The 70,264-nt window shown below is 47.3% G+C and overlaps 3 protein-coding genes across 4 annotated transcripts in view; all 3 read left to right on the top strand.

Moving 5' to 3' along the window:
- Positions 1-7,603, top strand: part of Pabpc1 (poly(A) binding protein cytoplasmic 1) — an 11,567-nt gene extending 3,964 nt beyond the window's left edge. The window contains exons 4-15 of the mRNA XM_050161901.1: positions 1,270-1,409; positions 3,103-3,197; positions 3,395-3,532; positions 3,714-3,809; positions 4,070-4,342; positions 4,496-4,586; positions 5,051-5,161; positions 5,237-5,391; positions 5,857-5,941; positions 6,219-6,349; positions 6,623-6,715; positions 7,168-7,603. Of these exons, the coding sequence (XP_050017858.1) occupies positions 1,270-1,409; positions 3,103-3,197; positions 3,395-3,532; positions 3,714-3,809; positions 4,070-4,342; positions 4,496-4,586; positions 5,051-5,161; positions 5,237-5,391; positions 5,857-5,941; positions 6,219-6,349; positions 6,623-6,715 (1,408 nt within the window). The 3' untranslated portion in view covers positions 7,168-7,603. The remainder of the gene's footprint in view (positions 1-1,269; positions 1,410-3,102; positions 3,198-3,394; positions 3,533-3,713; positions 3,810-4,069; positions 4,343-4,495; positions 4,587-5,050; positions 5,162-5,236; positions 5,392-5,856; positions 5,942-6,218; positions 6,350-6,622; positions 6,716-7,167) is intronic.
- A 25,003-nt stretch (positions 7,604-32,606) lies between these two features.
- Snx31 (sorting nexin 31) lies at positions 32,607-55,082 on the top strand. The gene is made up of 11 exons (XM_050162655.1): positions 32,607-32,709; positions 37,880-37,990; positions 39,296-39,386; positions 40,224-40,311; positions 41,691-41,760; positions 43,507-43,599; positions 45,548-45,751; positions 47,006-47,119; positions 49,543-49,620; positions 53,698-53,745; positions 54,480-55,082. The coding sequence occupies exons 1-11, from the start codon at positions 32,665-32,667 to the stop codon at positions 54,570-54,572; spliced, it is 1,035 nt and encodes a 344-aa protein (XP_050018612.1). The 5' UTR covers positions 32,607-32,664; the 3' UTR covers positions 54,573-55,082.
- A 7,773-nt stretch (positions 55,083-62,855) lies between these two features.
- Ankrd46 (ankyrin repeat domain 46) overlaps positions 62,856-70,264 on the top strand; it is a 19,588-nt gene continuing 12,179 nt past the window's right edge. Inside the window, exon 1 of one of the 2 annotated variants that reach the window (XM_050161982.1) lies at positions 62,856-62,990. The gene's annotated coding sequence lies outside the window, so the exon portion shown is untranslated. Of the gene's footprint in view, positions 62,991-63,054; positions 63,344-70,264 lie in introns of those variants that run through there. The other variant, XM_050161984.1, reaches the window with a different exon arrangement.

The following is a 70,264-nucleotide window of genomic DNA, read 5'->3' as shown; positions in this document are numbered from 1 at the left end:
CCAGTTTCATATTTGGGGAAACTAGCCAAAGTCATTTAAATGGTAGGTGCCCTAAGACAGTAAACTGTCCAACTGTATATACCAGTGCTCTGAAGTCCGCTCTTTCTTGGCGTTAGGTTTTCTGATTAATCTTCCCTGAAATAAAATTAAAGAGTTAACAAACTTTTAAGGAATAACACTGAAAACTAATATGAAAGGCTGATTGCTGCCAGTAGACTTCTTGATGTGCGAGAATTTGACTATTCTGTAAAGCCTTGTAGGAAGTGATCTGAGAGGGGAGTTCTTGATGAGAAACTAAAGGGTTAATTAAAGAACAACCTGAAGTTAGAGAAACCCTGTTTCAAAAAACGGTAAGAGAAGTCCCTCCTGGTTGTCCTGGACTCCCTCTCTTCCCACTCTGACTCCCAAGTACTGAGGTCAAAAGTGTCACCCACCACTGCCTGGCCAGAACACTGAAGCCCAGGTGTTCTCTGCCACACAGCATCTAAAGCATCAGCACAACAAATGAGATTATGCAGATTAGACGTTAAGATAGAGGTGTTAATCAGTAAAGCCTACAGATTGTGAAATCCAAGACACTTGTGGCCCCTGGAGTGACTCAGTTGTTATCACAGTGGAAAACTTGATAGCGGTGCTAGAGTAAAAATTAAAGGAATATCTCCATTGCAGGGTCCAGGGAAGACTGGTTTGTTGCTGGTTTAAGTGCATATTGAGGCACCATTCTGGGGGGGCGGTTTTTATTTATTTATTTATTTTTATAAATAATTTGTTCCTAAGAAATATTTGAAGCACCACTTGGGAGAGCAGGAAGTTGTATCTACAATGAATAATTCTCCCACTGAGGTTCTTCAAACTACATGGAAAAGACCCATGCTTTTGAGGATAAGAGCAAATCGTATTTTCCTTGAATTTTTGATTTGTGTGGGGTTATAGAAGCTGGTATGGTATTTACTGTTTTTGGTTAATTATACAGTTAGGCCAGACTGTTGTATTAGTAGAGACAATTGGAAGTTCGTTAAGGAGATGGCACAATTAGAGAACCTCTGAAGCATTTATGTAGATCTCTTGGTCAGCACTGAACAGTTCTCACAGGATACCCTCTTTAACCTGGGTTAACTGGATTTCAGTGCACTGGAAGGAAACTTCATTTTATAGTGCACAGATAGTGTTGTGGAAGGCCCTGTTTTCACTGAGGACATTTTATAAACTATTGGCCTTGATCTAAGCTTTATGAAACAGCCTGGTGTTAAAGTGCTGACATCTTCTCAGGTTTGTTGGACGATTTAAGTCACGGAAGGAACGAGAAGCAGAACTTGGAGCGAGGGCAAAGGAGTTCACCAACGTTTACATCAAGAACTTTGGGGAGGACATGGATGACGAGCGCCTTAAGGATCTCTTTGGCAAGTTTGGTAATGTGTCCAAGTTACTTTACATCTTTATACTGAGATTGCCTGACCTTTAGTGGCTGATGCTTGCTTGACTGGAGAATGCTGCGAAGCTTAGAGTTTAATCTGCTGGGTAGATCTTTTTAAAGGTTTGCTTCATTTTGGGATACTTTAAAAGATAAACACAGTTCTTAGAGTTGTAGGGCAGCATGGGTGAGACTGTCCTGAGTAAAGTGTACTCTAGTTACAGAGTGGAAAAAGCTTGCTCCTTTTAGGTTATGTTAGTGTCAGTAACATTTGAGCAGCTTCAAAGAATGTTTTCAAAGATCCAGGTTCTTCCATCATAACTCCTTGGAAGATCTTTTCAAAGTAAATTCAGCTAGGCGCGCCTATTTGAAAGTTGTACTGTCTGCTGGGTTATAGGAAATCCTGCCTCAAATTTCAAAATAAATTGATTAAGCTCAAGGAAGTGCAAAAACCAGCCTCACTTTTAGGATTAGAGTAAAAGGTGGGTAGTGAGAATCCATCTGTAGACGATTTGCTGCTGTCTTTTTGTTAAGTTTCAGAACGGACTTAAGGACTTAAGTTGTTTTTGTGGTTCAGTTACTCTTCCATTGTAAGGCCAGCCTGAGCTTGCTGCCTTGATTCTTTTTTTTAAGGACAGAGTCTCTTTGTGTTGCCCTAGTTGTTGGTGAGCAGCTTACAAAAAGCCCCACCTTCCTCTAAGATCTGGGGCTAAAGACATAAAGCATGCACCACATCTGGCTGAATCTTCTTTTTGAGCAAAGAGAATTCTTATTTTCTACAAAGATGTGGGATGAGGAGATAAAATAACAGTCAAGTTGTGGACCTTATTCAAGTTTTCTAGAAGTTTCTCATTACATATCTTACCTATGTTGCATCTGAATGTTTTAAAATAAAAACCCTTTTGTCTTTTTTTTTTCTTGAGGGTCACTATGTAGATCAGGTTGGCCTTGAACTTAGGTCTACCATCCTCTGCCTCCCAAGTGCTGGGTTTGAGCTGGTTGTTTTTAATTATACCACCTTTCCCACATCCTGAGTTGACCACTGTCTAGTTAGATTTCTATTGCTATGTTGAGACACAAGTTTATTGGGCTTGCAATAAATGGGTGAGTCCGTGGGCAGGATCTGGAGCAGCAGCAGAGATGCTAACAACCACAAAGCAGTTAGAGAGTTAACTGGAATGGTGTGTGCCTGTGAGGGCTGTTCTCATTGAGAACACCACTTCCCGTTCTTACAGAGTAGGTGCTTTAACCCACGGTGGTCCTTCCACTTTGGGGAAGCTTGTCCTTAGAAATAACCTGGGGTAATTCAGTTGTCTCTTTCTGCAGAGCTGGTATTCCCTTTTCAAGTTTATTCTTAGTTCTGAGCAAGAAAAATCAATCAAATTAGTTAGCTAAAGGGCTTCTTTACTTACTGAACTAAGAAAAACTTGGAGTTTTAAGACATCTCAGTGTAAAAACTTCTAGGCATGTATAAGATATTTATACAAAAGATCTGTGAAGAGAACAGCAAAAGTCTTGGAGCTTGAGCGGTCTGGAGTTTGCTCTGAAATGTGGCGGTGGGGGCGGGGTGCACGCGCCTTTAATCCCGGCAGAGGCGGGCAGATGCATGGAAACCCTCTCAAAAATAAAAAAGGTGAAATGTATACCTAATTAACTGTGGACTAGTTTTGACTCTTTGCGAACTTTTTTAGGGCCTGCCTTAAGTGTGAAAGTGATGACCGATGAAAGCGGGAAATCCAAGGGGTTTGGATTTGTGAGCTTTGAACGACATGAAGACGCACAGAAAGTAAGTTTAAAAAGTTCTTTTTGCTTGTGTAGATAAGTTTATGCCAACATTAACAAAAGCTTTCATGTTGTAATCAAATATTTGTATTGTATGTGTTAGAGAATTTGGAGTGTATACTGCCCTCAAACCTGGCGATTTGGGCATGGGGGTGCCTGTACCTTCACAAGTAACTAAGGTTTTTGTTTGGTTTCTGTAAGGCTGTGGATGAGATGAACGGAAAGGAGCTCAATGGAAAACAGATTTATGTTGGTCGAGCTCAGAAAAAAGTGGAGCGGCAGACGGAACTTAAGCGCAAATTTGAACAGATGAAGCAAGATAGGATCACCAGATACCAGGTCCGTTTTTACTTGAATGAGCAAACTAAGATAGGGATGAGGGACCTATTTTGCATTCATTTCAGTTATTGCCACGTAACAGAGTTTGAGAGGGAAGAGAAGGAACATGGGCTAATGTAATAGGAGTTCTTGGGTACCACAGAGGGCTTCCTACCTCTCTTCAGTTTGTCTGTCTTTTCAGGGTGTTAACCTTTATGTGAAAAACCTTGATGATGGTATTGATGATGAGCGTCTCCGGAAAGAGTTCTCTCCGTTTGGTACCATCACCAGTGCAAAGGTAAGAGGAGCGTGTGCGATATTATTTATAAAAGATAAGAGGGGAGCCCGAATACCTTGGAAAGTTGCTGTTGTATAGCTCCCTCTTCCAGCTGTATTTGCCTGCAGTAATGCATGTGTGCCCTGAGTATTGATTGGAGGAAGAACTCGGTTGATGCAAGTTGGTTCTGGCACTAACAGGATTACTTGGTTCAGTGACTTCACTGGTTTATTCTACGATTGTACTAACCTTTCATTTTTCTTTATTATTTTTCTTTATAGGTTATGATGGAGGGTGGTCGCAGCAAAGGGTTTGGTTTTGTATGTTTCTCTTCCCCTGAAGAAGCCACTAAAGCAGTTACGGAAATGAATGGCAGAATTGTGGCCACGAAGCCACTGTATGTAGCTTTAGCTCAGCGCAAAGAAGAGCGCCAGGCTCACCTCACTAACCAGTATATGCAGAGAATGGCGAGCGTGAGAGCTGTGCCCAACCCCGTGATGAACCCCTACCAGCCAGCACCTCCTTCAGGTTACTTCATGGCAGCTATCCCACAGGTGAGTGAGGAGGAAAGAACCTCATGCTGTGTTGTGTGTGCTTTGATAATAAAGCACTAAGTTTCTAGGATTGGGGAAATGGAAAGCGATGGAGAGTATTGTGGAGGGTTCACCCTGCCAGAGCTGATGTGCTTGCTTGCTTTCTTCCCACAGACTCAGAACCGTGCTGCGTACTATCCTCCTAGCCAAATTGCTCAACTAAGACCAAGTCCTCGCTGGACTGCTCAGGGTGCCAGACCTCATCGTAAGCCTCTTTTAGTTACGACAGGGATTGGAACATGGGGTTTAACTCAGATGCAACACAACCTACCGTCTGCTAGGCTGTGGTTTCAATATAATATGATGAGGCAAATTTTATAATGTATGCTTAGGTGATCTTCAGTGGGTAGGTTTGATATTCCTAGGTTATCTAAGACTGGGGATTTGTTCTAAATCTTGGTTTGCCTTGGTGACTTCTTCAAAGCTCAGATGACTACGGGGCTTTAGGGTTGTGACATTGGTCTTTGTTCATGTCAGTCTGGACTGCAGGAGTCCTTGGTGTTTCTTTTTGATCCTATTGCATATCTCTTGGCATTGTGCGATTTAATAAGTTTGAAACCCAATATATACCAGGGTTTCATGTAGCTTTTTATACAAACCTCAGCCCTAGAGAAGCACTAATTTTGACCTAGTAAGGTTCTCAGCCATGTGTGTTACCTTTAAATGCAGCATTCCAGAACATGCCCGGTGCTATCCGCCCAGCTGCTCCTAGACCACCGTTTAGTACTATGAGACCAGCTTCCTCACAGGTTCCACGAGTCATGTCAACACAGCGTGTTGGTGAGTCTGTTTAAAGAAAATATTGATTTCCAATTTGAAATGGTACGGTACTCTAAGATACTTCTTTTTCTTTAGCTAACACTTCAACACAGACCATGGGTCCACGTCCTGCAGCTGCTGCTGCTGCAGCCACTCCTGCTGTCCGCACCGTTCCCCAGTATAAATACGCTGCGGGAGTCCGCAATCCCCAGCAACATCTTAATGCACAGCCACAAGTTACCATGCAACAGGTGCGGTTTTATCATTTGTTTGTGAGCGTCGTGGTACTTAGCTAAACTCAAAGGTGATCAGTTGTTTGATCTATGAGAGCTTAAGCTCTCTGTGGACCATCTTACTAGTTGGTTATATGTGAAGAGGTTTTAGGACTAGAATGCAACCAATAGTCTCCCTGAATTAAATGCTGTTTTTGTTTGACATGGATATAAGGAAGATGTGAAGGAAAGTTTAGTTAAATGGTTTAGACATCACTTTTTTCCTAGTCATGGAACCAAAACTTGATTGTATGATTCCAAAGAAGACTTTATTTAAAATGTAACTATTTCAGGTACAGATGTCATGTGATTATCTATACTTAGTACTTAGCCAGTGTTTCCCTCTGGATTTAAGCAGTCGGATCCCTGTGATTGTATATTGATGGGTGGCTGGGTTTTGTTTCAATACTTTGGGACTTAAGAGGTTTCCTGTTTTATGTCCAGCCTGCTGTTCATGTGCAAGGTCAAGAACCTCTAACTGCTTCCATGTTGGCATCTGCCCCCCCTCAAGAGCAAAAGCAAATGTTGGGTAAGTAACTTTGTTGTCTTGGCCTTTCAGAGTCTGCAGAAGACAGGGGTCAGCAGTAGTGTGAAGGAACTGAGACTGGGAGCTGGTGGGTAGGCTCACACTGATCCCCACTCCAGCTTTGCAGCAAGGAAACTGATGCTGATATTTGAGAAGCTGGTTCCACCAGAAGTGATTGGCTTGTGACAGATTGTGTGCAGACGGGTGTGCATTAGTAAGGTTCTAAACACCAGGTTGATAATGACCCTTGCTGCTTTCTGATAGAGTATTTTGTTCCTAGGTGAACGGCTGTTTCCTCTTATTCAAGCCATGCACCCAACTCTTGCTGGTAAAATCACTGGCATGCTTTTGGAGATTGATAACTCAGAATTACTTCACATGCTTGAGTCTCCAGAGTCTCTCCGCTCAAAGGTGCTTTGTCATTTGTCTCACTGACTTTTGTTTGGTTTTATTCTACAGAACATTTACATGGTGTATATAGAGTTTAAGGAGCTTTGCAAATGGTGATGTGTATACCCTCTATAACTGTAGTGCCTGTTTTTTCAAAGCTCATACTGCTGGTAGATTGTAGAGTGCAGTGGTAACCATGCTGCTTAGAGCTCATTCCACTCTTCTAAGAAAGTCTGTTTGGGTGGGGATTTATCAATTTTTTTTCCTGAGCCAGTTGTGTTTTCCCTTTTCTAGGTTGATGAAGCTGTAGCTGTACTACAAGCCCACCAAGCAAAAGAGGCTGCCCAGAAGGCAGTGAACAGTGCCACTGGTGTTCCAACTGTTTGAGTGAGTGCTTCTTCCTCCGTAGCAGAGATGAACTTTGACAAATAAATACTAGGTTTTCAGAGGGGAAGACGCACAACAGAGTCGGGTCTCCTGACTGATAACTAACTGACCGGTACTTTAAGTCAATACTGTTTTGCGAAGTAGTTTGTATGAAATGGCCCTATAACAGAAGTTGGCTTTCATAATTAATACTGGTATTTATTTATTTGGATGGTGGCTTCTCTGTCCCACCACCAGGGTGCTAAGATTACAGTTTGGCAGACACTTTTTTCTAAAAATGACTAGAACCCTGGGCTCGGGCCATGTTGTGCTGATGTAGATATGGGTGTTAAGGAGTGGGTATGGCTGTGCCAATAAAAGGCAGGCAGCTTACTGACTTGCTGGATTCAGTCAAGGGCTTTAATTATGTGTTCCTATTGGTCTTATTTTATTTTATTTTTTGACATTCACAGATTGATCAGGGACCATGAAAAGAAACTCGTGCTTCACCGAAGAAAAAATATCTAAACATCGAAAAATTTAAATATTATGAAAAAACATTGCAAAATATAAAATAAATAAAAAAAGGAAAGGAAACTTTGAACCTTATGTACCGAGCAAATGCCAGGTCTAGCAAACAGTGCTAGTCCTAGATTACTTGATGTAAAACAACAAAAAATACAAAAAAATAGTAAAATATAAAAACAAATTAATGTTTTATAGACCCTGGGAAAAGAATTTTCAGCAAAGTACAAAAATTTAAAGCATTCCTTTCTTTAATTTTGTAATTCTTTACCGTGGAATAGCTTGGGATGTCAGTTCTGTTTAAGTAGCAGAACTGATAACTAAGCAAGGAAACGTAATTTGGATTATAAAATTCTTGCTTTAATAAAAATTCCTTAAACAGTGGATGGTTCTGCTTTCATTTCCTTTGGTTCTCTTGTCAGTTGAGTGTGTAGCGAGTGCTTGCTGCCTTTTAGAAGTAGAGGGCTGGAAGCAGCTACCAAGTCTATAAAATAAAGGCTGTTCTCAGGGGGGTTTTTTGTGTGTGTGTGTGTGTGTGTTGTTGGTTTTAGACAAGGTCTTGCTGTGTAAATCAGGCCATCCTTAGCCTCTCAAGATTGTGTCTGTAGGTGTGTTAACACTTTGACAATACTATGTATTAGTTAGTTCCCCTTATTTATTGAGCTGTTGCATATATAGTTCATTGGCTCTTAACATTTACACAAATCTGTCACTACTAGGATTTTGTACTACAAAATAATTATCTTAGGTCCTTGGTGACAGGTAGCACTCTATTGGAGAAAATAGGTATTTGAGGCACTAGGCCTGTCACTATACTACATCTATCTCTTTGAAAGACTTGGTGCATTTATAGAATGTGGCCTAATTTTAGGGTACTATGGTACCTTGTCACCCAGACCACCTGCAAAATAGGAGCTGTGACTTACAGGGCTTGGTGTACAGCATTTTGAAAGACACCTGTTTGGAACTTCATCTACCAATGGGTGCTTTTTGGTTTTTTTGGGACTTTCTAAAAAGTTAAGTCAGGCTCTCCTGTCTAAGAAACTTTAGACATGGCAGTTTAGCCAAGTGCTGGGATTATAGGCCTGTACTGCCATAGACAGCCAAACTTGACAAACTGCAAATCTCATTTCATGACTGCTTCAGAGTGTGAACCTGTAATACTTATTGTGTGACTTCTGTGCCCAGAATGCTCTTGACTTGGTTTTGTCTGGCCTAGACTACATTTGGTTGACAATAAGTTTGAAGGGGGAGTTTGGGTCTTTTGTCTTGTTTGTTCAGGGTTTCTCTGTTGTGAAACTAGACCAGGCTGGCCTCAGCCTGCTTTCAGAGTGCTGGGATCCCTTGTATTTCTATTTTCTTGGGGTTGATTACCGAATGTTGCACTAACCCCCACCTGCTTTGTTGTAAAGACTGCTCTTTTGAGACTGGCCTCACAATGTAGCCCAGGCCAGCCCTGAACTTGCTACCTCAGCTTCCGAAGTGCTTGGATTATAGCAACCTGAGGGTCACAACCCCTTGGGGTTGAACAACCCTTTCGTAGGGGTCGTATATCAAATATCCTGCATATCAGATTGCCCTTCAGGACAGCAAAATTACGTAGTGATGAAGTAACTTGCGGTTGGGGTTCACCACAGCATGAGGGTGGCAGTAGGAAGGCTGAGGACCACTGCTCTAGAGGCAGCTGTGGCTCGTGTCCACAGAAGGTTTCACCGTCTCAGATTCTCACCTGTTTTGTGGGACTGCTGGTAGAACCCTCCCATGCAGTGATAAATAGGAGACTTGTTAGAGCTCCGAGCTGCGCCTGCCCTAGATAAGAAGGCCTCTGGGTCTGCGCATCAGGAAGAGGCTGCTGCAGGCTAGAGATAGACAGCGCTGTACAGCACATGCAATTCGTGGAGGATATGTGTTCAGATATAATCTGTGCATATATATTGGACTTAAAATAAGTGCTGTGTGTATGTGTGCATATATATCCCCCATGAACTGTACTCTTAATTCATTTGAATCTTTGTGAACCAATTAAAAAATAGATCCTTTATTGGCAAGTGAGGTCCATTCACAGATAGTAATATTTGTTACAGTCACTAGAACACAATGGACTGTGGCATTTTTTTAAATGAAGTACATCTTCACGTTAAAACATTCTTTTGCTATTTGAAGAAGCATATGTTTTGATTCTTTATGCAGTTTTTCTTACTGAAACTCTTTTCCTCTTGTTTGCCACTTTGTGTGTTTTTGATTGTTGGTTTGCGTATACCCCAGGCCTTGAGCTCATTCTGAGAGCCAGGCCAGTCTTGAACTCACAGTCCTACCTACTCCAGCCTCCCGGGTGCTTAAAGAACCGGCCTGGACCAATAAACCTGGCTTGGTCTGTCCATTTTATTAGGATTTCTCTGTAGCTTTGGAGCCTGTCGTGGAACTAGCTCTTGTAGGCCAGGCTGGTCTTGAACTCAGAGATCTGCCTGCCTCTGTCTGGGATTAAAGGCTGTCTGGGATTAAAGGCGTGCACCATCACCACCCAGCTGGTCTGTCCATTTTAAATAGCAACTTTTGCTTGTATTTTAGGTCTCACGTAGCCTAGGCTGACCTCACATTGGCTGTGTAGCCGAGGCTGACTTTGAGTTTCTGATCGTGCCTTCTACACCCAAGCACTGGAATTACAGGCGTGTGTTGCCATGTCCAGCTCGCCCCACCTTTCCCCACACAGAACGGTTTTATTAATGTGATATGATTCTTGGCAGGCATTTTATCTTGAAAAGTATAATAACCCAATTAACCTTTATTTTTTCTCTTTAGACATTATAATTAGAATATGTTAATTCTGCATAATTTAATTATAGGTTTTATCACGACATTTTCATACATGTGCACAGTATATTTTAGCTAAATTCATCCCCTTCCCAGTGATCCCTCCTTCCCCACTAGTCTTTATTTTGTTTTAAATGACCCCATGAGTTTCATTAGGGTTGCTTCTAGACGTTTGTTTACAGGCGCATGGACACCATCCCCGGCATGCCCAGATCTCAGCCACGCCTTCTGAGGTCTGTACGGCAACCATCCAGCAGTTACTGAATCTTACTCTACTTCTCTTTGGGTTCTTCCTTCTCTTAGAGGGTGTGTGTGTGTGTGTGTGTGTGTGTGTGTGTGTGTGTGTGTGTGGCCTTCATGTATGCCTGTACACCACATGCATGCAGTGTTGAGGAGGCCTGAAGAAGGCATCAGATCCTTTGAAACTGGAGTTCCACAACCATGTGGTTGCTGGTAATTCAACCCTGGTCCTCTGGAAGAACAGCCAGTACTCTAACTGTTAGCTGAGCCTTCTCTGTGCCTGCTTCCCTCTTCTCCCAATTTTTATTTTTGTTGTTTCTTCCTTTTAATTTGATATTTGAAAATACACAAAAGCCTAGGAAGCCTCACAGGACTCTGAAACATTCCCTCAGCCACTTTCAATAGCTACCAACAGTTTTCTCAAGCCATAACCTACTTGTGCATAGGTGGTGGGGAAGCAAATTCAAACATGGCGCACGCCTTTAATCCCAGTCTTCAGAGGCAGAGGCAGGAGGATCTCTGAGTTCCGGGACAGCCTGGTCTACAGAGTGAGTTCCAGGACAGCAGGGCTACACAGAGAAACCCTGTCTCGAAAAACTAAAGGAAAAAGATTAATTTGGGGTGGGGGGCACAAGGGGGTAGGAAGGTCATTTGTTTGTTGTTAGTTTTATGAGATAAAGTTTCACTATTTGTCCTAGGTTGGCCTTGAACTTGTAGAAATCTTACTTAAGCCTCCCAAGTGCTGGGATGTAGGCCTGTGATGTCATGTGTGACGAGACACGTATTCTCTAATATTAATATCCAGCAGCCATACTTTCCCAGTTGTTGTGTGTGTGTGTGTTGTTCTGTGAGATGTGTTTATGTAAGACTTGCTTTGCTTTCTTTGCGTTGCCTTTTTTTTTTTTTTTTTTTTGGACAGGGTTTCTCATGTGGCCTTGGCTGTCCTGGAACCCACTACTAGACCAGACTGGCCTGGCTCCTGAGTGCTGGGTTTAAAAGCATGACTGCCATGCCTGGCTTATTTTAGTTTTTAAAATTGCCGTTTGAGTTGCCTACTTACGTGTCATTAGGAAAATCAAAAGCAACGGCTGTCAGATGGATTTGCCCTGAGATTCAAACCGGATGTCCAGCACGTTCTGAGATGGTCCCAAGTATCACCTTACTACCTTGACCTACACATTTATGTGAAGAGGCTTCTCAGCACCGATGACCATAAAACCAACATTTGATTAACTCTGCAAACACTGAAGATGCTCTGGATCCCAAGGTATTAAATATTCAGCCAAGATTTAATTTGTCATGGGAAAGTAAACAAGCATATAATCTCATTTTTAACAACTATGATGAACATATGTAACAATTATTTTAGGATAAATTGATGATTTGCCATAAATTTACCAGCGAATGTTGTTTTGAATAGTTGTATGCGCCTGTATTCCCAGGCCTGGGCAGGAGTTCCTCGGTGGGAACGGTCATGAGCAGACAAAATCGTAAGCTCTGCTCTAAGTGGTGTCTTTTAATGACTTTTTGTTTTTTTTTTTTTTTTTTTTTTTTTTTTTTGGTTTTTCGAGACAGGGTTTCACAGGGTTTCTCTGTGGTTTCCTGGAACTAGCTCTTGTAGACCAGGCTAGTCTCGAACTCACAGAGATCCGCCTGCCTCTGCCTCCCGAGTGCTGGGATTAAAGGCGCGCGCCACCACCGCCCGGCTAATGACTTCATTTTAATAAAATTCAGTGCGTTGATTTTTGTGTATTTGGCTCATACAATATCCCTTCAGTATTCACTAAGGTAGGAATACACCCCCTAAGCATGCGCGTCTGAACATGGTCCCTGGCAAGCAGGACAGCGCTGGGGTTAGCCCAGCGGCAGCTGCAAAGTCTCTGCTTCGTCCCTCTCCAGCAAGTAAAGCTCTTCCTAAAAACTAGTCCAGAATACGTAGAAAGCTTCTCGTAACTGGAGCTGGGTGTGAGAAAGTAGCATTCAAACGGCTCTCATGTTCTCAAGTGTGATTTTAACTTTATTTTGTCATATTTTAAAATATTACATGTATGAGTGTTTTGTCTGCATGTAGTATGTTTGCCTGCATATAGTATTTGCCTGGTGCAGATCTGCTGGAACTGAGGTTACAGATGGTTGTGAGCCACCACATAGCTGCTGAGACTGAACCTGTAAGAGTAGTATTAGCGGGGGGAGGGGTCTGGTTGGTAGGTAAAGGAAAAATTTCTAATTAGAAAGAGTAATGTTAGATCTTAACAGCTGAGCCAACTCTCCAGCCCCCAACCCAGTCTCTTAATTTTGTGAATGCATGGTGTGTGTGTGTATGTCTGTGTGTGTGCATGTCATTTGGGTATGTGCATGTGTGTTTGTGTGGTATGTATATGTGGGGGTATGTGCGTGTGTGCATATGTGCATGCATGTGTGGTATGTCTATGCGTGTGGGTATGTGATGTATGTGTCTGTGTGTGCATGTGTGCGTATGTGCATGCGTGTGTGGTATGTGTATGCGTGTGTCTATGTGGGTATGTGCATGTATGTGTCTGTGTGGATATGTGCATGTGTGTGTATGTGTGTATGTGTGTGTGTGTGTGTGTGTGTGTGGTGCTGGTGGAGTGCAGTGGAGACCATAGGATCCCCTGAATCTAGAGCTGTCTGTGACTGAGCCGCCCACTGTGGATGCTGAAACTGAATGGGTACAAAGCAGTGTGTGCTCTTAGCCTCTCAGCCATCTCTCCTGCCCTCGACTCTTTAAAGGAGGCCAACATGGTCAGACTCAGATGGCCGCGTCTGCATCCAAGCCTCAAAACCTTCGCTCCAGGGACAAGCAGTGAGTGACTTTTTAAAAGTTGAACTTAATTTTTTATTTGAAGCTGTCACAAAGATGTAAGAGAAATTTAGAAATGTAATACAAAGACTTTATTTCCCTCCCTGCCTCCCTCCCTCCTTCCCTTATGTAAGAGTGTTCTGCACATGTCTGCACTCCAGAAGAGGGCGCCAGATCTCATTACAGATGGCTGTGAGCCACCATGTGGTACTGGGAATTGAACTCAGGATCTTGGGAAGAGCAGCCAGTGCTCTAAATGCCTGAGTCATCTCTCCAGCCCCCAAGAATTTATTTTTTTAACCATTTGAGAGTGAGTCGCCAGCCTGATGCTTCATGCCCTAATCATGGGGAACGACAGTCTCCCAGGTACCCATAATCCCTCTGTCCTCAGCTGTCCTGGTAATGTCCTCTGGAGGGAGAGGCCTGGTTCAGAATTGACACACATTTGGCTGCTGTGGCTTTCGTCTGTCTCTTGTCTGGAACAGTTGTCTAGTCTCCCGTGACACTCGTGAACACTGAGGACCAGTCATCTGTGGAAGAGCCCTCCTTTGGGCTTCTGGTTTTCCTCATTGTTCCAGTGAGTTTACAGGTGTGTTGGCATCACAAACTCGGTGTGATTTCTCGGCGTTAGGTCATTAGTTTCTCTCACAATTTTATTTTCCTCCATTGCTGAGGACATTTATACTGAAACTGTCACCTGCGGGGGTAAAATTGTGATTTTTCTCTGTCATCCATGGTTGCTGCTCGGGACGTATTTGAAACAGTGAAATATGTCTGGTTCGGATAACCATTTTATTCATTGGCATATCTGTGAGGAGTCACGCTTCCCCATTTTATTTTTCCCAATAAGTTATCATCTGTTACTAAAGAATTTTTCTTTTGGCGGAAAATGTCATGTGGAAGCCCAGGTCTGACTGTTATGTATTGTGCACCCAGCCCCTGTCAGGCAGACTAGAGAGGAGAGGGAGTGCATCTAGAACCTTCTGAATCAGTCTGCAGTTTTAACCAGCTTCCCCGTGTGTCGCAGCCAGCCTGAGAAGCCCTGCTCTCCGAATGAGTGAATGAAGCAGCCATTGGAGCCCCAGATTTTGCGGTAGATTGCAGGTACCGAAGAGGAAGACGGACGCTGAAGGGTTAGCCTCCTTCTGTTTGGGTCTTCCTTAGAGTCCCAAGTCTCGGGACAGTCCTGGCAACGACTGTACAAGGAAGGCAGGGGATCTAGGCCGGCTTTGAGAGTGGAGGGTTGGAGACAGCTCACTGTGTAGCCCAGCCTGGCCTGGTTTTGAACTTCTCTTAATCCTCCTGCCCCAGTCAGATTCTGGGGCTGTGGGACTGAGTAGTTGGTGGCAGTCTGATTTCTTGGCTGGGCTCTGCCCTGTGGGCTGACAGCATGGGTGATATCAACTTGGTGCTTTACGAGAATCTGGTAGCGGCCCGTGTATCTTCTCAGTGGACTGGCAAATTGCTGGTGGCAGCAGCCATCTCTGCACCAGGAGACCATCAGAATTAAGGAGAAAAATCTCTAATCAAGCGCCCCCTTTCATGTAGACTTTCTGCCAATCACACCTTAGCCCCAGTGTGGAGCTAGGGCCAGAATTCAGAGAGCAGCAAGATCTTTTGGGAAGACAGTAAAGCATCATAAGTCAGGGTCAAGTCCCAGCACCAACCACTGCTTATAGCTGCAGCGTTGCAGGAAGCGCGTCTGCTCAATGCCTGGGAGCCATGTACAGTGACCTCCCAGATTGTCACCATGATGTAATGGAAATAAACCATTATACCAAACTTTGAGAGTTGAACACCGTTTCCTCAGCAGAGTGGAGCCGGCTATGGCAGACCCTCCTCCTCCTGGAGCCGGCTATGGCAGACCCTCCTCCTCCTGGAGCCGGCTATGGCAGACCCTCCTCCTCCTGGAGCCAGCTGCAGCTCTGATGTGGGGCTTAGGCCAGGGAACCTGTTCTACAGGAAGTGGGACAACCCTGGACTTGAAGTATCATCAGCTTAGGCTCTGAGCCCACTGTTTCTCCAGCTTAGCGAAGGGCACAGCTATTGGCACGGTGTCCCTCCCTGGGGCCAGTTCCAGGGTTCCTGATTCGCTGGGCTTTTGTGGGCAGTGTCTTTCATTACCTGAGATTGCCTCTACTTCTCAATGACTTAAAAAAAAAAAAAAAAAAAAAAAAAAAAAAAAAAAAAAAAAAAAAAAAAAAAAAAANTTTATTTTGAGAGCAGAAAAAAACAAACCAGCCCAAACCAAAAACCCATGAAACTGCTGTGATCTTTAAGGCACTCGCCTTCATTCACATCGTCTCTGAGATAAAAAAAACTGCAGCCAACATGGTCCGTTGACAAGCCCACACACCACCCCCATCACCGCTGTGCACAAAGCATCACTAGGTTGTCTTAGACAAACATCCGGGTAATTTGGCTGCTTTTACTGGTTTGAACACAACCCAGGGGATCCAGAAAGGCCAGTTCTTGTGCTAAGTTTCTCCCTGGCTTAGCATTTCACTTAAAATGTTAGCATACTTGCCAAAGACTTCTAGGTACCACTGAGGAAAAATATCTGAGAGACATAAAGAATTATTTTTCTCTTTAAGATCCAGGACGCTTAGAAAGAGTGGCATCCGGGTGAAACACTTTCAGGGTGCCAAGAGTGTGTGCATGCTTGCGTCTTTGTGTTTATTCAGGATGGAAGGAAATGCTCCGGGCTGCCCTGCTCCTCTGCCCTCGCCAGCTTGGCTGGTGCTCTTGGCAACAATCCCTTTACCTTTTCGACTTCTGTTTTAACTGGAGCCAAGATAACACTTGATAGGCCATCTCTGAGCCTGGGCTGAGAATCCTGGCGGTGCCCGCATCAGTGAACTCAACAGTGAAACACCTCACGTAGGGGCTCTGGAAGCAGCAGGATTGCCTATCCTGGCATCTTGCCTGATGACACTCAAGATTGTGGTAAATGGCATCTTGCAGGTCTTCTTGGGGGCTGGAGACTGTCCCCTCTCTATCTCTGCAGTGGACTGCGGTATCTGAAGCTGGGGTCTGTAACCCCCTCTTCAGGACAAGTTCCCCAATTCCAAGAGAATCTTGTGAATTTGGTAAGTCACGGCTTGGATATTTCCCTGGGGGTGACAGCGTGACCCATCCAGGTCATATCAGTCCTATATCCCTCTGGGAGGCGTTAGCAAGTCAGAGCGTTGAGGAGCATCCCCAGTGACAGTCCCAAGCGTCAAGGCTCGTCCGTTCTAGACTTCTTGGATTTTCGTCTTGTTTGCCTCCCCATAAGCCTGGGATCCAGGGACTGACATTTTCCTCTGAACGGTTGTGTAGCCTCTCTGTCCAGCCACAGGTAGTGTTAGAGGACAAGTGTGGTCACGTCACCCACTGCCCTCCATTTCCATCCTGGATCCCCTCAGGACTCCTCCCAAGCTCCATGGACCTCTCTCTGCTCTCCTCTGTGCCACTTTCTTCTGGATCTTTCCATTCGAGCCCTTTGCAGGCCCAGGTCACAGACCCGCCTCACTGCTTTATCCCCAAGTCTCCCTCCACGTCCCTGACTTCCACGTCCAGTCTGTCTTAGGGCAGGTTACACTTGCTGGTCAATGGACTTAATGGTTACGAGCTCCACGAGGCTGGACGTGTGTCTTAGATACTTTCCCATTGCTGTGACAAAACACCATGGCCTTGTAAACTCCTAGAAGAAAGCCTTCAACTGGACTGGCCATCTCAGAGAGCTAGAGTCTGTGATGGTGGCGAATAGGCATGACAGCGGGTACAGCTGAGTGCTCACATCCTGATCCACAAGTCGGAGGCAGAGAGGACACACTAGGAATGGCTTTTGAAACCTCAAAGCCCACCCCCATGACACAGCTCCTTCAACAAGACCACACCTAATTCTTCCCAAACAGTTCCACCCTGGGGACCAAGTATCTAAGCATATGAACCTATGGGAGCCTGTGTCATTCAGACCGCCATAGTGCAGTATTTTTTTTTTGTTCCAATTGTGTGTTAAATGTGCTGGAGAGATGGCTCAATTGTTAACCGCTAGGCCCAAAAATATAAAGTATGTGTTAAATGATGGGCAGTGAATGACCTGGCCCCAGCGTCTTCCCCTCATTTCCCAAATCCAAGCTGGAGGAGAAACCGGCTATTTTTCTGCCTGTGCCAAGGTGTGGGTGGCCACCTGACAGGCCTGGGCCTGGAGGCTCACGACTGGACAGGCACTGGGTTAGGCCACTAAAATGGCCGCAACTGCTGTGCTTCAGGAAGTGTTTGTGGTTGTTACCGCCGTTAGGCATTTGGGGCATGGGTCTGGATTTTACTAGAATACTGAATACACCCTTCACAACCGGTTCTACCTGTATCCAGCCTGAGATCCATGTGCCTCACGTGTTCCGTGCATGGACCACGTGCAACTCTCACCCCACAGGGTTCCCGGATGAGTGAGACTCAGGCCCATATAGGCCTACAGGATGCTTTGCTGGGAAGTGTTGCCTGGACATAAATGGACAGAACATGCTCAGAACTCTCTCAGGGAGCTAAAGTCAGACAGGCTGGACACGAGTCGAGGCAGCAAGAGAACAGGAACACTGCCTTGGTCCTTGAAGACTGGAGCGTGGACTCTGGCTCCAGTGCCCACGCCACTCAACCCCACTGAGTGTCCTCTGCTGCAGAATGAGGATCATCATACCCTGGAGGTTACTGGGAAGATTCGTGAAGACGAAATACATAAACTGCACAGTAGGGAGGCTTGCGATAGCTTGAACTAAATGTTAATGTGCCTGTGTGGAACTATGAGGGCTACCTGAGGGATCCTTGCCTAAATCACCCATCTCTCACCTCCTTGGAAGCTGTTGTACTTAAATGGCCAACATTCAACATTTGGGATTGGGCTCAAGATTTCTGTTTTGATTTCGAGAAGACCCAAGTCAAAGGGCAAACGCACCACTTGGAAGTACAGTGAACCATTACCAAAGCCTAGTCTAGTCCAAGTGGGCCTGGTGCCATGGGTCTGCCCTTCCAGCCACTCAGGAAACAGAGACAGGAGGATCGAAAGTTCAAGGCCAGCTTGGACAACCTATTGGGCCCCTGTCTCAAAATAAGCAAATTAAGGGGAGGGGGGGCTAGAGTGGCTGGGAGGTGGCTCAGATGTGAAGTCCTTAGTGTGCCCATGTGAAGTTCTGAGTTCGAATCCCCAGCACTAATATAAACTTCTGGGTGTGCTGGTGTGTGCCTGTAATCCCAGCCATGAGGAAGCTGGGATGGGAGGACCCTGGGGGTCTTCTGTGACAGCTATGCCAGCCATCAGTGACTTCCAGACTCAGGAAAAGACCCCCTTCTCTGCGGAGGAAGCTATCTGAAAAGGAACTTTGTCCTTGCCACACGGATGAGTATACACACTCACACACACACACACACACACACACACACACAGCCTGGATGTACACTCAGCGCTGTGGCATTTGATTAGGCCTGGGTTTAATCCCCAATACTGAAAAAAAATTCAATTGATCAGCAAAGTCTAGACTTGGAGAACAAGGCAAATGACAGTGAGATCCAGCTTCTGCTGTACGTGTGCCGTGTGTTTGTTATGCCTATCTGACCATGGACAACCCACCTATGCTTGGCGGCTCAGACTCCTCTCCCAGTAACCCTAAGAACAGTGCCTTGCTCTCGGAAGGGTTTGGGCAGTTAGCAAGAGCACTGTGTGCAAAGGACAGCCTCCTGGGCAAGCTGGACAGAGCCCAGGCTTGTCTGGCTCACAGCCGGGGCCCACGCTGGAAGGAAGAACCCCGAAGGAGAAAGAGAGGGGCTTGTGTGTCCTGAGGCTGCGCTAGAACGCTATAGAGGTAGGCTACTTCAGCATCTGAACAGGCCAGTGATTTAGCTGGGCGCTGCGCCTTGGAACCCAAAAAAGGAGGGTGGTGCCAGACCTCACTCACCCTAAGGAAGCCCACCGGAAAGCTCCCCAGTTATGTAAATGCCTCCTTTAAGATGTGTTCTCTCCCATACTTCCCCGGGGCCTCTGATGTGCTGGCAGAAAGCCTGAAAACAATGTAACAGCAAACCTTCCGCACTAGTCCACTGGGGGGCACCGTGTGCCAGGCCATAATCAGCAAAATGCTGCGTTTGCTTCGGAGGCAGAGATTCTCTGCGCGGCAGAGACCTGTTTGCTGCTGCTTGCCGCAGTGGGGAGCCCTGCCGGGCTTTCCGGTCAGATCCTGAGGACCCATCACCCTGTCTGAGCCACAGAGTCCAGCCGCACGCTCCTGCTGCATCAAGACCTTGCAGGAAGTCCTCAGGTGGTTTGGAAGGCATGGAGTAGGTTACAACGGGGGCAGAGCTGCCAGAGTTAATGACTTTTTCCTTCCTCTCGATGACATTTTACTGAGTGCTGTTTGCATATGTTACTGTACATCCGTTTAAGGTGTACAGTTCAGTGGGCTTTGCTGTACCTATGTGTGGTTTTGTAACCACCGCCCCAGACAATTTCAGAACATTTAGCACCCCTCGGAAAACCCTCTGAGCCTGTGATCCCCACTTCCCAAAGCCCTACAGAGTCACCTCGTCTGGGGGTTCATATAAATAAAGCCCTGGGTTTTGTGCCTCACCCACACCTAGTTCAGTGTTGTTAGTGGAGAATGCGATCTCACTGTGAGCATCCATGTTCTATTTGGGGTTATCGTTTGGTAGGGTTCGGGTTTTTCTGTGTTCTGACCTATGAAGAACGATGCCGCTATGATGATTCTCTCTGAAGGAAACATTTTGTTTATTATTATACATGGGTGCGGGGGCCAGAGAACCCCGCAGAGCTGTTCTTTCCTTCTCCAGCTAGTGAACTCAGGTCTCCGGACCTGCGCAGCAAGTCCTGTTACCCGCTGAATGACCTCAGCAGCCCTTTTATATACACGTTCTTGTAGGGACAGGATTTATTGATTTAGTGTGTGTGTGTGTGTGTGTGTGTGTGTGTGTGTGTGTGTAAACCAAAGGTTGCCAGTGTCTTTGCCTGACCGCCTTCACTCTTTTGAGACAGAGTCTCTCAGTGAACCTCCAGCTCAGGGCCGCTGCTCCACTGACTGGCAAGAGCTTTGGAGACCCCGCCTCTCTCTGCGCCGGCAGAACTGGGGTTACAGAAATGTGTCACCATGCCCTGCTCTTCATGTGGGCTCCAGGGATCAGAACCCAGGTCCCCATGCTTGTGAGGCACACACTTTGCTGACAGTGACCTCCCTGGTTCAACAAGATCAATTTCTTTTTTTTTAACAAGATTGATTTTTGAAGTGTTCTTCTAAATGACTGGTTTTTAGCCAAGGCTGATATTATTTTTCCCTCCCATGGACATTTGGCAATGTGGGGGGACATTTTGGTTGTTACATCTGGAGGACAGACGCTGCTGATGGCACTCAGGTAGAGTCTGGGCCTGCTACATATTACCAAGTGCCTGAGGAAGTCACCCCACGTGTCCTGTACCCCAACTGTCCTGCGAACACAGCTGACATGGCAGGAGGAAAGTTTCCACCTTCAGGGACCAGACACGCGCGCCACTGGGAGGGTGGAAGGCTCCTTGGGTCTTCATTCTTCACTGGAACTGATCTACCTAATCTCACACTGCCGCTGTCTCTGTGGGGACCTCCAATTGCCGCGCACCGCGCCCTGCACCCCCGTGTCTGCGCTCTGTGTGCTGGCACCCAGTTTGCAAGCTTCGGGCAAGGGACTGGAGGTTAAAATACACAAACACACACAGAGAGACAGGGACACGGGTCATCCTTGAATTCCCCAAGAAGGCCCCCTTTATTGTGTTCAGGGGCAGATTATATAGAGATAGTCACGCCCCAGCGAACCCCACCAGAAACCACTCTCCTGCCATCAGGAACTCCTGAAGGTCTCGTGCTCAGAGCAGCTGTAGGCACTCAGATCAGGGGAAAACAAGTTGTTTACAAGAAATCCAGGATCTGGGGGCTCACTGCTACCAACATCACACTTCTTGGGCTGGTGGGATAGAGCAGAGAGGTAAAGCATCTCTTGGCAAGCTTGGCAGGATAAGTTCAATCCCCAGGCCTCCATGGTGGAAGGCAAGAACTGATTCATGAAACTTAACCTCTGACCCCCCCCCCCAGATAAAAATGACATCTATTTTTACTTTCAAAAACTTCTCCAAAGGAATCAGACTCACTCACGTTTCCTCAGAACTGGCAGAGTCTGAGGCTGACCACGTGCGTGGAGCTTTTCAACAAAGGATCTAGGGTTATTGGGGAGCTACAGAGCACTCGGCACAGCCTGTGCAATTGTGAGTGTTGGCGCAACTACCCGGACACGCAGTCCTGTTCCCAAGTGGGTGACCAGCGGATTCTTCATGTCTTCTGAACCAGCTCCTTTTTCTGGGTTCTCCGGAGCAACTCCCCTAAGGCAGATGATTGGTCAAGACTGAGAAGACAAAGGATGCTGCCAGGTCCATGGGATGAGGATCTGCCCATGGGATGAGGATCTGCCTGTGGGCTGATGGCAGATACAAGCTTAGACCGTCCTTTCACCCTTCACAGAGGAGGAGCCGTCCGTGGAATCGAGAGTCCTGAGCATCCGAGTCAGGTGGCCCGGAATGGAAGGTTTGCTATTGCTGGTGGTGTAACACAACCGAAGATATTGAGGATCTTTATAACTACAACTCTCTTGCCTGAAAATGGGACTGTGGGTGACAGTGAGTGAGCAGAGCTTGGCTGTGTGGACTCAGGAGGCCAAGGTGACGCAGTCTCAACGCGAAGGGCCCGTGAGATGGCTCGGCAGATAAACACACCTGCTGCTCAGCCTGATGATCTGAGTTTGACCCCCAGAACCAATGTGAAAAAGCCAATTACATTGGCATCTGTAGTTCTAGTAATTCTAGAACTCCTCCAGCAAGCTGGGAAGCAGAGATGGGGGCCTGGAAGCCAGTGGACAGAACAGGAGGGACCCGGCCTCGACAAGGTGAAGAGAATTGACTCCTGACATCTGCTCTGAGCTCTACATGGCCACCCCGTGACATTTGAACGCCTCCCCTGACTCAGTAATAATAAATAAAAATTGTTTAAAGATTAAGGTGAAACTACATAGAAAGTTCAAGGCTATCTGAGTATCTTAGGGGAGATCTTCCTCAAAAACACCAAAAGTCACGAGCTGGAGAGATGGCTCCCTTGCAGAGGATCTGGGGTTAGATCCGAGCACCCATCGGGCAGCTCACAGCTGCCTGGAACTCCAGTTCCAGGAACTCACAGACTCTCTTCTGGCCTCTGTGGCTCCCAGGCACAGACGGTGCACACGCGTGGAAGCTGGCAAAATACAAAATAGGGTGTCAGATCCCCTAGAACTGGAGTTACAGAGAGTTGTGAGCTGCCGTGTGAGTGCTGGGAATCAAACCCAGGTCCTCTACAAGAGCAGCCAGAGCTCTTCTGCTGAGCCATCTTTCCCGATTTCGGAATGTGGTCCTTGAAGCTTGCCAGGCCACTTGTGACATTTTCCTGCTTGCTCCCTTGTAAATTCTGCGGTCGGGAGGTGGCGAGGGTCTGGTAATGGTGGCGCGAAGCCGTCTCTTCCGGTTCGCTCCAGGACCCAGTTGGTGGAACGGTGCCACCAAGTCCTTGGCGGTTGAGTCTTCCCGGCTCAATTAAGACAATCCATTGACAGACGACCCTTTGCAGACGTACTCAGAGGTTTGGCTCCTAGGTCATTCTAGATCCCGTCTATAGGCGATAACTAGTAAACATCATAGTTAACATGAATGAGCATCAACAAGGAAGAACTGAGAAGTCGTTGAAAAACCCTAGGAACAAAGATTTGTATGAACTCAGCTACAGGGAGAGGCAGCTAAGCAAGACCAGGGCTTCTCCTGGTAAGAGAGAGCCAGGCCACCTCCGTGTTTTTGACGTCCCTAATGCATTAGGGAAGAAGAAGACTTGAAGCAGTGCTTTATATATGGTGGCATGCCATGATACACTTTAACTAGATAAAGACAAAAAAATCAAGCAAACAAAAACCACCCAAAATAAACAAAACCCCTGAGCCTAATAGAATTGTGATGCTCATAGTGCGCTTCCAAGATCCCTTTTTTTCTTTCTAATCTTAATCCACAGCATACTGTAGCCAGTGCCGGGGTGATGCGAAGTTCTCAAATGGTCAAAGCACCCCCTGCATCTGAATGCCACCTCCTCCACCCAGTTCCGGAAGTGCGTGTTCTGTCAGTCACAGACACTAGACCCGGGCCCTCAAGTGGCCCCTCGGGGAAGCTGTTTTCCTAGGCAGGCTACCTGGCTCCGCTGTTTTGGGGCAGGACAGGGTGTAGCATGCCTTTCTGGCAACAGTATAGAACGTTCCTGCAGCCAGAGCCCGGTTCTTCACTTGTGAGTTCAAGGAGTCCTCTAAAAAAGAATTCGACGCTCTCCCACCCCGCCCCACAGAGGCAGGCTTTTCTCTTTAAAAGTCTCTAAAATTCTAGCCTCTGGCTTCCAGGGTGACCCTGGCCAGAGAGGCTCTGGAGCTCCTCAGGGTCTCTCTAAATCCTGATTGCCTCTTAACCCCAACCTGGCACCTGGGACAGTAGAGGGGGCGAGGCCGGGGCGGGGCCAGGCTTCGGACCCCGCCCACCCGCAGACTCTAGCAGCGGGAGCTCAGGATTCAGCCCAGACTCTAGAACAACAGGTCCAGTTCGCCACGCTGTCCCCGGTCATCGCTAGAGCCATGAAGATGCATTTCTGCATCCCGGTGTCCCAGCAGCGGGCAGACGCGATGGGGGGCCGCTACGTGGTGGGTCTGGGGCCCGGGGCCGACTGGGTAGGGAGCGGTTCGGTGACCCTGTGAACCCCCCTCACCCCTACCTCCACCCCCGCATCATCATCGCTGCCTTGGATAACCCCGGGCGGGTGTCTGTGCTTTCAGCTGTACTCCGTGTACCTGGACGGCTTCCTCTTCTGCAAGGTACGCTATAGCCAGCTGCACCGTTGGAATGAACAGGTGAGCCTGGTGGGGAAAGTGTGCGGGAGGACTTGGGTTGTGTCACTCTGAAAGACATCGGACTGTGTGCGTAGTGGGGGTGGGTGGCGTGTACCCAGCCCACTAATTTGTGAACTACGGGCACTCTTTAAAACCCAGAGCATCAGGGCGGTGGTGGTGCTCGCCTTTAATCCCAGCAGAGGCAGAGGCAGGCAGATCTCTGTGAGTTCAAAGCCAGTCTGGTCTACAGAGTGAGTTACAGGTCAGGCTCTAAAGTTTCGAGACAGAGAAACCCTGTCGCAGAAAGCAAAAACCAAGCAAGCAAGCAAGCAAGCAAACATCCCAAATCAATCTCCTATACCAACATCTTCAACACCAGCTTAACCAGAAACAGGATCCCACTGCGAAAGTCACCCCTTCCTCTGGCTCACTGCGTTCACAGCCCCCAAGCCTCCCAGGGTGGGGTCAACCGGGACAAGAGTGATTGTGAAGGGTGTCCTTTGTGCAGTCTCTGTTTCCAGTGTTGGCTCATCAGGATCACCCCTCTCCAGACCCCGCTGCTAGCAAACTCAAGACTCATCAGCTAAGGGGTCACACTCAAAGCAGATTGAATTGTGGACCCTAAGCAGACAGAGACACAAGACTCAAAAGCATCTCACACAATCCAAGGGGACTTCTGGGAGGAGGGAGGCAGGGGCTTGAGAAGAGACTGGCTCCAGATGGTCCAGGAGCAGTCTTTGAAGCAGAGGATGTGACAGTGGCAGACAGGAGCAGGAGGTGTGAATGAGGAGAGGAAGATAAAAGCCAGGAGAGGAGGCACATGCCTATAAGACCATCCCATGGGAGATGGAGGCAGGGGGATAGAGAGTTCAAGACCAGCCTGGGCAACACAGTCAGGCTTGTCTCAGCCCCAAAAGGAAGGAGGGTGGGTGGGTAGAAAAATTAGATTAGATTAGCTCAAAATGAGGAAGGAGCCAGGTAGACTGGCCTGTGGGAGGGAGGAGCACCCTAACTGTGGGAGGGAGGAGCACCCTAGCCATGGCAGGGAGGAGCACCCTATCCGTGGGAGGGAGGAGCACCCTAACAGTGGCAGGGAGGAGCAACTTAACTGTGGGAGGGAGGATCACCCTAGCCATGGCAGGGAGGAGCACCCTAACTCACTGTTTGAGAGGTTCTCAGATTCCCCCTCCTGCTGACAATCCCTGTGCAACCCTGGGCCCTGCAAGCCGTCATTGCCTTCACAGACTTCTCTAAAGCCGAGAAACTAGCACAGGCTAGCGAGAGGACAGAGGCATCCATCAGCCTGGTGGTATTTCTCTAACGGCACAGAGAGCTGGCCAGGGCATTCACACAGCAGACACTAACAAGGCTCAGCAGCAGAGGGGAGGCTGCCAGCCACTGAGGGACAGAGGTGCAGCTGACCATACAGCTGACGTCAGAGAACACGATTCACATCTCACCTCAGAGACAAGCCCTTCTCTTTCCTGGACTAGCCCTCCACATGCTCCGGCTGACAAGAGCTCATGGCCACATCACCTGGACAGGAAACCCTTCTGAGACAGGGTCTCACTATGTAGCTCTGGCTGTCCTGGATCTCACTATGTAGACCAGGATGAAGGACCCGTCTGCCTCCTGAGTGCTAGGATTAAAGGTGTGCATCACTATGCCTAGCTAAATTCAGTTCTTACAGCCAAAAACCATGTTGCACAAGTTATAGGATTGATTTAACATAATACACATAATCAAAGCTTCACACAAAGCTCTTACAGAAGAGCTGTTCATACGGAAAGGAATCTCTACTCCCTACACACATGTACAAGGCCTTTCCTTCTTTATGATGCTCTGTATTCGGTCATATTAGGGCCAGCTAAATGGCTCAGTGGCACCTGCTGCAAAGCCTGCTGACCTGAGTTCAAATCCAAGGACTCCCGTGGTGCAAGAAGGCCACCAGCTCCTGCCTGTTGTCCTCGACCTCACACAGGTGCTCCTCCTCCACGATGGAATAAATGACATAAAAAATTATAAAAGATTTTGGAACCATTTCCCATCCATTTCAAAAAAAAAGTAAACATAAAAAGCAAGAGAGAAGGATCTGGGAAAACCCTTCAACTTTTTTATGCCAGTCATGGAGAACACACACATACACACACATAATACACACACGTGTGCACTCACACACACAGACGCACAGAGACAGACATGCACGCATGCACACACACACACACACACACAAATGTACATTCAAATTCACACACCAGGCTGAGGATATGGTTCAACTGGCAGAGTGCTTGCCTAGTATGTTTGAAGCCCTGGGTTTCATCCCTAGTATTTTGTAAACCAGGCACGTTAGCACATGCCTGTGATCCTGTGCTTGGGAATCAGAGGCAGGAGGATCAGGAGTTCAAGATCATCTTCAGCTACATACTGAGTTCAAGACCAGTCCAGGAAACAAAGCAAACAACAACAACAACAAAGCAAAAAGAACAACTCAAACAGAAATGTTTGGCCTAATCACATCAGGAGAGCTGAGCTTCTCCTGACGTCTTTCATGGGGGTTTTGGAGGAGACTGAGCTGAACTCTAGAAGTCTTGCTATGCTAGTGGCTGCAGCAGCCAAACTCCGCTGAACCCGGGCAGGAGCTCTGTGTTGGTAGAACTGGACCAGAGAGACGATGGTTGACTTTTGGCAGAATTTACTCAGCTCCCTGTATATTTCTGGTTCCCACCTCCACCCCACACCCCCTCTTGGATTGCATTCAGCCTGAAAGGCCAGAGATTTCTTGAGGAACCAGTTCTTGCTGTAAAACCTGCTGGGAGGAATTCTGCTCTGTGTCAGGCCACAGAGTCTCAGTCCTGTTGACTTTTCCCACTTCATGGCCTCAGGTGGGGCTCCCCTAGATTCAGTGCAGGTGATTCAGGCAGTCCTGTTGTCTCAAGGCTGCTGTGACTGCAGTCAGCTAGGGAATGCCTGTGCTTTTATGAACACGTATCAGTGAAGACAGTTCCCCTTTCGGCATCACTTAGGCATCACCTAGCCTAGAAATGCTTGCGTGCAGAGAAGACAGATTTCTGTTTTCATTAAATGGAGTGAGAGAGATGGAGATCAGAACGTCCTGGCTGGTGGAGCAGCCTGGATGCCCTGACTCTTGGGCACGGCGGGACATATCCTTGGGTTTAAAGGAAACACAATGCCGCACAATGTTTGATACCAGGAGAGTTGGGTCTGCAGGGGTCAGGCAGGCAGGAGGCGATGGGGCGTGGTGGGAGCCCTTGTGCTGTCCCTGAAAGATGATGGCCTGAGGATGTGACCCTGTCACAGCCCAATCTTCTCACTTTCTGAAGAGAATCCAGAACATGGGGTTTTCTGTTTTTCTTTAAAGTAAGCTCAATTTTTGTAGCAAAAGTTTTAGTTTATAATTTTTATGCAGAGTTCCCCCCACATCAGGCATTCAGTTTCCTCTAGTCTTCAAAGTATTTTTAAAGATTTATTTTAAAAATGTCTTCAGTGTGTATGAATGTTTTGCCTGCATGTATGTGCATCGTGTGTGCTGTACCGGAGTTCAGATGAGTGTCGGATCCTCTGGAGATGGAGTTACAGATGGCTGTGAGCCCCTGTGTGGGTGTGTCCAGGTCCCCGGACAAACAGCCAGCACTCTGGACACCTCCCCAGCTGGCGCCCTCTGTCTAACACACCTTCAGTGTGCACAGCTGTTGCACAGCAGGGATACGCTGTTACAACTGCACCCATAATTCATTCAGACGTGATTAGCTCTGATCTAACGTGCGGCTTCTGTTCGGGACCCAGCATCCCATTTCATGGCTGGGTCTCCTTTCGGCTCTCTGATGGCGACAGTTCTCTCAGGCTCTCCATGTTGTTAATGACCCTGACGGCTTCGAGAGAACTGGTCAGCTCTTCTGTGGACGTGCCTCTGTTTGGGATCTTTGTTTTCACATGGAGAAGAGTGAGCTGCAGTTTTCTGGCTGTGTTGTCTCGTGTGTCCGCCACAAGCACGGCTTCTCTCTCACTGTGGATGGTGGGTGCCCGACAGCCTCTCTCTCTCTCTCTCTCTCTCTCTCTCTCTCACTCACTGTGGATGGTGCCCGACGTCTCTTGGCTGAGGAAGCGTCCCTTTGGCTTTCCCACAGCAAAACGGTGCCCCCACCGCAATTCTGAGGAGCACTATGGTACCCTACATCATCGTGTACAACCCACCCTTAAGGAATGGAGATTCATGTTCCCCATTCACATAAATTACCTGGCATTCTACCCAAGAGACTGGCCTGCCCTCTCCTATTCATTCAGTAATTTAGTTGGCTCACTGTGGGTGATGGGTATTTATTGATCAGGTTGTCTGAGCTCTGGGCACAGAAGTGCTTCCGTAGCTCCTGTGTCTCCTCTACACTTGGCCATTGGGCACTTCCACCCTTGCTGGTGCTCCAAGCTGCTCCAGGCTCTGTCTTAGAAGGAGTCATTCTCCACGGATTTGTGGTGGCTTTCGTTGAGGGATGGCGTTAGACACCAAGATGTGCTCAGGGTTCCTAGTGTCGCTTCCAGGCCTTCAGGAGCAGAGCTGGGAGGTAGACGCCCTGCAGAGTCACCCGGGCTTGCCTCGGGGATGTGTACGGACACCCATTTGCATCAGTAACTTTTTTTACCTCTGTGAAGGAAGGTCTCACAGAACAACTTCAGCGAGGAGAGGTTCGTGTTGGCTCAGTTTCTAAGGGCACAGTCCATCGTGGTGGGGTAGCGCTCATGATGAGAGGCTTGTTACACGAGCAACCACAGACCAGAGCCACACGTATGTCTAGCCTTCAGAGCCCGTTCCTGGTGACCTCTTGCTGCTGGCTAGACCTTGGACCCCAATGTTCTATAACCTCACAAAGACTATCACCCGCTGGGGACCGAGTCCTCAGGCACAAGCGCCAATGGGGGACGTTTCGCATCGACCGTGGTGCTAATCACACTAATCAGGAGCTCATCGTTTGGCGCATGCGCAGGTCGTGCTCTTAGCGAGCGGAGAACTCGCTACAGCAGTGGGAAATCCGATGCCTGCCATTCACTCACTTCATGGTTGAGTCTGTGTGTTGCACATTAGCGTGAGAATTAACTCACACGCTGCAGGAAAGCATTTCAGCTACAGGACAACACTTCCGGCCAGCTGACTTCATGCAGACCTCATGTGGACTTCTCTTTCCTGTATTTTCTTAGGTCGTCGCTCCCCCTCCCTCCTCTCAGTGAGGTGTGCAGAACGTTTGCAACGCAGTTCACGTCTTCTGTCACGAACTGCATTCCATCCCGAGAGTCTCCCCGCTGCCTAAATGGTTTTGAAAATATTTGCAGATGTCAGGCTCACACTGTAAACATTCAGCGTGCCTGGCCACGCGCAGAGCACATGCCCCATGAGTACGCTCTCTCGCACAGGTCTAGAGGCCCAAGGCTCCTCAGACCCTCCTGTCCCCACAGCTCCAGGGACAGGTGATCTTGTTATTGCCTTTATATTTTCACCTTTTCCCAGATGGTCATAGGACTGAAACCATACAGTAACTTTTCCAGACTGGCTCTTTCACTGGTAACACGCACTGAAGGTTCACCTGATCTTTCTGTGGCTAGACAGTTCATTTCTTTTCAGGGAGGAAAGCTTCTATGGTAGGAATAGATCACTGCTCACCCTCCATAGTGTTGAAGGGCATCTCTAAGGCGTTGCAGATAAAGCTGCCACAAACATTTGCAAGCAGTTTTTATAAACATTTATTGTTATTTGTGTTGTGTGTGTGTGAGAGAGGTGTGTGTGTGAGAGAGAAAGGTGTGTGTATGTGAGTGAGATAGAGGGGTGTGTGTGTGTGCGTGTGATGTGTGTGCAGCTGCTGTTGGAGCTTAGAAAAGGATTCAGAGCCCTTGCTGCTGGAGTTACAGGCAGTTGTGAGCTGCCTGATGCGGTGCTGGGCACTGAACGCTGGTCCTAAGGAAGAACAGCAGCTGAGCCATCTCCCCAGCCCCACGTGCAGACTCCGTGAGCACGTAGTCTTGAGATCAGTTCAGTAAGCTGTTCCGATTCACTGACTGCTGGGGTCTACAGTGAGACTATGCTTAACACTGTAGGAAATTACCAAGCTCTCTCCCGAAGCAGCTATGATAGTTTGTAGTCTCTGCAGGATATGTTTTAAAATTTAAATCACAAAAGTAAGTGCTGGCATTGAATGTGGTTCTCTAAGAACTGAGTAACACCACACAATAAACAGCAGGAAGCCATAATTTGTTCATAGCCTGACAGTTAATAACCTCTCTATATTCAGGCCAGCATTTGGCCGGTAGAAATTTCTGTGCCAACAGAGATGCTGTGTATGTGCTCAGCCAATTTGGTAGCAACTTGACACGTGCCACTGTCCATCAAACAAGTGGGATGTGGCTGGCGGAACCGATTTTACAAGTTTATCTTATTTAAACGATTCAAGTGTGACTTTCTACACGTGGCTAATTGTATTCATAATGGTGTCATAGTTCTAGATCATCAGAACTAGTTTGCCTTTGACTGGGCGGGGGCGGGGAGCTGAGACACCCCAGAGGATTCTGACTGGGGGAGCGTGATGATTCCATGTACAGTTTTGAAGTGTTACCTGAGAGCTGTGTTAGAAGGAGAAAGGGGGTCCCAGGAGAAGCAGAGAGACCGCCTAGGAGGCTGCTATTCCAATCCAGGAAACAAATATTAGTAGGATTGCACCCGCACAGTGGCGCTGGGGTGGAGAGAGGCGGTCAGCCTCAACATGTGTTCCTAAGCAGCAGCCATGTGAATTGCCAGGCGTGTCTGTAATTACAGCAACGGCAACCAAAGTTAAATGGGAACTAAAGGTCTTATCTGCCGTCTCCTTTCTCCTGCGACTGGTTCCCGTTTAAGCTGAGGGCTTAAACCGCCAATAGTCAGGTTCCAGTCTCCCAGGACGCTGCCTGGTTTCCTTCACATTTAAAAATAATAATTATAATTGCATGTACATGTGCGTGCGTGTGTGCATGTGCGTGTGTGTCCATGTGAACGTGGGTGCCTGAAGAAGTCAGCGGCATCGTATCCTCTTGGAGCCGGAGTTACAGGCAGCTGGAAGTTAAATCTGAGTCCTCAGTGAGAGCAGCGTGTATTCATAACTGATGGGCCGCCTCTCCAGCCCCTAAAAGTTATTTTTATGTATCTTCCGTGAAAGTGGCTGCCACCGTAGTTCTGGATTCTGTACGGTAGGTGGGAGGAAAGGCCTGCGTGGGATCTATTGGCCTTCACGCCAGCCTTCTAGGACCTCTGTAATCGGCACCGTCCCACGGAAATGACACGAAGAACACACATTATGTTTAGGTGGCCCATTCATTAGAGTAAAAAGAGCCAAGAATGGTCATGCACACCTTTAATCTGACTTGGAAGGCAGACTGAGGTGGAGCTCTGTGAATCTGAGGCCAGCCCGGTCTACATAGTGAGTTCTAGGACAGTCAGGGCTACATAGTGAGATAAATCAAAAATTACAAAAAAAAATTGTGGCTATAATCTCTGATCATTCTGATAGAGAATGAATTTAAGGAAATATGAGCGATGCTCTGACTGTCTTATAATGAAAATACAGGCCAGCTTCACCAGAGCACGACTGGAGTTAGCTTCTGTGATGTAGGAGGACATCCGTGGAACGTATACTGAAGGCTGTTCCTCCTAAAGGAAATGTCCGTCCCCTTTCCTTCCCCTTGGCCACCAACAGGGACCAGTTTTTCTTTCCTTTTAAATAAAGTGCTCAAGGTAAGGCTTTGAGCCTCCTCACCCTTGAGCTGGTGTCTCACTTTGACTTGGGACCTTTCAGCTGAGGCGAGTATTTGGAAACTCCCTGCCACCTTTCCCGCCAAAGCACTATCTGGCAATGACTGCCGCCATGGCTGAAGAGAGGCGGGACCAGCTGGAACGCTACCTGCAAAATGGTATGTACGCGGACTCTGTTTCACAGCTGCGTTGCAATGTAAATTCCTCGTCACAAGAGCCACCTGTTTTAAAGGCCTTATTTGTCATTGTTAGCATAGTTATGAAATTGTGCAAACAGTCACCATATTCTAGTTTTAGGGTATTACCATCGCCCCCACAGGAGACCTCGCGGACATGGGCAGTTGCTTCCCGTTTTAGCCTCCTCCCACGGGGCCCATGAAGCCACCCCTCTAGTTTCTCTCTACACACCTGCACATTCTGGATATTTCCTGTGTGCGTGACTTTACAATGGCATTCTTTATCTTGAGTATTTGCTCAAGAGGCAGTAGCAGGAGGATCTCTCTGAGTTCGAGGCCAGCCTGGCCAACTAAGCGAGTTCTCCCATTTGCTAGCGTAATAAGGTGGCTACTGAGTGGTGTGGGTGACTTGAGCAGAGCGAGGTTCCCGCGGTGCAGAGCGAGGGTCCCAGGAACACCATGGTCTTGATGGGCTCATACTGCCCAGACCACCTCAAGGGGGCAGACTCTGTCCATTGTCCTGCGTGGAGAACTCGTGCTTACATCCTGGAGGTCAACAACTCACTACTAGGGCAAGAGCTCAGAACTCCTGACAGAGCCGCGCCCTGCTCTTGCTGACTGGGCTTGCTTTCCGTGTTTTTCAGTAACTGCAGACCCCCGTGTGATGAGAAGCGACGTCTTCACCGAGTTTTTAACGCTGGTACAGATGGTAAGACCCCTTCCTGAGTGGCGCCATCAGCCTCTGCGGAGCCTGCCCGCTTTCCGAGTGCTCAGGCTTTCTGGACTTGGGTGAAGTAGAGTCGTTTCCAGTAAGCTGGAGGCTGCTTCCTGTTCTGGTCCTACTTGGGAGGTGAAGTGCGTCGCTCACATTGTCTTACGGTTTAAGCGGACATTTGTTCTGTAGCCTGTGTGCTGGTCCCAGGAAAGGCAAAGAGCTGGAGTTTTAGAGTTTTAGCACTCAGGGACCCCAGACCGAGATGAGACCAAAGGCTGTAGCCAAGGTCTCTGAGAGCACCATAGTGCAGCCGTCGGAACAGCAGGCCCTGCCGGCTGCCGTCTGTCTGTCTTCCTAACTTTACTGTCCGTGGAGAACATCCAGCCTGAAAGAGTAGCATAAGGAAGCCCCATTTCTGAGGACCAGGAGCCACACCCACTCCCCGACTAGGCGGAAACGTTTGGTAATCCACAGCTTTCATTCCGTTTGCACACGTGGAGACATTCGTGCCTGTACCTGGGACCCTGACTGAACAATTTCTTTCTTCAAAGATTTAAAGTTCTTGTCACACAAGTCTTCCACTTGTTTGGCTAGAGTTACTCTGGGATATTTTGTGTTATTTGTGGCTAGTGTGAAGGGTGATGTTTCTTTGATTTCTTTCTTGGCCCATTTATCATCTGTGTACAGGAGGGCTACTGATTTTTTGTTGTTGTTGTTGTTAATCTTGTATCCTGCTATATTACTGAAAGTGTAGAAGTTTCTTGGTAGAATTTTTGGAGCCACTTATGTAAACTATCATATCATCAGCAAATAGTGACAGTTCAACTTCTTTTTTTCCCAATCTGTATCCCCTTGATCTCCTTTTGTTGTCTCATTGTTCTGGCTAGGACCTCGAGTACTATATTGAATAGATATGGAGAGAGTGGACAACCTTGTCTTGTTCCTGATTTCAGTGGGATCACTGTGAGTTTCTCTCCATTTAGTTTGATATTGACTGTTGGCTTGCTGTATATTGCCTTTATTATGTTTAGGTATGTTCCTTGTATCCCCGCTCTCTCCAAGACCTTTATCATTAAGGGATGTTGTATTTTTTAAAATATTTATTTATTTATTTATTTATTTGTTATGTATACAATATTCTGTCTGTGTATATGCCTGCAGGCCAGAAGAGGGCACCAGACCTCATTACAGATGGTTATGAGCCACCATGTGGTTGCTGGGAATTGAACTCAGGACCTTTGGAATAGCAGGCAATGCTCTTAACCTCTGAGCCATCTTTCCAGCCCGGGATGTTATATTTTGTTGAAAGCTTTTTTAGCATCTAATGAGATAATTATATGGTTTTTATTTTTCAGTTTTTGTGTATGGTGGATTACGTTGACAGATTTTTTTGTATGTTGAACCATCCCTGCATCTCTGGGATGAAGCTGACTTGATCATGGTGGATGATGGTTCTGATGTGTTTTTAGATTTGATTTGCCAGTATTTTATTGAGTGTTTTTGCATCAATGTTCATGAGTGAGATTGGTCTGTAATTCTCTTTCTTAGTAATGTCTTTATGTGGTTTGGGTATCAGAGTAATTGCAGCCTCATAAAAAGAGTTTGGCAATGTTCCTTCTGTTTCTATTGTGTGAAACAATTTGAGGAGAATTGGTATTAGTTCTTCTTTAAAAATCTTGTAGAACTCTGAGCTGAGACCATCTGGTCCTGGGCTTTTTTTTTTTTTTGTGGGAGACTTTTGATGACTGTTTCTATTTCTTTAGCAGTTATAGGTCTATTTAATTTGCTTATCTGGTCTTGATTTAATTTTGGTAAGTGATATTTATCCAGAAAGTTGTCCATTTCCTTTAAGTTTTTCAATTTTGTGGAGTACAGGTTTTCAAAAGATGACCTGATGATCCTCCATGTCTGTTGTTATGTCCCCCCTTTCATTTCTGATTTTGTTAATTTAGATATTCTCTCTCTGCCTTTTGGTTAGTTTGGATAAAGGTTTGTCTATTTTGTTGATTTATTTTGAAGAACCAACTCTTTGTTTTGCATTCTTTGTATTGTTTTCTTTGTTTCTATCTTGATGATTTCAGCTCTCAATTTGATTATTTCCTGCCGTCTAGTTCTGTTAGGTGAATTTGCTTCTTTTTGCTCTAAAGTTTTCAAATGTTCTGTTAATTCACTAGTGTGGGATTTTCCAGCTTATTTATGTAGGCGTTTAGTGCTATGAACTTTCCTCTAAACGCGGCTTTCATGGTGTCTAATAAATTTGGGTTTGTTGTGTGGTCATTTTCACTGAATTTTAGAAAGTCTTTAATTTCTCCCTTTATTTCTTCCTTGACCCATTGATGATTAAGATGAGCATTGTTTAATTTCCATCTGTTTGTGGGCTTTCTGGAATAAGTGCTCCTGTTGACATCTAGTTTTAAAGCATGGTGATCTGGTAAGATACATGGTCACTCCATGTCCTGGAGGTTGCTCGGCCCTACCGGGTTTCTGTAAATGTCCCTGGTCTGGATCCGCTCCTGCGGAGGTCCTGACTCAGGCCTACTCCCTCAGAGGTCCTAGACTCAAACCTGGACCTGCAGAGGTCTCTGGTTCTTATCCACTCCCTGGGAGGTCCCAGACTCATGCCTGGACCCTCATAGGTCCCTGACTCAGGCCTAGTTTCACAGAGATCCAAGACTTATGGCTGAACCCACAGAGGTCTCTGGCTCTGGCCCACTCCCTCAGCAGTTGCTCCCCTGCTTCTCTGGAGTTCGCTGTCTCAGCCTTGCTCTGGCCTAGGTCACTGGTCCAGACCTGCTCTCACAAATGTCCCTGGTATGGATCTGCTCCTGCCCATGGAGTTCACTGACCCAGGCTTGCTCTGGTCTAGGTCACTGCCTTAGGCCTGCTCCTGTGTAGTTCTCCCTAAACTTGATTTTTAAAAGTTGAAGTCTGGCATTGGGGGGTTGACTCCATGGTTGAAGACTGATTGTTCCTCTAGCAGAGGACCCTAGTCAGGGCTGCAGCACCTATGCCAGATAATAGCCTGTAACTTCAGTTCCAGGAAGATCCAGTGCTGCCTCTGGCTTCTGCACGTGTGTGTGTGTGTGTGTGTGTGTGTGTGTGTGTGTGTGCGCGCGCGCACGCGTATGTGTGTACATGCACACACACACAGAATTAAAAATAAAACAATTCTTTAAGGTAGAAATCTTGTGGCTCATTGAATGCCAGTACACATGAAGATAAGTTTGGCAGGTTCTTATAGGAGTACATTACAGCTTTTGTTTTCTTGCCTTAAGAAAATATCTCCTGTGGGCTATCAGTGTTATAGAGTTTTGTTTTGTATTAATTCTTCCAACAATTTTAAAGGATTTTGGCCTAGTTTTAGGGCCTTGGGATTTTGACTGTCTAGCTTTGTATAAAAGCTTTTTACCTCATAACTTTGCTCTGTGGTGTCTCTTTTCTGGGTTCTGATGTAGTGTTCACTTTGGCAATGATGTTATTTTTCTTTTCCATTGTTTGCCCGTGAACTTTGCGAGCTCACTGTTGCATTCATTTTCCCACCTCTTAGCGCTCTCTCTCTCTCTCTCTCTCTCTCTCTCTCTCTCTCTCTCTCTCTTTCTCTCTCTCATTGAGATCTTCACACGGAGACATGTTCCTTTAGTAGCACCACCACCATCCTTATCTGCAGGGCCTAATGCTTCCTCTGAACATGTATGTCCATGCATTGGTCATGCTTTCTTCTCTTTTGCAATTTTTTTTGATTGATCCAGCTCTTGACAGTTCCTTGGTCCTTGTGTCCTGACTAGCTGTTGGCCGATGCACGCTGCTGGAGAGGGGCTGTCGTTGAGTCCCTGGAGTCTGAGAAATTCCTGGATCTTGGGTCTTGTCTCTGAGCCTTTTCTCATTAATCCTCCACCCTAAGACCCTGCAACCTGCTCTGTCTAGCGGTGATGCTTAAGCCACAGGGCTTCTTCCTGTGACCCAGTATTTTAAATGTTTCTATCCATTCAGACAAGCTGCTGGAGATCTGGCTTGGTGATGGTGAGTCTGGCTCTGGAGCAAGAGGTGATATTTTGATTTCTGTGACTTGGGATCATGCATTCAAACTCATCCCTCCCCTCCCCTCTTCTCTCCTCTTCTCCCCTCCCTTTCCCTTCCCTCCCCTTTCCATTGACTTTTTCCTCTCCTTCTCCCCCTCTCTTTCCCAGTTCCTATTCTCCTCTCTTTTCTACACTGCTCACTAGTGTAGAAAAGAGTCTCAGACTGACCTTGAACTCGTAATCTTGTTTTCTCCAACTGCTAGATTTATACATGGCAGCAACACTGGGTTTATTTAGTTTCTTCATATACCAGTTTCTCCAGCTGGAAAATGGGGAACAGAGCTCCTGTTTCTGGCTGTTTTGAGGACTGTGGCACATTGCTGCCTCATGGGAGGTCAGCACTCTAGTGGCTGATGCCAGGCCCGTTTTCTCTTCCCGGTTCTACTGGAAGGTAGTCTTTAGTGACCACGTACCTCTTCAGATGGCTCCTGAGTCATGCTTGGCTAAGCCCTTGGGATGAACTTCCCTGAGACAGGTTGTGCGGAATGGACTGAGGCTTTGGTCGCGTCGTGACTGGGGCCATTTTGTTATGCTGGACAGACACGCAGAGTGTCCTGGGCTTAGGCCTGGGACTGTTTTTCCAATTTTCAAAGATGGCTTCTATTTGTTGTTGTTTTCATCTTAGCTTCAAAAGGCAAACAGGGCAGAGGAAGCCTCATTCTCGGCAATGTCTTTAAAAGAGGTTTATATTAAAATTTTGAAAAGAAAATTAAGCTCGAATCGGGAAGGTGGTCCTGTTAGGCACGTGTCCTGTTTTATCTCATTTTATGTTCTACACTCAACAAATACGTATTGAGGGGTGACTGTCAATCAGCACTTCACTAGAGAAACAGAAATACCAGCAAAGGATGCTCAGATTGGCTCGTGGACTCTGTTGACTTGAGGTGACAGAAAAATCTCCAGGTATATAAAGAAATGTACCAGACTGTGCACTGCAGGGTCTCATGAAGAGAGACAACCTTGTTACCTCAGCACTTGGGCACTCTCTCCTCAGTGCTGGCTCCCTGCACACGGTGGGGGCGGGCAAGGACTGCTGGCTCTCTCTGAGATGAGTGTGAAACTGACGGCTGCCTTTTTACTTATAGCACACATTGAACGTCACCACCACGCAAGCCGCTTTGGATGTGTTTCTGCCCAATGGAAAGAGTGTTAACGTGGAGGTTCTAACATCAGATACAGCCGAAAGGGTCCTTGAGGTAAATAAACTCTGCTTAGCTTCAGCTCCAGGGGATGCAGAAACCCCAGGAGCTGCATTTCATAGGATCTAATGCTGGGCACCCCTAGAAGCTGCTTTTCATATGGTCTGATGCTGGGCACCAAGGGCTTGGCCTGAGTCTGAGTAATTTTGAGGATAACAAAAACATTCTCCTGGTTCAGATGTGGCTATCAGCATCTCTGCCTTCTGGGCTGTTTCCCTCTGCCCAGCTGGGTTGCAGAGAGAATGTTGTCTTCCCAAGTCTTAAATGTGTAGCTAGGTGGAGGAGAGGGTGGCCTCTGGTCCCTGCTAAGGGAAGGTGAATGGAGGTGGATTTCTGGGAGGCCACACTCTGGTAAATATGAAGCCACAGATATTGAAATGAAAGGCACCTGTTGTCAAAGAGGAGCACCCTGGACCTGGAGTTGCCGGTGCCCATGGAGCCAAGGTTACATATAATGGTGTCTGAAGTTTACGCTGGACCAAAGCCGTGGTGAGTTAAACTTGACCATGGCAGGAAGTATCAGAGAGAAGCAGGCCTGGATGCCAAAGGAGGGAGGGTACCAGCACGGGCATGTTTATATGCCACAAACATTGGAAAGTGCCTTTTGCTTGGTGTGCACAGCAGTGCAAGCCCCAGGGCCGGATGCTTGCGGAGAATGCCGCCATCCTCCATCTGACAATAAGCACTATAATAACCCAGGACATATGTCCAGATCCAACTCAGGACAGCCAGTCCCAGTGGGCCCAGGGTGTCCCCTGAAGTAGCACTGGCTTGGTTTCTACCCACTCTAGTTTCCTAGGTCCCCAAGATTGTCTAGAGCAATTGTGTCATTAGCTACTTCTCTAGTTGCCCCACAGAGACAGTTTCAGGAAGAAAGGTTTGTTTTGGTTCATGTTTGGGAGGGTGCAGTCTATCACGGTGACACTCACGATGACCGGAATGTGCAGTGGTGACTTCTCACGTCCCAGCAGACCAGGAGAGAGAATCTGGGCTAAAAGTAAAACTGGCTCATAGCCTTTTGGTCCCAGGCCCACAAATCACAAGGGCTCCAAGGTACGAGTTCCCATGATCCTCAAAGGCAGTACCACCAGCTTGGGTACCACGACTTGAGATGCAAGAGCCTGTGGAGGCCGTTTCAGATTCAAACCGTAACAAATATGAGTGAATTTTAGATTCCAGAACGTCTCTCTGAGTGTTTATTGGCCTGCAATGCACTTGCTGCCAGTGTGTACTGGTCTCTTCTAGTTCTGCCTCCACAGCCTGAAGCATGGCCCTTGCTGAATTTGCTTGTTCCTGGCGCAGGTGGTGGCGCAGAAACTTGGACTGTATCCGGAGCTCTTGGGGTACTTCGGTCTGTTCCTCATCCGGTGTTTCCCGGAGGGCAAGCTCTCTGGTAAGATGGTGCTCCAAACAGGATGGGCGGGTGTGAGCAGGGGCTTTCTTTACTCCTTTTCTTAATATTAACTCTCATATCATACACCCAACAGAACGTGGTTAATACCTCTCTCTGCGCTTTTCTATACGTGGTTTCCATAATGAACACAGGTTAGAGAAAGCAGGAAGATACAGAGGTTGAAGAAATGGGTAACAAAAATGCCGTCTAGTCAGTGTTGCTCAGATTAGACCTGAACCAGCAGAGGGAGGAGGCGTTGCTGTAGACCAGGCCTCAGGAGATAGGGTTTGAGAGTAAAGATGTAGTTGGCTGCAGAGAAGGAACAGCAGAAGTGGATCCAGAACCAAGATGGGAGGTCCAGATGGGCAAACAGCATGTGGACAGGCAGACAGCAGCCGAGTTAGCTGGGGTGTCAGGTGACGGGTTGGTGTGGGGCATGCCATCAGTACTGAGAGACATTCATCACTTTATAGGATCCAGGTGAGGGACTTCTACTCGTCTATTAAGTTTTGGAGCTTTGTTTGGTTTTAATATACGCATGTGCCCCATGGCCTTAATTCATCCTGATAGGGCCGCCCCCTTTCTACCATGAAGAAGTCATTTCTCAGTCTGTGCTGGATGGGTGACGTAAGACAGATGGTGGTGTGTGGTCTGCCTTGACTTTGTCAATGTCCACCCTCAAAACGAAGTAGACAGCAAAACAAACAAACAACAGAACACTGTAAAATGGAGTTCCTAGGAGCAAGGTGCAGGCTGAAAAAAAGAACAGTTTTATACAATGTGGAGTAACTCAGAGTAGGGCATAGCCCGGCCTCCACGCCGCCTTTCCCTCTCTAGTTGTGAAGAAGATGGCTGATTTTGAGCTACCTTACACTAGCCTTCAGAGTTCCGAGGCAGAAGACTGGAAGATAGGACTCAGAAAATGGTGAGTACCTGTGAGAGACGCCACTGCCTGAGAATCTGTCTCACCGGGCTTGAGAGGCAGGGCGGGTGGAGTGGCCCGAAACAGAGCGGCGAGAAATTGCTGACCACGCTTTGCCGAGCGATGGGCGACTAGCTGTAGTAAGGGAAGGATGTGTTGCTAGCCCAGGCAGATCAGAGGTCTGGTAACTGTGATAGTCCTTGAAGGCAGAGGGGCTGGCTCCGCCAGTTTGGACTGAATTTGACCCCCTTAAGCATTCGGCTCACATTCCTGAAGGCTATGTGCCAGGGCCACCCACATTTAATTCCTAGATTAGAAGGACACAGTGTCTCTGCAGAAAATGCTGTTATTTTGCGGGGAAATGGAAGTTGCACCAAGAACAAATCAACAGGAAATCTCAATGAAGGCAGAGTACCTTCCCAGCCTCGTCCGACAACCTGCGACCCCAGCCTTCGTTACCATAACTGTGTTGAATGGCTACTCACGTTGGCTCTGTTCATCGTAGTTATTCTGTAATCTGGGGATACAAACTTAAAAAAAAAAAAAAAGGAGCCTTGAAATCCAGGAATTGTGCTTGACCAATGAGACCTTGCTGGGTCTAGCTTGGGGCTTTGGATTCTAAAGGGTTAACCCCAGTTACTCAGAAACATTTGAGAAATCGCTAAAACCTTTTGTACTGGATATCTGAGAAGGGGAAAGGACTCTGCTTCCATCTAAGGGTTTAGATGATCCCGGAGCTGCTTTCAATGCTGTGTGTCTGAGCGCGGCTGTTCCTAGGTCAGAGGGTACACGCTGAGACCCGGTTCGCCACGCTTTCAGTCAAGTTATTTGAGCACTTTAAGCCTCAGTTTACATATGTGTAAAATAGGAGAACAGTCCTCCTAGGACTCCTGTGAGTATTAAGGCAGTCCACGTGCTCAGTACATTTTTTTATTATTTTTTTTGTTTTTTCTTTTTTTAAGATTTATTTATCTACTATGTGTACAGTATTCTGCTTGCATATATGCCTGCAGGCCTGAAGAGGGCACCAGATCTCATTACAGATGGTTGTGAGCCACCATGTGGTTGCTGGGAATTGAACTCAGAACCTCCGGAAGAGCAGCCAGTGCTCTTAACCACTGAGCCATCTCTCCAGCCCCCACTCAGTACATTTTGTTATTGTTTACTGTTGTCGTATCGATAAGAACGATGACAGCGTACCAGCTAAAAACTCACGTACAGAGGAAGCAGGACGAGGACAGAGCAGGGATGCAGGAACACATCAGAGGTTAGGCAAGTACAGTGGTATAGGTTTATGGGAGGAGGGGACCCGGTTCCCAGGGTGGAGCATCGAACTCTGCGTACATCCCTAGGTGTTCCTCAGGGATCATGTAATCGTGCAGGTACCTGGACCCCGCCCTGGACTCCGTGCTGATGGACTGCAGAGCGGCTGGAGACCTGCTGTACATGCAGGTGAGGTTGGCGCTGGCCACTGGGGCTGGAACTGCACAAGCCCCTCGGATAGAACGGGATGGCATTCCCACAGAAGTCACATGCGTTCTCCTGTGAGCTTTAAACCTTTAGATTACGTACAACACCGAGTTCATGAAAACGCCATACAAGCAGTTGTTACCTGCTTTGTTTGGGAAACAGTGATGAGAAGCCGGTGGGTGCACATCCGTGTAGACACGCTTTGACTCCACGTCTCTGTCACCCCCGCACGTTCAATCCAAGGACGTGGAACCAGCAGATTCTGAGTGTGAACTTGTGTGTGTGTGTTTGCTGCTAACCATCAGTTAAACTATCTCATTTTTATATACAATAGCAGTATTAGCTTTATCCATATACTTTTTCCCACACCTTTTTTGTTTTGTTTGTTTTAAGACAGGGTATAGCTTTGTCTGGCCTGGAAGGTGCTATGTAGACCAGACTGACTTTGAATTCACAGAGATCCTCCTGCCTCTTCCTCCTGAGTGACGGGGTTATTGTGTTTGGCTCCTTGTATTTATGAATCTTATATGTGGTTTTAGATTTGTATTGCCAGGTTACTTGTAGAAAATTGTATGAATTTAATCTATTGTGTATCACACTGTTTCTCTCAACCTGTCAGCTCTAACTGCGCATGTTTTAGCCTTGTCAAGTCAAGAGGCAAAACACTCTGATTACTAGTGAGACTGTGTGTGTATGCATTTGCCATCTGGAAACCCTCTTGGTCAACTGTCAGTATTGAACTGTGCTCCGTTTTTGGTGATTTTACGTGTGTCCTGTTGTTCTCTGTAAATGTTAACCCTTTGCCTGGTTTAGTACTTACTTTTTAGCTTAGTTCCCGGTGTTTTGTGTACAGAAATTTGTACTTATGTATAACTACATATGATTTTGCCATTATATGTTAAAAAGATGGTCTTTCCACCAAAACAAACACATTCATCTTTAATTTTCTACTTTAAAAATGATTCATTTCTTAAAATCATACATGTGCATGTCTGCGTATAGGTTTGTGCATGGAAGTGCAGGTGGCTGCGATGACCAGAGGCATTGGGTCCCTGGATCTGATGTCACAGGTGCCTGTGAACCATCTCATACTCTAAAGACCAGCATATGTTATTAACTGCCAAGCCATCTCCCCCACCCCTTTTCTGCCTTTAATGGTGTTTTATACCTTAATCTCTTAGGAAGTTATTTGACTGGATGGAAGTTACTTTGGCTTTCTTTGTCAAGTATTCTTATTGTCCTAACTGTAGAGAACTCTTTCCTCCTTGCTAATTGAATTGGCACTAGGCCAGCTGTGCATTCCAGGTATCCGGGCACTTTGGAGGTGGAGTTTGAGGCCAGCCTGATCTATATAAAGAGTGCTCAATATTAAGACCTTATCCCAGGCCTGGAGAGATGGCCCAGGGGTTAAGAGCACTGACTGCTCTTCCTGAGGACCTGGGGTTCAATTCCCAGCACCCACATGGCAGCTCACAACTGTCTGTAACTCTAGTTCCAGGGGATCCAACACCTTAATTCAGACACACGTCAGCAAAACAATACCAATTGCACATAAAATAAAGGTAAATTTTTGAAAAGACCCCATCTCAAAACAAAACAACAAAAAGACAATCTTTATAATCTGTCAAATCATTATGTAGATCCATTTGGGTCTAGGTCATTAGCCCTTTATATAGGTTAATTAATTTTTACTAAGGTTGTTAATTATATAATTATGCTGTTTTTAAGGCAGTACAGGACATTGAAATAGAATGGGTGAAACCCACACAGGTTCAGAGGGAGGAACTGAAGGCACTCCAGGAGAAAGAGAATCAAACAGAGGTGAGTGTTGCATTGTAGCAAGAGCTGTCCTTTGGAAGCGAGCTCCTGCACGCGCTAGCCGAGCTCCTGCACGCACTAGCCGAGCTCCCGCACACGCTAGCCGAGCTCCCGCACACGCTAGCCGAGCTCCAGCACGCGCATGCGCTAGCATCCAGTGTTGCTATCAGTCACAAACCCATCGAGCACTGAAAATGGGAGTTCCTCCCCTGATCTTTCTGACTCTATAATTAGGAAAAGTTTACTGTGTAAGGACTCTGAAAGCATACAGTATATCGAGTTAATTAATATAGCTCCTCCACACCATTACATAAGGGTCGAGTATTCTCCTTTGGGGTTGAGATATCGCGCAGCCAGCCTGTTCCCTTTCACCGGAAGTCAAGCTGTTAACAGCTTTCTCTGCTACGAATCTCTTGGGCATCAAGCACCACATGTAGACCCGGGCCTGCGTCTAATTTACACTGCCTCGTCCTACTCCTGTGTGAACTCCCGGTGATGGGACAAACACGTTAGCTAGGACCTTGTGCTCGCGCAAGGAGGCTGAACTGAGGAACTGATGAGTGAAATGACCCAGAGGAATTTGATATAAGCCAGAGAAGAGCTAACTGGGACTCTGGCCCACTGTTCTTATAAATAAAGTTTTGTTGGCACACAGTGGCGCCTTTTCATTTATGTGTGTCTAAAGTCATTTTTGTGCTGCGGTGAAAGACATATGGCGTGGCTATAGACAGTAGGCTCCCTAATGGCCTTACACATCCTAGGCTAGTGTTCGCACTGGAACACCAGCCCCGAACAGTGTGGGCATCTCAAATGAAAATAAGTAAACATGCCATCCATGGCTATGTGCGTCGAGTTGGCTTTTTAAGGTACTTTGTGTTACTTAAAAGATTTGTTTCTATTAGTGTGTGTGTGTGTGTGTGTGTGTGTGTGCTCACAGAGGCCAAAAAAGGGCATCAGATTCAGGAGTTGGTGTTAACCAGTGGTGGGCTGCCTGGTGTGGATGCTGGGAACGGAACCCCTATCCCCCGTGTAAGAGCAGCAAGTGTTTTAACCACTGAGCCATCTCTCTAGCTCCAGATATAATGTTCTTAAAAGAATGGCGTCTTCAAGTGTATAATCCTTAAGATTTCTACCCTCTGGTTTCCGCAGGTTAGCACCTCCTGTCAAATGGCCAGGGCCAACGGGTGTCTGGATTAAGTACACTGGGTACAGTTAATAGTCATCAACCGTCTCCCGACATTGCTTTACTGTTAATTAAATACGTTCACTTCCTTTAATCCACAACAGCTAGAAGTTTATTGACTTTTCAAAAGGTCTTCCTTCCTTCTCCCTTCTTTTCCTGCGGTGCTGGGATTGAACTCAGGCCTCATACACACTGGCAAGAGCTCTGCCTCTGAACCATCCCGGCCTTTATTTCAAATTTATTCTTTAAAAAAAGGGACAAGAGTTGTGCCAGGAGATAGCTCGGTGAGTGAGAGAACTTGCCGCTCTTGCAGAAGACCCAAGTTTGGTCCTCACACGGGCATGCTGGTTCACAGCATCTACAGCACCCCCCACCCCACCCCAGGAGATCCGCTGTCCTCCTCTGACCTCCACGGACACACACAAGACGCACAAACTTGCAGGCAGGCGGAACCCTTCCTATTGCTACAGAATCACATCTACTCTTTTGTTTTCTCAACTCTGATCTTGGTTCATTAGCTGAGTGTGTTGGCTCCAAGGTCTAAACAGGAGTGGGGTTAGGAGTCAGGGCGGGGGAGAAGGCAGGACTAAGAGCCTCATTTGGACGCTCTAGAAGCAGAGAGCTTTGTTGTGAATACCCCCCCCATATGTGGGTTTCACCAGCAGGCAGCAGTACGCTCCCTCCACCCCTATCTCCTCCTCCCTCATCTCCCCCACACCCATGAGCTCTGTATCTTGTTTCCTTCTCCCTCACCCCACCTTGGAGTAGTTTCTGGAGCGGTCCCAGGAGGTCCGGCACTATGGGTACATTCAGCTGGATCCCTGTACCTGCAACCACCCCGAACCCGGCTGCACGGCTGTACTTTCCATTGGCAACAACGAGATCAGCTGCTGTGTGACCCTGCCTGACGGCCAGACCCAGGACATTGCTTTCCAGATGAGCGGAGTAAAGTGCTGGCAGGTCACTTTCCTTGTGAGTATCTGGCACCTCGCTTTGTCAGCCCTTTGAAGTTTTTCTCTGTGTGCTTCGTCTTGGAGACGCAGGACTGGTCTCAGGGCTTCACACCGCGTGCGTGTGCACGGATATCTGTTCGGACAGACACTTCACAGGAGCTCCCCCTCGTGGCGATCTGCTCACAAACCCTGACCTCGGCTTCATGTTCCTCCCCTCTCACCTCAGCAGGCTTCTGTCTTCTCTGGGTTCTCTAGCCCTAGGGGTGGAGCAATTGTGGGGCTCACTTTATTTATTCCCTGGACAGTTATTGCCCAGTTTGCTCTCCACGCAGATGCTCTGAGGCTAACGTATCTAGGACATGAATCAAGTCTCATTATCATCTTGTTTCGCCAACTCTCTTAAGGAATGCCCGCTGTCCTCGGTGAAGTCTGCAGTCCTTAGCTTTGTTTGTAAAGCTATGAGAGCCAAGCCCTTCGCTAGCCAGCACTAGACCCCTGTACACCCAGTTCTAGTAAGCAAAGGACTCGGTGGAAGGGTGCGTGTCGACCACTCACATGTCCAAAGGAAAAAGGCTGAAAGTCGGGAGCCAAAGAACTTGGGGTTTCCAGGCAATGGGAACTTTGTGGGGACCTTCTACTTGGGCATCTCAATTCTGAAGTCTAGTGAGAACTGAGTGATTGTCCAGTTGCCCTAACCTTGGCCATGTGCCTTTCTCTGAGGGGTCTTCACAGCCTACAGTGGAAGAGGAGGCTTTCCTAAGGGAGCTTGAGCCTCCATTACTAGGAGAAACAGGGATAGATGCTGTTTACACAACCTGCATCCTTCAGAATCTCCCTCTAGCCTAACTCTCTGGGCCTCCTACTCACAGCCCACTTGCTTGGAGCCCAAGCCACAGCCATGCCCAGTCCCTCACAGCATCTCCAACCTTCAAGCCTCCTTCGGCAAACTCAAGGGTCTGACCTCACTCTTTATTCTACCAGGAATTGCCGTTCACCTTCCCTTCTTACAAGATGAAGCCACCACGACAAACTTGGACAGTGCCTACTTCTGCTCTCATGCCCCTCCTTCCAGGACGTCTCCCTCCACCCTTCTAGCCTGGGCTACGCTCTGCTGCCTTCTGCACACCCACAGCTGGCTCCTTTCCAAGGCTCCCTGTGTCCTTCCTGTGCTCCTTTCCCCCATGGTCCCTGGGAGATTGGCAGCCTTGGGGAAACCATGCTTTCTTCACATCAGTCTATCCCAAGGCACCTTAGTGATCCCTTTCCTCTCCAGGGAACTCTGCTGGATACAGAGGGGCCCCAGCGAACTCTCAACCAGAACCTAGAGCTGAGATTTCAGTACAGTGAAGACAGTCGGCAGCAGTGGTTCGTCATTTACACCAAACAGGTGAGTTCTCAGGGTGGGGCGTGAAAGCCGGTTGTGCCGAAGTGCCTGGCCTGCTGGTCGGCATACGCAGGCACGGGACCGAAATACTTTGTTTTTATTTTGCTTTATTTTCCTGGTCACTGTGGTCATGAATTCAATGAATGTAGTTGATGTGATGGCCAGCTCTGAGTTGAGATAAATCACACAAAAAAGGCTTATTTCAGCTCTCGATTCCAGTGGCTTCAGACTGCCGGCTTGGCACCATCACCTGTGGTGAGGCAAAGAGAGAAACGTGTGGTGGACCAAACTGTCTCAGGTCCAGCAACAGGAAGCAAAGAGAGAGAGGGGATGGGTACTGATGTGTCCAAGTAAAATAGAGAGACCCCCCAAAAGTAAAGAAAACATTCACAAACAAATCCTCCTATCTTAGCTATTTCAAGTTAGAATCAAAATTCCAGGTGAAAAAAAATATTAATTAAAAAAAATAAAGGGACTGGAGAGATGGCTCAGCAGTTAAGAGCACTGGCTGCTCCTGCAAAGGACCTGGATTCAGTTCCCAGCACCCACAGCCACTTGTGACTCCAGCCCCAGGATATCCAACACCCTCTCTGGCCTTTGAGGTCAGCAGCATGCAGGCAAAAACGCATGCACATAAATAAGAAAATAATAACTCTTTTTTTTTTTTTTTTGGTTTCTCTGTAGCTTTGGATTTAGAGCCTGTCCTGGAACTAGCTCTTGTAGACCAGGTTGACCTCGAACTCACAGAGATCCGCCTGCCTCTGTTTCCCGAGTGCTGGGATTAAAGCTGTGCCCCACCACTGCCTGGATGAAGATAATAACTCTTAAACTAAGCAAATTACTCCAGGTGTTCTAATTCTAATAAAAATATCAGGTAAACTTTACATTGATGTTGTGTTCAACCTGAGCCCTGCTTAGCTCCACAGAGAACTTTGGTTTCTGGTCACCAATGTCTACCTCCAATACCGATGTGGTCGTGATGTCCTCCCTCTAAAACACAGAAAGTACGAAACTGCAATACTAAGTGAAGGAAATGGTCCTTAGGGTGTCCTAGTTGGGGTTTCTGTTGCTGTGATGAAACACCAGGACCAGAAGCAACGTGGGAGGAAAAGGATGATTTGGCTCACACTTCCCCATCACGGGGTGATGCGCTGAGTCACACTGCAGCTTCCATGAGGAGATTTTCTCTTTTTTTTTTTCTTCTTAAATTTTGTTTATGTTTGAGGGGGGTTTGCAAGGGCAGAGGGGGAATACAAAGGGATGGAAACTGAATGGGATCGAGATGCCTGATGTGACAGACACAAAGATAAAAGAAGTTAGAAAGTGTTTCTGTAAGCCAGGCATGGCGGCACATGCACCCAGGACAGCCTGGTCTACAGTTCCAGGCCACACAGAGAAACCCTGTCTTGAAAACGGAACAAACAAAAAGCAAAAGTTTTCATAGTTTCTCCCAAATAGACAGGTTAGTACCTATGCCTGATGAAGAGTCTCCCGATAATTGTTATACCATTAAGTGGAAGGTTTATTTATTTAGTGGAAAGAGCTTGTTGCTTATGAGACACAAACTGCTCATAGTGCCGTAGAAATGTGGGTTAAGAGGGGAAACAATTAGGAATGGGATTTTGGCCTATTTATTCATCTGTCTTTAAATGTTCCTACATTCTTGCAATTTAGGCAACCTGTTTTCCTGCTAATTACATTTTAAGTCCATTTCTGAGAAAATTAAAGACAAAATTCTTTAAAATGTGCTGGTGAGTTTTAGCCTCCATATGCAGTGAGAAGGAGAAGGAGGACCTCGAGCTGAGGGAGGGTTTTATTGTTTTAAAGATTTGCTTGTTTTTATTATTTATTTATTTGTTTGTTTGTTTATTTATTTTGTTTTTTTGAGACAGGGTTTCTCTATGTAACAACCCTAGCTGTCCTGGAACTAGCTTTTGTAGACCAGGCTGGCCTCGAACTCAGAGATCCGCCTGCCTCTGCCTCCCGAGTGCTGGGATTAAAGGCGTGCACCGCCACCGCCCGGCTGTTTTTATTATTTTTAATGGTATGGATGTTTGTGTGTCTGTGTAGTGTGTGCATGCAATGCCCAAGGAGACCAGAAGAGGGCGTCAGGTCCCCTGGAACTGGAGTTACAGGCCGTTGTTAGCCACCACGTGGGTGATGAGATTCAGACTTGAGTCCTCAGGAAGAGCAGCCAGTACTCTTAACTCCTGAGCCGCCTCTCCAGCTCTGTGTTTCTGATTGTTTATTTTGTTTGTTTAAGACAGGAGGCTCATTATGAAACCCTGGCTGGCCCAGAACTCACGAGACCAGGCTGACCTCAAACTCACAGGAATCCTCCTGCCTCTGTATCCCGAGTGCTGGGATCAGAGGCGAGCGCCACCACCGCCCGGCCTAAGAGCAATCTCTATTTCCGGGTTTCGTAGGCTTTTTTCCTGAGTAGCTGCCTGAAGAAGATGATCTCAGAGAAGATGGCGAAGCTCGCTGAGGAGAACCCAGAAATGGTACGAACCCCAGAAGCCCAGAGTTTGAGGGTCTTGTCCTCCAGGGAGGCAGCTCCAGCTCACAGTGGTCATCTGGTTGTGTTACTGGAGTTGTTAGGGGAGAGCCTGGGTCCTTGGCAGCTCTCCCACACTGGCTTTTAAGCAGTCAGCAGTGGAGAAAAGCAGGGAAGGGAGTTCATCCCACTCTGTAGAGTGGGTCTGAAATCCAACCAGAAAGCAGTAACCTTCCTGTTACCAGCAAACCAGTGGGCGCAAGGCCTGTTTTACAGCAAGCAAGGCCCACTGATGGCGTTTCTCCCCTAGTGACCTATATAGCTCTTCCTGATACCATGGAAGGTAGCCAGTCGGGAGGAACTTTTGAGGTCGGTTCTAGGTTGACTTCTCTACGTCCTGCAATGGAAGTGCTTTAGTCTTTAGTGATAGGGTCGCACTATCTATATACGGTGAGCATCCAGAGGCAATGGCGATCCTCTGCTGTTTTGGGTGCCTCCAGGGCCCTTCTGGCCAATCTCACAGGGAACCATATACTCCTCAGTGAGATTTTCATGTAATTATTACCCAGATCTTCCAAGGGCAGCTTGTCCACCCATGCAGGATACATTCACTCAAATGCCCTTTCTTCTTTGAATTATACATTTTTAATTAGCTTAAAAATTGTGAGTTTTGGCCGGGTAGTGGTGGCGCATGCCTTTAATCTCAGTATTCAGGAAGCAGACACAGGTGGATCTCCATGAGTTCGAGGCCAGCTTGGTCTGTTCTACTGAGTGAGTTCCAGGATAGCCAAGGCCACACAAAGAAATCCTGTCTCAAAAACAGAACCAAACCAAAAAGTTGTGATTTCATGAATATTTTTCATACTTTCTTCATTTTTCTTAATCCACTCAGTCTCCTCCCTGAATCCTGGCTACAGCTTTCCTCCCGGTTCTCACATCTCGTGTGTTCTGCTTTGCCCTCTGCTTTAAGACCCCCCCCCCATCTAGCGTTGAAGTCAGGAGTTTGAGGGGATCATTTAACACAGCAGGGGTGATCTTCAGCAACTTCCCCAGAAGGAATCCATAGCCCCTTGACACTTCCTGTCTACCAAGCAGGAAGCCACAGAGTGAAAGAAACTCTGAGGTCAGTTGTTTTTGTTTGTTTGTTCATTTTTTCCTCCGAATAAACTTTATTTTTCTGGTCTGCATATTTCCACCAAAGGCCTAGTACCTTAGGCTTGGTCTATATGCTGTAAAACAAAATAAGAACAAACCTGCGATTCTAGACTTTTCTGATTATCTTATCATTACGATATAACCATGTTCCAAATAAGATAGGACATGTTGGTGGGCATGTGTGTTGGTAAATTTAATATTTTTACAGAGGATTACATTGATCCTTTTTTTTTTTAAATGTGTGAGTGTTTTGCCTACATATATGTAGGTGTATCATGTGCCTGCCTGGGCCCATGGAGGCAGGTCATCAAATCCTGAGGAACTGGAGTTGTAGATGCTTGCGAGCCACCGTGTAGGCACTGGGAACTGAACCCCAGTCCTCTGCAAGTGCTTTTAACCACTGCTCTGTCCCAGGCCCATGCAGTCATCTTTAAATTACCATAGAAAACGTTGGAGCTCTTTCCCTAACGTTTTTATTTAGCTTTAATTCTCCAGAAGCAAATGGGCGGCATCTTCGCTTCAACATTAATCATTACAGCTTGTTTCTCTAAGAAACCAAATGTGCTCTGGACTTCATTTCTCTTCTGGATCCAAAAATATCTTTTTAGGGCAAACCAATCCGCTGTCTCCTGGTGACTGAACTATTCAAGCTGCACTAGAGAGCAGTCTGTGAAGGAGGCTCTTTGTGAAAAGAGTCATAAAATCCACCCTCTCAGGCACAGCAGTGTCTCCTAGGCTTTGATTATCGCCTGTGTATAAAAGAAGAAAGAAAAGTAATTAACTGGAGGAGGCTTTTTGAAAAGAGAGACGTGCCCTCAGATGCAGGAGAATAATATGGCCACTTGATACAGGAAGTCCTCGGACAGTGAATAGCAGAGGAACCAGCTCAGTAAAATCCACACCGGCCGCACGCCTGCAGCTCACACGGCAGAGCTTCACGTTTCCATTCATTTCCATGAACGACATCAGAGCAGGCGTAGACTGGCTTCAACAGGTTTTGTTTCCACGAACTCTTCACTTAATTTTATTTATTTATGGCTTATTTATGTCTATGGATTATTCTGGTTCTTGGAAAGACATTGCCTTCAAAGACAAACCACATTTCAAGCTGAATTCTCCAAACCTTGAGTAAAAGGAAGTCTGACATGGAGGCGGGCTGAGCCCTGTGAAATCACAGCTCAGTGCCGGGCCTCTTGAGGACCATGGACTAAAGTCATTTTGTGACTTAAAGTGGCGATAGAAATGCAAGGCAGTGACATTTGCTTGTTTTCTGAGCAAATATGCCCTGGGAAGAACACACATCCCTTACAGAACTCTGTGGACTAAGGCAGACGGTCTCTATTTAGTGAGCGGATTCTGAGTCCAAAGGTTTGATAAGGTTGAAGACTCTGAGGCAAAGGGGAAAACCCTGGAGAACTTTAACCAAATGAGCCCCCACGGTTAATCTGACAGCCACCAGAAATACGGGGCTTTCCCATTTAGATGGGATGAATGGGGGAAGACATTTGGCGTCAAATCAAAACTCATTAGTCCTGTTAGTTTACATAATGATTTCAAATTTAAGGCTTGAGATAGGAAGATGGCTCCGTGAGCTCAGATCCCCAGCCCACACGGAAAAGGCGGGGTGGGAGGAAGGAGACAGGGAGCAGAATTACAAAGATGTTTTATTTTAAAATAAAGTATATTAGGGTAAAGTTTAGCTGCATATATCAGGAAGCAAAATAAGTGTCTCTGCTAAGTTTCTGTTGCTGTTCTAGCACACTGACCAAAAGCAACGCGGGGAGGAAAGGGTTAGGTCAGCTTGCAGCTTACCACCGTGGAAGCCAAGGCATGAGTCTGTGGGGCAGGAACGAAGCAGAGACCACGGAGAGCCCCTCGTGCTGGCTCGCTGCCCACGGCTTGTTCAGTTTGTTTTCCTATACACTCCAGGAACACCTGGAGTTCCACAATGGTCTGGCCTTCCCACATCAATTATTAATCAAGAAAATGCCCCACAGGATGGTCTGATGAAGGCATTTCCTCAACTGATGTTTCCTTAGACACGTCTAGGTTCCTGTCCAGTTGACAAAAAGAAAAGGAAAAGGAAAAAACCAAAAGCCAAAAAAAAAAAAAAAAAAAAAAAAAGCCCAACCAAGACAGCAAGTATCTGAACAGAATAGAAGTGTGCTTTTCTCTTGTCTAGAAGCTCAGGTAAGCCTCGTCTAGGGCGGGGCTGTGGAATCACAGTGTAAGTAGGGACTTTCCTGCTGTCCTACCGTCAGCGTGAACATCCGCCTCTTAACACAGCTGTCGGCCCAGCCATTATGTCCACGGTCCCAGCCTGCAGGCCTGGGAAATATGAACGAGGACTCCTGTCCTTAAGGCAGACTCTCAGAAGTCTCCTGTAGACTTCATGCCTCTGGTTCAGCAGCCAGTTACCCCAGAGGCTGTTGGAGTCTCCGGCATTTTCCTTTCTGCCTGTCATCCTAAGCAATAACAGTTTTCTTTGGGGAGACAAAGTACCCATTTAAAAGTTATGCTAACCAGAGCCTTGAAGGCAGGCGCTGGCCTATGATGTGAGGAAATCTTGGCCGCTCAGCAGAGGTGTAAGCTGTGAGGCTTCTGGCAGCCCTCCTGAAGGATGCAAGTTACTCTTCAGACCTTCAATGGCGTGGGGTGCTGGGCCCTGCTGGGAGAGGTACAGTCCCTGGTGTTCAATAGTTTGCAGGTGTGCAGGTCACAGGCAGGTGTGCAGGTCACAGGCAGGTGTGCAGGTCACAAGCAGGTGTACAGATGCCAGACAGGCGTGCAGATGTCAGGCAATGTGCCTGCTGACTGGCAGTTGAGGGGTCATTGGGGGCATGACTGTGGAGGGGGAAATGTGTTGGTTAGTGGATTATTCATGTGCTGGGTTCCCTGAGCTGCGCTGACATTTTGCTAACCCATTTAGCAGATCGAGGTTCCAGAACAAGGCAGAAGTAAGAAGCAGCCGAACCAGGTCTGTGAGTAAAATGACGTCATGGATGTGTTGTCGTCAGGTGCCTTCCTCCCCCCCCCCCCCCCCCCACCTTTCAGCAAAGTCCTTGGCATTCAAGCTTAAGTAAGGTCGCTGGCCGCTTCTTAGAAGCCCCTGTACAGACCGCGCGAAAGCGCAACCAGGTCCAGAACCGCCTGTTTCTTCAGCTGGGCTTGCTTCAGGTTCAACGCGAGACCCTGATTCAAAAAATAAAGTGGAAACTGAGGAACACATCTGATGTCAACCTCGGGTCTCCACGTGCTTGCACACGTGCACACACACTTGCACACACGCACACACTCGCACATGCACGCACACACACTTGCATCGAGAGCTTATTAAGTACTGATAGCAAATAAGTTCTTAAAATGTTTCACATGACTTTTTTTTAAAGTCTGTGCTTCTGTGAGCAAGAAAATGATACGAAGAACTGAAATTCACAAGGAGTAGGGAGGAACGGGCGGGCAGGGAGGAATAGGGAGGCAGAATGTTGGTTCTGGGAGTCAGAGCTTCCTGAGCAGGCCAGCAGGGGGCGCCGCCCTCCGTCCTACCCTAGTGCAGGATAAAGGTACAAAGTAATCCTTGCTTACACAGATGTAACCTTTTGTAGCTGTTGTAACTATTTTGATACTTTTTCAACCTCCTTGAGGTTTTCTTGTTCTTAGGGAAATTTCTTCCTTTCCTTTACATTTCTGATCTCTCTGTTTATTTTCCAGCCGAAAGACTATTTTAATTTTCTGAGAAAAAGCAAGGCGAAGAAAGTTGAAGACGACTGTGTTTGGGGAACCCTCACGGAAGGAGGTCTCTGAAGGGAGTCTCGTCAACTGTCTTAAGACAGTGCCAGAGTTTGGGAGATGGCCTTCCCACTTCACTTCCTTTGACACTGAGGTGCCCTGTGTCCATCACTTTAACTGTAGCGTTCTGTAACTCTCGGGATTAAACGGTGTAGAAACCAGAGCTATAGCATTGGCTGAAGTGGCAGTTGGCAGGTTCAAATCCACCAACGGAAGGTTTGTTCTATGTTCCCTCTAAGGTAGATGTGGATTCAGCTCCTTTAAGCCTTTTGTATGTTCTGATTTTGAAGGTTTAAAAAGCTTATTTTAAACTATATTAATGCATTTATCACCAAGGTAGATTCACCATCCTCAGAAAAAATATGACTTCTCTGACCTTGTCAGCGAGTAGGAAGAGGTGGCAGAATTCTGATCCACTTCCTCACCTGCTTGTGAGTTTACTAACTCAGGTGACCTAAAGTAACAGCTGCCCTGGCCTAACTCCCCTCATGGCATGGCTGTAGTCCACTCTGCTTTTTTTTTTTTTTTTTCCCCCAGACAGGATTTCTCTGTGTGGCCCTGGAACTTGCTCTGTAGACCAGGCTGGCCTCGAACTCACAGAGATTGTATCCACCTCTAGATTTTATTCTGGGCCTGGAAAGATGGCTCAGTGTTAAGAACACTTTCTGCTTTTGCAGATGACCTGGGTTCAATTCCCACAGCGCTCATAGTGGCTCACAACCACCTGCAACTCCAGCTCCGGAGAAGCCGACATCTTCTGCCTCCTCGGGCACACCACACATGTGACATACATACATATAAATAAAAACAAACAAAACTGAATTCTACCCAATAATCATACCAATTTGAATATTTTTCTTTTGGAAATCAAAAAAGTCCTGCACGGACATCTAATATAAACCTCTTAGCTTTACAAATGTAAATAACTTTTCCTTATACAGTTTCTGGTATATGATAGTAATTAACATAATTGTCTATGGAATTAAGAGCAAAGTAAAGAGGGAAAGATAAATATGCAAAAATAACTAGGTACTAGTGTAATATTCTAATGTTCTTTTCTGAGTTAGCTAAATATGAAATAAATATAAAATCTAATGAACATGAAGCTTGTTGATGAAAATTGTGTATTTATTTTGAAATGTAGAGTCTTGAGTTCTCTAATATATATAAACCAATGCTTACAGCCATAACTTCCTGGACGTTAAAGATTTGAGTTTGTGTTCTAGGCTGTAGTGGGATCTCTGCAGAGACATTCTGCTTCACCCCTACTGGGTGGATTAGTGTGTCGTGATCACCCTCAGAGTCTGATGGAAGCTTATCACCAACTGAGGATCAGTCAGGATCCATCCAAACCTGCACAGTGTAAGGGACCATCTCAGACCCATCCAAACCTGCGCAGTGTAAGGGACCATCTCAGACACTGGGACAAAGGGTTTGTGTTTGGATTAGATTGAACACATGTGACTACTGCTTTTATAGGTCAATCTGATGCCCATTTTATGTTTCGGTTTGACATATGAGAATAAGTCATCCTAGAGAAGATGTAGTGACCCTGCACCAAGGGCTCCGTGAGAGATCTTGGAAAAAGAACAGATAATGGGGAGGGGGAGGGGTCTCCTAGCCAGAGGGAAGAAGAGTCAGAGGTGGGAAAGAGAATGGTGCTTAGGAAATGGGCAAAGCTGCTCTTCTCTGGTGGACCTTCAGGCTAAGGCTGGGCACGTGGTTCTCATCTGTAATCCCAGCACTCGGGTGGCTGAGGCGAGAAGATCACAATTTCAAGGCCAGCCAAGTGCCTGTCTCAAACAAAGACCACGTGGTTTTATGTTAGGGTAGTCTATAGTAAGTAAGAGGAGACAGCGCCTGCTACGCTACGCCTGCTTCCCAGCAGTGTGAGCCGAGCCTCCTCTGTCTACGATTTCTGCCCTGAACGCCGTGTTGTCTGCATGCAGCACCCGCCTGGAAGACAAGAAGCACCGCAAAGCATTTCGATCCCCAGCGTCCAGGACCTGGGAAGTTCAGCTGATTTCAGAATCTAAAGTCTTGGTCATCGTTCGTGAATCTGCACCACAGCTATTGGAGTGGTCAGTTCTGCTGCCGGGCCCGAGAGAGCCGTCAAGAGAGTTAAGTGATCACAATTTGTGGAAAACCCAACCAGGTTCAAGCTGTGGTGAGAAAACATAGAAGAGAAAGATCCTACAATAGCAAATGGGGGAAAACCGCGAAAACCTTGTGTGTGCGGTGCCAATCAGGCAAACAGAGAGAGCGGTTGTAGGAGACACAGTGGAGATCGCCTTTCCTTCGGGGATGACCTCATGCCTGTCCTCAGTGAGCCAAAAGCTCCAAGGAAAAGGTGAGTGTTGCACAAGACTAAAATGTGCTGTACGAACTTAGAAAACACTAGAGTTCGCGATCGTGGCTTTTGGTCTCCCCTTTACTCCAACCTTTACTGAGGTGCAACTGTGCTTTGCTGACAAGTTTATCTTTAATATAAGAAAACACAGATGTGTCTTTTCCAGAGTTCTGGAAGCTGGGAAGATCATTAAAAAGATGCTGACAGTTCACCATTTCCTGAGGGTGCTCTTTGCATCCCAGAGGTACCTGCTCCCATCCTCACACAGATGGGGGAGTGTTATCATTTATAAAGACGTGTGAGTGACCCAAGGCCAGCTGGCAGGGCACTGGTGGGTCACCTGAGGCCTCAGTGGGTCCCTGGCGGGTGGGAGGCCTTTGTGGGAGACTGACAGATACACCATGAAGTTTAGGTATAGAATTTATTTAGTGGGTTATGGAGGGGAAAGGGAAGAGAGAGGGAGGGAAGGAGAGAAGAGGGGGAAGAAGAGAGAGAGGCAGTAGTTACCTCTTCAGAAGGGGGACATTAAGAGAGAGAGCAGGCTGGAGAGGAGGTGGAAGATCCAAGGGGGAGATTGTGAGTAGGTGGGGTTTGTCTCTTAAAGGGACAGGGTACTCAGGTGACAGACCAGGTCAGTTGATTATAACCTGTAATTATGATTATAACATGTCTACCTGTAATCTATCTATCATCTATCTATCACCTATTGTATGTGTAGGCAGGTGCATGTTTGTGTGCATTGCAAGTTTGCCTGTCTATCTATCTATCTACCTACCTACCTATCACTTATCTATCTATCTATCTACTATCTATCACCTATCTATCTATCTATCTATCTATCTATCTATCTATCTATCTATCTACTATCTATCTATTTATCTATCACCTATCTATCTATCATCTATCTATCGATCATCTATCTATCTATCACCTATCTATCTATCATCTATCTATCTATCTATCTATCTATCTATCTATCTATCTATCTATCTATCTATCATCTATCTATCTAGCATGTGTGTAGGTAGATGCATGCATGTTGCATCACAAGCTTTCAGAGACAACTTGTGGAACTTGGTTCTTTCCTTCTGCCCCATGAGTCCTGGGGATTGAACTTAGGTCGGTAGGTTTGGTGGTCAGCTGGTAGTTAGCTGTTGCTCCCCCAACACTCCCTTCTAAACCTTCACTTCCCGAGCAGCTGGCACAATTGTTCAACGCAGCTCTCAGAACAGATCTCTTTATCTTATCGACGTGTACTGTAGTTCCGCACCCCCGCAGCCCAGCATCTTCGGCGTCACCTGTAAGCAGGGTGTTGGCTTAAACGTTCCCAGAAGGAACTTGCTCTTAGAGGCAGCTGGGTAGCCGTGGGAGGGAAGTTAATTAGTGCCAGACACTTCTGTGTTCTTATAGAATCGTTTTGTCTGTGGTGAAGCCTGGATGGTTCCGGTGTGGCAAAGAAAAAAACGTTCTTTCTCTTGCCAGGGTTCCAGCTGTAGTTTTGTAATGTAAAAACAAAATCAAGTCCCAAGATGTTTATTTTGTAATTAAAAAGGGAAAGAGGTCTCACCTTGAACGTTTGGATTGAGACATTTTCTAATTGCTTTGGTTCCTAGAGGAAAATTCTATTCTCTTGGCTTTGAATCTTCCTCAGAATTTGCAGAGATGATGCCTGGCATCTATATTTTTTTTCTTGTGGTTTAAGTGTTTCAGAGCACTGGTGGATGGAGCTGGATCCAGGTTTGGTGCAGACAATGCATGCCGTAGTATGGCTTGCAGCAGCTTGCTCGGGCTGTGGTTCTGAGAACCCAGGAACCTTCACACCAGACACAGCCTGATTCACAATTGGTTACACCTGTGGGAGTTATCTTTTCAGGAGCATGTCTCCCTCTCCTGGCCATTCTGCAGTACTACAAGAAACAAGACGACCTGGAACATAGACGTGGGCTCTCTATGTAGCTCTGGCTACCCTGGAACTCACTATATAGAACAGGCTGGCCTCAAAATCATGATAGCTGGGTCTAAAGGTATATGCCACCAAGTCTACCTAAGGATGGGCCTCTTCTTTTCCAAGTCCTCAGTGTTTTAAAAACACCTCCCCTTTCCAAACGCATCTCTTCTTGCACAGAGAACTGGTTGCAACAACCAGAGGATTGCGCTTTTCTAATAACCAGTGTCCTTAGTATTTTAAAAGGTATTCTGCATTTTCCGAGACCATGTAAAAAGGCTTAATCAACACAGCACAGACTCTTATTTCCCCTAAGAAGAGGGAACCTCCTGTGTGAAAATCCTGCCCTGAATATTCCTCCATCTTTTCCCTCGTCAGTTCTAGTACAGCAGTCGTGGCTCAGCCCTGGTCTCTGCTCAGCCCTGGTCTCTGCTCAGCCCTGGTCTCTGCTCATCCCTGGTCTCCGCTCATCCCTGGTCTCCGCTCAGCCCTGGTCTCCGCTCAGTCCTGATCCCCGCTCAGCCCTGGCCTTAGCTCAGCCCTGTTCTCTCAGCCCTTTCTCTGCTCAGCCCTGGCTACACGTTAGAAGTCCCTGAGCGGCAAAACACAGACACCCAGACTCTGCTGCCAAACTGCTCTGAACTGGTCTTGACCAGGCACCGGTGGTTAGAATGTGCCACTCGGGTGGAGAGCCACAGGCAACCCTTCTGAACACAGCCCATGTGCTGGCACTCGGTGGACATGCTGAGCATGCCAGGGTGAAGATGCAACTGGACCACCCGGGTCCTTTGCCACCACCATGGTCTCCTTTAACTCCTCAGAGTAAATAGTAATTTGAGTCTCAGAATAAGTGTTTCTCCACAGACATGGCTGCCCTCTGTTCTCAGGGGAAAGGTTCCTCTTTTTTGTTTTCTTGTTTGGTGAAAAATTTTTTTTTTAAATATTTACTTATTTATTATGTATACAATATTCTTTCTGTGCGTATGTCTGCAGGCCAGAAGAGGGCACCAGACCTCATTACAGATGGTTGTGAGCCATCATGTGGTTGCTGGGAATTGAACTCAGGGCCTTTGGAAGGGTAGGCAATGCTCTTAACCACTGAGCCATCTCTCCAGCCCCGTTTTTTTTTTATTTATTTATTATGTATATAGTATCCTCAGTGCTTTGTCTGCAGGCCAGAAGAGGGCACCAGATCTCATTACAGATGGTTGTGAGCCGCCACCATGTGGTTGCTGGGAATTGAACTCAGGACCTTAGGAAGAGCAGGTGGTGCTCTTAACCACTGAGCCATCTCTCCAGCCCCGTTTTTTTTTTTTTATTTATTTATTATGTATATAGTATCCTCAGTGCTTTGTCTGCAGTCCGAGGGCACCAGATCTCATTACAGATGGTTGTGAGCCACCATGTGGTTGCTGGGAATTGAACTCAGGACCTTAGGAAGAGCAGGTGGTGCTCTTAACCACTGAGCCATCTCTCCAGCCCCGTTTGGTGAAAATTTTTACAGTCAATACTTGGGACAAAAAAAAAGTCATGTTTTCCTGATTGGAATGAAGTTTAAGATCCAAGTCCTCATAATAAACAGAGGACAGTCTTTCAGATGACCAGGTCCCCATCCCAGAACTTACACACACGCCACCTTGCCCAGGGCCTTGACTGGTTTTTCTGTCGCTGTGATAAACTAACTGGACAAAGGCTTACTTGGGCTCACAGTTCAGGGCACAGACCATCTTCTCCGGGAATCCGAGGCAGCAGCAGTTGGCACAGCCAGTCAGAGGGTGTCCACGGTCACCAAGGTCACAGCCAGGGAATGGTGCCGCCCACAGTGGACAGCTCTGCCTTCCTTAGTTAATGTAATCAAGATAATTCTCTCCGGGCAAACCTGGAGTTTGCGAGAGTGATTCTCCAAAGACTGTGAGATGTGGGGTGGAGTGAGGTGGGGGATAGGGTGGGGTGGGGTGAGGTGGGGGATACAGTGGGGTGGGGGTAAAGTGGGGGGATAAGGTGGGGTGGGGGTAAAGTGGGGTGGGGGGGGGGGGGGGGGGGGGGGGGGGGGGGGAGGGGGGGGGGGGGGGGGTGGGGTGGGGTAAAGTGGGGGTGCCACTATAGATTATCTAAGCATGACCTCCTGACCTGTAAAATGACTAATACAATTGCTTCAACAGTTAGATTTGTGGTGGTTTGTTACCATGACAGTGGGAAACTGAGGCACAGTCCTCTCTTACACAGACCCCGCTCTAAGCCCCTGAAGGGATTCTGGAAGTGTGTTCACATAACCATGTGTTTTGTGAAGTTAATAGTTCAGCTCCCATCAATTAAGATTGCTACGTGCTCTTCTGGCTTCTGCAGCAACCTTCCCTGGGGAATCAGTCCCGGCTGGGCCCAGACATTCTGGGACTTGACTGAGCAAGAAAATGGTAGGAGACTCTTGTTTGCATTTAGTAGAATGTAGTCTTATGCTTTATGGTCACTTCCAGTAAGTATCAAGATATTGCTGGGGTGAAAAACACACCTATGGAGACATTCAGCATCCTCTGAGTACCCAAGCCACGGTGATGCGGAGAGGTCGTAAAACACATACAACTTGTGTAAAACACATGCAACTTGTGATCCTTAATCCATCAGAGGAATAAAAAAATAAACCTGTTTTCATCATCCCTAAATTCCTCCTATTGAACAGAAGCCATAATTCATGAAAAAGAAAAGTTAAGTTAGGATATAAGCAATCAATAAACTCTCAGGTTGTTGGATGAGCCCACTAGGGAAAATAAATTATATGAATATAACTATCATTTAAATTACCCAATGATTTGATGCAGTGTGCGGGCATACATAAAGATATTATGAACTCAGTCACTGACAAATTGATGAATGTGTCACCAATTTAAAGAATATTTATGATTAGTCACTGTACAAGTGTAAGTTAAATATGCTAAGATGATTTGTAGCTCTGGGAATTGCTGAACTTGGCCTCCCTGGTATCTTAGAATCATGTGTGTGTGTGTGTGTGTGTGTGTGTGTGTTTGTGCACGTGTGTGTGCACACGCACACATGCATGTGTGCACACAAATACTTACTTGTCTGTGTGTACATGTATGCACACTTGCACGTGGAGGTCAAGTGCTCTTGAGACGTCAGCCTCAAGAGCCAACCATTTTGTTTTTGAGGCAGGATCTGTCACTGAGGCCTGGGGCACCGTAAATAGGCCAGGTTAGCCATCCAGGGGACCACTGGGATCTAACTGTCTCCCACTCCCCAGAACTGGGATTATGGCATGTGGCCACCATGCTTGGCAGTTTGTGTGGGTTCTAAGCATTGACCTAAGGTCCTCAAGTTCACAATGCAAGTCCTCTACCATCTGAGCTCTCGCCGTAGTCCTTCAGTGAAGGAGATGGGAGATTTCCTCAAGCCAGGCCATAATCCTAAACATTTATTTGACATTGCCAGGAAAAAACTTAGACTGAATCTTGGTGCTGATGCCACCTTACAGGGTCCGCTGGTGGAATGGACGGTGCTGGAATCCAGAGGAGAAACCTCTGGAAATTTGTCAGAGAGCGTCTAGACATCACCTTGGCTGTAAGACTGGAGCGGATACACTGAAGAAAGGAACCTTGTGTGAAAGAAACGTTCCAGTAAACGGTGTGTCACCGCTTTTCAGGTTTGGCTGCACACAGGTCACGGCAAGTCAAGTGTAAGCATTCAGTCCGAAAAATAAACAACCCATCAGGGTCCTATCTTAGAGCAGGACCTTTAGTCAGTCCTTATTGGCTGATGTGTGGGTTTGGATTTTAAACCTCTCCTCCGCAGTCAGAAACGAATCAGCTAATGCGCGTGGCACTTAATACATTTGGTTTTGTCTTCGAAATTTCTACTTAGTGGAGAGTGGGTGTGCATTTAGGTGAAAGAGCTCAAACTGGGGGGAAAAAAAAACCTCTCTGCAGCAGCCTGATCCAGGGGTGGCCGAGGGGCCGCGAGAGCCTCCCGCCTGCAGGGGGCGCGCCGGCACGTGGCCGCTCTGCCCCGCGCGGGCTCCACCTCTGTGTCTGTCCGCGCTCCGCCCGCCGCCGCTGAAGAGGAGGAGCTGCTGCTGCTACTGCCGCCGCCGCCGCTGCTGCTGCTGTCGCCGCTGCCTCGGGCACAGGTACCAGGGCCGGGGCCGTGGGCAGCCGCTGGGCGGGAGCCGGTGACACCTGCCCTCCGGGCCCTGACGGCCGCTGGAACCGGGCGCGGGTCCGATCGGCTTCCCCGCGGGCGATGCTGGCGGGAGGGCCCGGGCCAGGCCTGAGGGGTGGCGCCGAGTGTGTCCGCGGTTCTTCGGGAGTCCCCGGCAGCCCATGCCCCACCCAGCCGGACAGCGACGTCCCAGCGAGCCCCCTCGGTGCAGAGCACAGTTAGGAAAAGGAAATCCTTAGCGGGTCACAAAGGAGTCCGCAGTCTGGGCGAGTGCAGGCGCGTGTGAGCTGCCCACGCTGTCACTACCCAGGGTACCCCAGGGTAAGACAGGGTTTGCACCCTTCCCGCCTGGGCCTCAGGTGATCATGAACTTTGACACTTGACACGCGTCGTTAAGAAAGCAGATCGTTTCGCTCCAGATTTCCCAGCAACTGCCGTGGGGAAGAGATTTATTTATTCCTTACCGTGTTCCACAGAATTTGGAATTGGCTGCAGAGTGTAGTGATAAGCATGCACCACTGAAGGGAGTAACACTGCTCAATTCTGCAGAACGTAGCATCGGGACCTAGGCACTTCCTAAGGCCGGGTCAGTGCTGTGACGGTTTTTGTTACAGTAATAGTTGGCTGTGTAGTCAGGTATAGTGCCCAGTGATGTCCCTTTTTTAACATCTTTGCCACAACCCTAACAAGTAACATTTCTAATTTGCGGATAAGGAGACTGAAGCACGGAGTCCAGACAGTTGGCACGGGATCCGAGTCTCCCAAGACCCCACCTCACATCCACGTCCTCATTACCTTCCAAACCTAGTGCTCCTTAAGATTTTGTTTGTTCATACAATTTGTAGCCTGAAATGATTTCTTTAAGAACTGTGTGTGGCAGTGTGGAGGAGCCTGTCATTTTCGTTTAGAGGGAGTTTGGTGAGGAAACAGGTTTGTCCTGTAAACCTTGTAGTGATAATAGAGTTAAACATCCCGGGTCCTCCTGCTTCAGTGCAGTGTGGTCTGAAGGGAAGCGGGTCTGTCTGTTTACACAGGATAGCTGTAGTTCTGTCTCCACAGAAGTTCTAGTGCGTTTACCTGGCACATGCAGTATTATGCCAAACCGAAGGACTTTTTCCTCTCCCACAGTAAGCTCATGTTTTTCAGGACATTGGGGAGACATGGGAGAGGAGCTGCCGTGTGAGGAGGCGGGAAGGATTCAGGGCACATTCTGTGGAGCAAGGTCAAGGTTTTCTGTGTGAGCCTGTGTGAGCTCCTTCCGGGTCTCAGAGAGTGGGGCTTGTACAGTCTTCGTTCCTTAACTGTGGTCGGGATAAAATACCCTGACAAAGCAACGTAAGGAGAAAGGAATCGTGAGGGTGGCAGGGACTTGAAGCGGCTAGTCTGTGACAGCCACGGTCCAGAGCAGAGAGCAGTGACCGGATGAATGCACGTTAGACTTCACCTCCCTTCTGGTCAGAGGCTCAGCTCCTGCAATGGTGCTGCCCACAGGACGGTTGACCCAACTGGCCTCACAGGGATGTCCAGAGGCCAACCTAATCTAGACACTTCCTCACTGAGACCCTCTTCCCAGGGGCTTCTTTCTTGTGTTAAGTTGACCGCCATTGCTAACCGTCATTGAGTCCCGACTCCTTAGCCGTACCCAGGATTTGAGAGTGTGTTGTCAAGGGTCACGTAGCACACGTACAGCCTTTCTTCTGTGATGGGGCAATTCTAAGAACCAGGGACATGAGGGTAACCCAAGTCATTGATCTAATGGAGCCATCATTGTCTCAGAGAAAAATGGGGATATTTTATTATGGGAATATGGGAATGATGATTTATTAAATATGGGTATATTTATTAATGAGGAAATATGGGGATTATTTTAAACAAAACAATTTGTTTAAAAATGGAAATATAGGGGGCTGGAGAGATGGCTCAGCGGTTAAGAGCACTGACTGCTCTTCTAGAGGTACTGAGTTCAATTCCCAGCAACCACATGGCAGCTCACAGCCATCTGTAAGGGACCCAATGCCCTCTTCTGGTATGCAGATATGCATGTAGACAGAACATACTCATAGACATAAGTACATACATCTTTTTAAAAAATGCATGCATATGGCTCTTCCTGTTTAAAAGTCTACATGTGTTCGCTATCTCCTCGTGGGGTCTGAGGTGGTAAAATGCCTTCATGACGAAATGAAGCAGGGTGGAGGCTATGGCCATTGCAACATGGGTCACAGGCATTGCGATACCGATACCGAGGCAATCGATCTACGCTAGTCCAGGTGTCTGTCAACAGGACCTGCTGAACAGAGGGGTGAGTCATGCCTAGGCTGGGTCAGACATGGCTGCGTAAGATTTTGTCACACTGTTTGGAATGGTGTGTGCTTTAGAACTTATGAATTCCTTCTGGAATTTTCCATCTCACAGAAGTTTGGTAGTTACAGTTTTGTTGACCAATTTTTATTCAATATGACAAAATTTCTGATATTTAAATAAGTTGAAAAGAAGAAAGATGTCTTTTATTTCCAGCTTAGAGATTTTAGTCCATCGTCTTCGCTCTGTGGCTTCTAGAGCCTTTGTGAGACAGAACATCACAGAGGTGGGAGCAGGTGGCAAGGCTGCTCGTCTCGTGGGGACAGGCAGCCGAGAGAGTCACACGCTTGCAGTGACTCACTTCCCCAGCTGGTCCCACATGCGGAAAATCTCACACTCTCCCCAAATAGCCCATCAGCTGGGAACACTTCATGCCCAAACCATGACAGGTAGCGTCAGGAGGCTGTGGCATCTAGACCATGGAAATGAGAATGGAGCTGTGGAGCCTTTTACGTTCGGTGATTGATGTGATCAAGAACAGTAAAGGCACCGGGAGGAGACGCTTTGGAATATTTGAGGGGCAGAGAGTAAGTGCAGGGGCCAGGGAGAAAGTGATCAGCTGTGACGTCCACTGATCTGACAAGCCAGGGGGATGGAGTTGATGCCAGAAGGGTGTTAGGGACAAGGCTGGGATGCTTATCCTACGAGAAATGAAGGAGTGTTATAGCAGAGGCAGCGAAAAGGCTGAGCATCCAGACACATGCACCCTGTAGACCTGAACAACGTGGGGAGTGGGGACAGACGCCCGCAGTAATGTTCAGTGTGCTACAGCCACACTGCGTGTGCAACAGCTGTGCCCACACGACAGACGCCCGCAGTACTGTGCAGTGTGCTTGACCGCGCTGCGTGTGCAACAGCTGTGTCCACACACGTCTGTTTAAAGTTTAGACATGTGTGCCTGGCTGTGGTACCTGTGCTGCACAGCCCTCAACACTGATGCTCTGGGATTCCCCAGGAACCGCCTAGAGTCTCACCTGAGTTATTGCGCAGGTAACTAGAGGAGCAGTGGTGCCGAAGGGAGGAGAAGGATTGGAGCGTGGATAGCATGGGAAGTTGGCAGGAGCTTTTACCAGCAGCCTGCTAACAGGGCGCTTGGTTGTAAGCCCACCATGATGGGAGCCAAGGCAGAGACAGGAGCACCAGGAGGTCATGGCCAGCTTCCACTGCATAGTAAGGTTGAGGTTGACTTGAGCTGTGTGGCAGAACATTGCCTTAAAAGACGAAATGATTGCATGTTTGCCGTGCAAGACCCTGCACCACGAAACAAAGTATAAATTCCCAGGGTCGCATTCATTACTGATGGGAAAGTAAAATAGTAACAACCCACACTGCAAGAGTGTGACAGTTCTTACAGAACTGCGTATTTCTGCCACACAGGCCAGAAGTTGTATTCTTTGGTAGGATTCCAAAACATGTCCACACAAAACCTGGACATAGGGATTTACAGCGCCATTGTTCAAACGTGGGCAAATGTGGAATCAAGTGGTGTGCCCTTCAGTAAATGAACGGTTTAGCTGACTGATACATCCACACAATGTCCTATCACCCGGTGCTGAAAACAAAGGGACCAGTGACCCGGTGAAACAATAGAAGGTGCCGATAAGTGTGTGGGAGGACCGTGCTGACCCTCAGAGGCCCGCACTGAGTCTGGCTGGCAGGATCATGCTGACCCTCAGAGGCCCGCACTGAGTCTGGCTGACAGGATCGTGCTGACCCTCAGAGGCCCACATTGAGTCTGGCTGACAGGATCGTGCTGACCCTCAGAGGCCCACGTTGAGGCCAGCTGATGGGAGGACCCTGCTGACCCTCAGATGCTGGCCTTGAAGCTGGTTGAAGAGATTTAGCACATTTTGCTGGCGGGTGTCTGTTTGGGGGTGCCCAGGGGGACTAGAGCAGAGACTGAAGGATGTAAAAGAACCATCTGTAAAGTGGGGAATAGGAGTGCTGGGTTAGGCCCTTGTGGGTTAGAGTCTGGTTGGTGGGAGTTAAGTCCAGGAAGGGCATCGAAGATGGGAATGGGGATGTTACACACCTGACGTCACCTGCTAAACAAGAATTAAACGCTAAACAGAAGAACGGTGGCATGGGGATCTGTGAGTGCTGCCGGGAGGGGCTTTTACTGGCTGCCATGAGCTGAAAGCAGGCTTTAATCTCTGTCTCCTCTGAGGCTTCTGTAGACGAAGGTACAAAACATTCTGATTTCAGATCATTTTCCAAAATCCAAAAACTTGTGCATTTAGAGATGTAATTTGTTCCATGTATTTAAAAATAAGAAATGTATTATAACATTTGAAGCCTATGAGGTCATTGTCTTTTGAAAGCCTTTTGAAGAACAATTTTCATGTCACAGTGATTTTTTCCGAACAATGTGGTTCTCTTGAGTGCCAGAACAAAGGTTCAAAGCAGCAGTTGTTCAGACTTTGCATAAAGAACTGTGGAGTGTTTTAGTGTCACGCCCTGGGGACAGGCCATACAGAGACGTTTACCGTGTTACCGCGGCCTCCTTAGTGTTAGTCATAGTGCACATGACTAAGTACTGGCTTTAGGAGATGTGGATAAGAACTGGAAGAAGGCTGAGCTGTGTTAAGTAGCTCTAACTGGTTCTGTGTCTTCACTGAACACCATCTGGGCAGGGGCCGTTGTTCAGCACTGGAGGACGCTTCCTGGACGACAGTGGCTCTGAGTCCCCTGTGCTGCCGCAGTGGCCGTCTATAAAGATGGCTCCTAGGGCAGAGGGAGGCTGGGAAGATGGCTCAGTTCCAGGGATCCGGTGCCTCTGGCCTCGGTACACACACGCACACCTCAACACTACCCCACCTCATGTGCATCATGGGAATAGGGGCCTGCAGCCTCTGCTCCCATCTCTGAAAGGTTCCCAGAGCTCTCTGGGAGACTGTTTGCCACCCTATTAGAAGAGACCTTGTAGGCCGATTCTCAGTCAGAACGAAATTGCCATGGCTGTTGCTCGTCCACTTGAGATGATTATCCTGCCGGAGAAACTCTGGAAACTCCTGGTCCTGCTCTGCCTCAGGGTCTTGGCATTCCCCACTTTCCGCCCACCTAGTAGAGTCTGTATGGCAGCATGTAGACAGTCCTGTAATCTTGTTTTTACTCCCATAACCTGATCTTGGAGATATAGGAAAAAGAAAAAAACCTGTTTTCGTTTCTTAAATCCAGCTCGCTACACTGCCTTCACTGTCCGGTACCCGCTCATCTCGGGCTCCAGCTGTAAACCATCCTCACCACCTGTGTGGAGGTCCTGCCCAGCATGGGGGTCGGTTAGTGAGCGGTACACCATTTCACATGGCTAGTGGGTGGAGCTGGCGCCTCAGCCTCCGCTGCTCTAGGTGTGTGCGACCAACCAACAGAGGCCTCCAGGGCAGTGGGTGGCTCCAGTGGAGTCCGTAAGAGTGGCTGGGTTTAGGGCCTGTGGGGGTCTCCTGATGGAGTAGAAAAGCCCCCAAGGCTGTGGAAGGAAGTGCCCCCTGCCCCCAGGACATGAGGATGGAGAGTTTGCATGAAGGAGGGGACCTCCAGCACCCATGCGTGTTCCACTCTGGATTTTCACATTTACAGGAAGAATTATGAGTTACTGAGATGGACAGACAAACCCAAAGGCTCTTCCCTTGCTTTACGCTGGTGCCAGATATAAATGTGAACTTGAAGATGAGGTGGGTGGCATACCACAGCCCCGGGACTCAGGAGGCAGAGGCAGGAGGATCTGGGGTCTGAGACAAGCCTGGTGTCTAAGGCAAGACTCTGCAAAACTAAACTGAACGGAGGACTAGATGGCCCACAAGGTGGCGCTGTTGGACCGTATACGCAATGCTGTTAAATCGGCTGTTGTCTGCAGCCTGACCTCCCAGGGCAGTGTAAGTGTAGATCATGACCTGCAAGGAGTCCTTGCTGTGAGAATTTCAAACACCACATAATTGATTACATAGTAACGATTCTAGAAAACAGAGGTATTAAACGGTCCAAACTAGCAGTGATTACATTTATGAAAATTATTTAGAACTTATTTAAATCTATTATCTTTTCTAAAAGTTGAGTTATGAGTAAACTCTAGTCATTAAAGCAATAAATACTATAAATAAACATCAGACATCCCTGGTTAGTGTTTTTGGTTTCTTGTTGGAAGCAGAAAAAAGTTGGGTAAGGGTTCAGTTGTTATCCCAGACAGTAAGAAATACTTGGGAACAGCAAGTCCAGGAATTCAGTCACTTCCTGTAAAGTAGAGAATATTTCCAAAGGTTTTTTAGCTGTTTTTCCACAAAAACTTACTTTGTATTCAGTGACAACAAGATTGCTTCGGAACACTTGTGCCCGGCGCTTCCTGTGGAGCAAGGGACACTGCAGGCCTCCATTGTTCTTGGGGGAGGGAGGCTTTGGAATGTGGAGGCCAGGCTCAGACCCTCTGCTGGGAGGATTGCCAGTTCCTGTGTGAGACACAGTGACCTGATGTTTCATCAGACAGAAGTCATGCCCGTGTTTGACACGCAGGGTCTCTCTGCAGAGCACATGTGTTGTTTCCAAAGCAGTGCCTGCTGCAGGATGGTTTAGTGCACGTCAGGTGTTACTACTTGTGTGTCACGGCCTTTTGAAGAGTATCATTCAGGGCTGGAGAGATGGCTCAGCGGTTAACAGCACTGCCTGTTCTTCCAGAGGTCCTGAGCGCAGTTCTCAGCAACCATATGGTGGCTCACAACCATCCATAGTGGAATCTGGTGCCCTCTTCTCGTGTGCACGGATGCATCCAGGTAGAACACTATACACAATAAACAAATCCTTAAAAATATCATTCAGTAATTTATACATTTCTAGTTAATCATTCCCTTTGCTGTGTTAAGTTTTAATTGTGAACTAATTGATAGGATGGCA

This window comes from Alexandromys fortis, unplaced genomic scaffold, assembly GCF_014885135.2.
Source record: "Alexandromys fortis isolate MF-2015 unplaced genomic scaffold, M_Fortis_MF-2015_v1.1 scaffold_17, whole genome shotgun sequence".
Classification (NCBI taxonomy): domain Eukaryota; kingdom Metazoa; phylum Chordata; class Mammalia; order Rodentia; family Cricetidae; genus Alexandromys; species Alexandromys fortis.
Note: the sequence above shows the minus strand (reverse complement) of the source record. Positions and strands in the feature narration are given on the sequence as shown.

Bases quoted from the DNA above. Each gene is read 5' to 3' on its own strand.
- Snx31 (XM_050162655.1), top strand. From the start codon at position 32,665: ATGAGAAGCGACGTCTTCACCGAGTTTTTAACGCTGGTACAGATG. The intron at 37,991-39,295 runs GTAAATAAACTC...TTCCTGGCGCAG, and splicing joins CAGCCGAAAGGGTCCTTGAG to GTGGTGGCGCAGAAACTTGG. The intron at 39,387-40,223 runs GTAAGATGGTGC...TTCCCTCTCTAG, and splicing joins CCCGGAGGGCAAGCTCTCTG to TTGTGAAGAAGATGGCTGAT.